The sequence below is a fragment of the Chinchilla lanigera genome, unplaced genomic scaffold (assembly GCF_000276665.1).
Source record: "Chinchilla lanigera isolate Chin_1 unplaced genomic scaffold, ChiLan1.0 scaffold00032, whole genome shotgun sequence".
In the NCBI taxonomy this organism is placed as follows: domain Eukaryota; kingdom Metazoa; phylum Chordata; class Mammalia; order Rodentia; family Chinchillidae; genus Chinchilla; species Chinchilla lanigera.
Window position 1 is genome coordinate 23,073,937 of NW_004955433.1, and position 71,015 is coordinate 23,144,951.

Here is a 71,015-nt window from a genome sequence, read left to right on the forward strand (position 1 = left end):
TGTTGCCCTCTGCCATGTGCCACCATGCCTTGGAGCCAGCGGAGTATGGACTGAAACCTTCACAAACTGTGAGCTAAATAAACTTTTCCTCCTGTAATTTTAAGCACCAGATATTTTGTCCCAGCAACGAAAGAAAAGTAACCAAGACAGACCATGATGCCTTTGGTGAATAATCCTGTGTCCAAGCCCAGTGGAGTCAGGCTACTATCCCTGTGTTCTCAACAATGGAAGGCTGACACTCTCAATAGCCTATCAATTATTTTAATAAGAAACTCCTCACAGGTGGACAGAACTAAAGAACAATGTCAGTCATTCCACAAATACATAAGCGTTTAAAGGAAGCACGGACACCCTACCCCAGGGCTCGAGGAACACAGGTAGCCCAGCTTCAGCAGCACCTAAGTGTAGATAGGTTTTAGAAATATCTTTTATGTGCTGAGTTTTAATATAACCACCCTTCACTGGGTCTGATGGTGGGAGTCAGGCACCCAGGGAAAGATGGATGTTTATTCCAGGCAGGGACACAGCTCACCTAGATGAAGGGCTCAGATAAAATAAAAGAAGCAGAAAGAAAAACTAATGAACAAAAGCTAGATGACATCATTTTCCAGGTTTACATCACTCATCTGTGAACTTGGTCACTTACATCACAGAACGAAGACAAGGTGGTCTCACTTGTCCTTGGGTTACACCCTGCACAAGAAGCAGGCAGAGCCAACATTATAACACAGAGTGGGGAGGGTGACGTGACATTGGGCCGAGGGCACCAAGTGCTGCAGTCAGACCATGTGGCCCATTCTGAGGGTGCTGAGTTTCCTCCTGCCCTGACCACTTCCCTCTACGGCCTCGAGCAAAGTTCTGACATCTTAGTTATGCCTGGGAAAGGGTCACTATCCAAATTATAGGGTGAATGGGAGGCCAGCTGCCCTCTTGCCAACACTGGTCAGACAAGAGCTCTGGCCACCCTCCTGGACAGTTAGGCCCCTGAAGGAGGGAGGCCATGAACCAGAGAGTGAAACCTCCAGGAACCAGGAACAGAAAGGAAGAAGAGAACCTGAACCATGACAGCTACAGAGCCACTAGCCCACCCCAAGACCACCCACCTACACACAACTGTTCCATAGGAAAGATAAATGGGTTTCTATCCTGTAAGGTGATTTTATTTTTTAGTTACCAGGAACATGGGCCGGGCGTGGTGGCAAATGCCTGTAATCCCAGCAATGGGGAGGCTGAGTTAGAAGGATCTTTGTGAGTTCAAAGAAAGCCTGGGCTACAAAGTAAGCTCAAGACTAGTCTGAACTGCATGGTGAGACCCTGTCTCAAAAAGACAAAAAAAAAAAAAAAAAAATTACCAGGAACATAAAGTATATTGAATGGCTCTAATCATACACTGTGCATGTAAAACCAAAATGCTTAAATGTAAATTTCAATTATTTCATTCAAAATCCAACTAGGAGAAAATGTATAAGCTGCTCAACTCTTCAAAAAAGTTTTTTCCACGAGTCAGAGCAGCTGAGGAGGCTCTGAATATGCTGACTATACTCTGCTGATCCCCAGCCCCAGGGTAAAAATGGGGAGACACCAGCAGTTGTGAAATGTCATTACCCTAACCCTCGCCTACCTTCCGCTCTTTCAGCAACGCCATGCTCCTCAGCCATTCCTGGAGGTTGTGGCAAGGGCCTCCCTGCTTCCAAGGCCCTTTTCTAGCCCTGGTTTGTGCTAGTGTTCGTACCTGCTCTGTGATCCACCCAGGACAGCAGCGCCTGCGGAAGCTGGCTGCGGCCACTGCAGATGTGATCTCCAGGCCACAAGGACCTTGCAACCAGCTCCAGCCCCTGCTGACACACACAGCCGCTTCTCAGGTGCCAGTGGACTTTCCGACCCTATGCATCCCATGTTAGGAAATGCAGTGCTTAAAAAATAAAAACACATTATCCTAGTGGCAAGAGGGTGCCGCAGGGAGGTAAAGCACTGCAAAGGAAGCACTCAAAAATTAACATTAAGATTTAGGTGAAGGATTTATTGATTATCACAATGATAAAATTACATTTCTCCCCAAAACAGATGCTCAAATCGAGCCAAGGAGAAGATATTGCACTGCTCATTTACAATTGAGCCAAGAGCCAAGTATTGCACTGTTCATTTACAAACTCCCAAAAACTGCCCCGGCATGTCAAGATTCCTGACAGCAAAGGTGCCTGACTTCTCCAGTTTTCTGGTTAATCACCAGCACAGGGTGACAGGTGCTGACGGACACAGTCCCCACGCTGCCCTTGGTTGCTGTGCCTCATTCAGCCGACGAGGCCCAAGAACTGGCCCAAACAGGAAGGACTAGGAGCTGGCGTCCTTGACCTCTTCGCACTGTCTGAGACTGGCCCTCCCGGCACGTGGAGAGGCACGTGAGTCCACACTCAGGGGGTGGGAGAGGTAACCTTTGTTCACAGCTGACTGCCCGCAGCTGTGCTCCTCCAGAGTCAGTAACACCCGTGTTCATGCCCAGTCTTCACGTGCCCTCTGCCCACCTCCAGCAAAGCTTCCAGAGCCTCTGTTTGCAAACCCCGACTTTGCTGTTCAGACCGCTCCCATAGAATGGTCTTTCTTCCTCTGATTTCTACTTGGAAGAGGCAGATGGGCCTTCGGTGCCTTGTCACAGCTGATCGAAGTATAATATCTTCTGAACCTGAAAAGATGGTTTCATGCTCTGTGGCTCAGGATTTCCCCCTGGATGGAAAAACCTTTCAAAAAGACTTAAGGCCACTTGTGCCTCTCTCTGTGGACCGTAAGTGCTAAGTAATTCCAAGAGCAAAGTTCCTCACACAAGCACACAGGAAGAGAGCCTCAGAAGCCAGGACTGGCTGCGTTGGCCACCCCTGGCCTAGCTTAGCACTAGGCAAACTGGCCAGGCCCCAAACACTACTTCCCTGATGTGGCACCGGGGGCGGTTTAGGCAGGACCTTCATCCCCAAGGAGTCTGGGCACCATTCAGGAGTCCACGTGTGATTCTCCTGTGACCACTAACGTCCAGCTGACAACGGGTACAGGCCACAGTGCTTTCGTGCTGTGAAACCATTTAATGTTGGGCTCAAGCCGAACAGCTAGAAATCCCGATTGTCCTTGAGCACTGCTCAGTGATGGGAGGATGCACTGCCAGCTCGCCCCACAGAGAAGGGGCAGGGAAGGGCAGGCTTTAGGGACCATCTCTCAGCCTGGACCAAAAGTATGAATGCTATCAGCTTCATGGCTCACTGGCTGTGTGACCCTGAGGAGTCTTTAATCTCTGTGAACTTCGAATTCCTCGCCTGAGATGTAAGGCCCCTCCCTCGCTCCCCTGAGTGACTGACAGGCACAGACCCCAGCACAGGGTCAGGCAGAGCAGGAGCTGTTCCTAAGGAGTTCAGCAGAGGGATCCAGTAGTGGGAAGCCACTAGGGGAATACAGGCTACACACACCGAAGGGCGACAAACATATTGGTCCCATTTGTCATCTACCCACAAGGGCCACAGACCCGTGATGAAGACAGAGGCCAAGGAGAAAGGACCATCAGGAATTAGATCTGGCCAGATAAAAGGCCTTGTTACAGCAGATTGTTCGAAATTCTTCCTAACAGCTGACTTGGCAGCTGTGGGCATGTTCCTGGCCCGACCCCACAGACCTCTCCCGTCCTAAGGGCCGTGCTTCCAATTCTGTGGTGCTAATATCCGGGCCCGGTTTTGTTCAAGTACTTGTAACACCTTCTCCATGTTGTGGTCTGCCTCAATCACCTGGAAATGAAACACACAGGTCACAACCTCAGGTGCACTGACCTCCAGGTCCCCCTCCCTTCACAAAAGAAGACAGAAATGGAAGCAGGCGGGGTAGGCAGGGAAAGGAAAAGAAGCCCAAGGGCACAGAGAGGTCAGAGCCAAACAGCACCTAGCTCTAGGGTGGTCTACACTCTCAACTAGATTTTCACGTCTAAGTCCACAAGTTATCTTTGCAGAATGGTTTTATCCTCCTCATTTTACAGTTTCTACTTTTATAAAGAGGAAAAACATAAAACTTCTTTAAAGACCCACCATAGTGATACCTCCCTTGCCTGTAGCCTCACTACCTGCAAGAGCTAGAAGAGTGCACAGCCCAGAGTCATGCACAGAAGCTCATCACCCACAGTATGGTAGCAGCACTACCACCTGCCTACTGGAGAAATCTGGGCCAGAAAATCTGAACCCAAGGGAACAAGCACTGAGAAACACTGACAGGACGGATATATTAGGACCATTAGAAGTGACATGCACCAGTAAGAGAAACAGGTTACTGTGAAAAGCAGCGCGGGAACTCAAGGACAGCAGTCACCGGGACACACAGTCCTACACACCTCAGCACCTCCCAAGGGCATCCCCGTGTCACAGCCCAGAACAGCAGCTCATGTTCCTTCTGATGACCCTGAGTCACTGAGCCAAGGTGAACTGAGGCTCTGTGTCATCCACTAAAGAAGGAAGGTCACATCAGAGGCACCACGGTCCCCAAAGATCCAAACCCCAACCCAGGTCCAGAGGCTTCGGGCACCTGGGGCTTTTGGGTCAATGCTGGGTAAGTCACATGTTACACATCACTAGCTGTGATGGCACTGGGACAAATGGCCTTCTCAGGTCAGTCCAACTCACTCTAAGACTCAGTTTGGGAATGAGGACTGACAGAGACAGGGATCTTTTCAGCCTTCCCATACTTCTCCTTCTGGCTGGAAGGACTCAACTCTTCCCCATCTGCAGAGGCTGCCATGCCCTGGGTCACTCTTCCCTAAAGAAGTCTCTTGCCTGTGAGGGGTCTGACTTACCAGAACAGGGGCTGCCACAGGGAAGAGGCTTCCTGTGACCAGCCACTCCTCATAGAGTTGGTGAATGGCCTCCAGGTACTCCTGCCAGAGAAACACAAAGGCACAGGCTGTCGGGAGCTCGGGAGTGGGGAAGGGGCCCAAGCTCTCCCTCCAAAGACCTGGGCAAGTGGGACAAAGCCCTCAGCGACCACAGAGCAGTGACGTGGACTAAAGAACCTGCAACAGTCAACCTGGCTCAGATGGGCAGCAGTGAACATCACGTGGGCTAGCCGGGGCATCCAACAAACAGAAGCACTGCCAGCCACCCTCTTCTGCTCTGCTGGGGTTTCTGACTGTGAATACTGGCCCTGCCCCTGGTGCCTGAGTCAAGCCAAGTTAAAGGCAGAACTGTTCATGTGGCTTCTCCCGTTTCCTGCCACTTCTCCAGCAGCAAGGTCCCAGTTCCACCACGTGGTGAGCAGGCGACCTAGCCCTGGGCAGCCTCTCTCTGGCTTGCCACCAAGCAGACTATGACCTTCGCCCTGCTGCTCCCACCCACCAGACCATTTGTCCCACAGAGATTCTGCAGACCATGGACACTACCACCTGCAGGAAGCCTGGCAAGGGGAAGGGGTGCAGATGCTTCCCCAGGCCAACCATGTCTCCATACTGGGTAGCCCTGGACACACGTACTCTCCCACACACCACCAGTGTATGCAGGCATCCACAGGCACCTCTTCAAGTGGTTACTCACCACCCCAGAAGTTCTCCTGTAAACCATGCTACTGCTTGAGCTCTCCCAGGGCAGCAGGAGTTGGAAATGTCCTACAGATCTTGTCAAAAATCATTAAGACACGAGCTTGGATAATGCCTTAGAAGGACTCCAGACTTGGCATTTCTTGAGAACATCCAGGTCACCACATAGAGTTGCTGTGTCCCATCACAACATGGCCTCACTGGGCCCGGTTCAATGTGCTCCATCCTCCAATGACTCCTGCCTCACTCTGAGATTCAAGGGAGCTGCCCATCGAGGCTGGAATGCACCTTGCTGGTCTATGGTAAAAGGAGGCCGAGCAGGGCCTCGGGAATTAGACAGGCCTTTCAGGGGCCCCAGTGCACCCCATCCTTAGTGCAGAGTCCCCAGACAGCCCACTGAATGCCTGCCCAGCTTCTATATATCTGCAGGGGCAGCTGCTCCCATGAGGCATTCAATTCAACGTTAACTGAGCAACCACTCAGTGGCAGACCCCAAGACACATGCAGACGGAAGAAAGGGAATCAGATCAAATCTTAAAAGGCTCACAGTGAAGCTTGGGGAGCAAAGGCACAAGGAAACACTGTCAGTCCACGTCCAAAGGGCGCTCATCACAGTGAGCATGGGGGGCAGGGGAGCCCAATGGAGGGAAAGGAACAGAAGCCTTCCCAGAGGATGTGACATCTGAGCTAAACTTTAAATACAGGGGAACCACTGTGCAAATGCACAGCTGCATTTCTTCAAGGGTGTGTGTGTGTGTGTGTGTGTGTGTGTGTGTGTGTACACATGCGCACGCGCACACAAATATTAAGCCAAACTTGCTCCTTATGGCCAGAACACTGAAGGCAGGGAGTGGCGGGAGATGGTATCAGAGAGGAGCCTGGAGAAGCGGGGAGGTCACATGGGCTCCCGCATGTCATGACACCAAGTGGGGACTTCAGACAACACCAAGGCACTAATGGGTCCTGGGCTGGAAAGCTGCGTGAGGGCGGTTCTGTATTTGAAATAGCACCAATGCAGCAGCCAGGAGGATGGACTTTGAGAAAGACGTGGGGACTAAGGACACAACCAGGGACAGTCCACCCTGGTACAACGGTCCTAAATGGAGTTGATGTGGCCCTAGGCCAGAAACTAGGAGAGCAAAGTACCCCAGTACTGGGCAGGCACTACCAAGCACCACCTCCACACCAGCCGAGGCACTGGGCTAAGCACTAGCTGCAGCAAGGCATGACTGGGTTGGTCTGGTCCTCGTGAGACTCATATTCCAGGGAAGACCGGACAGCACAGATCCAATCAATCTTTAGGAGGTGGGACAAGCAAGCCCTGGCCTTGCCAAGGTGGGGAGGGGATGAAAGGAAGAGGTGCTTCTGCACGGGGGTGCTGAGGCCTGAGTCAGGCACCACAGGAAGTGAAGCAGCTCTGCACGTCCTCTTGGCTTCCAGCCACTGAGGAAATCAGAGTTCACATTCTGTTCCTGTCCCTCTCTGAAGACAAACACACAATGATGTCATGGCAGAAGGGGTGGCGAGGGGAAGCCAGGCTGGGGCAGAGTAGTTTTCCGGCTGTTTTTGGCCTCTTACCAGCGGAATGACCTTCTCCTCTTCCCTACACCTCATCTTCAATCTCTGGTAACAGGTCTCAGGAGTTGTCCGGAGATAAACTGAAGTTTAAAAAAAATATATTACTCTAGTCACTTTATTCATGGCTTGGGAGAAACAGCCTAGGGAAGGCACATGGCCCAGGCACGGGGAGCTGCAGCCACAGCTCCCAGTAAGAGACGAAGACCAGGGATCACTCAGAGCTTGACCACTGGTGTTCTGTGCCCAAACAGGTACCTTGCACCTCAGCCTCCAACTCTCATTCCTTTCAGTCACCAGCCCCACAGGGGCCCTGAGAGGTTGGGCACAATCCCACCCGCAGACAGAGTCTGGCACAGAGCCTGGCACATGACAGGCTTGGTAAATGTCCAGTTTCTGTCCTTCTCCCTCATCACCACCCACAGAAGCCATCAAATCACAAGGATCCGGGTCTGAAAGTAGCTGACTCAGAGGAGGACAGCTTAATGAATCAGGCCAGTTCCTTTCTATATGGGTCCAGAAACCCCCAAACCCCATTTGCCCTTGGACAGAGATTGAATGAACGTGAGGAAGGAATTACCAAAGGCGAGTGCCCTCTGCCTAATACCCCTGTGGTGGACACAGCAGTGTCCGGGAGGGAGGGGCAGGAGGGCCCGTCTTACCTATCAGGTCAACAGAGACATTCATGTTCTTTACAATCCAGTCAAACCATTCACACAGAATCACATAGTCCACTTCGGGCATCTTCCCACTGCAGTGAAAGTTCAAGGGTTTACTCACTCATGAGAAAGTTACTGGGCTGTGCTGTTCCCATAAAAAGACCTACAAATGGCTCTCACTAAAAAAGGTATTACCCAGGGGCTGGGGATTTAGCTCAGTGGCACAGCGCCTGCCCAGCAAGCACAAGGTCATGAGTTCGATCCCTGGTACCGGAAAAATAAGTAAATAAATAAATAAATAAATAAATAAATAAATAAAAAAATAAAAAGGTATCATCCAGACCGCAAGATGGTCCATAAGATGTTGGAGTGATGACAGGACCCCCTAAGCCCCTGACCTCCCATTGGCTGGGGATGGTTTATGGCAGTGATGGTGAACTGTTCAGAGACTAAGTGCCAAACTGCAACTCAAAACCCACTTCCTTGTCACAAAGTCCCAACATGGCAATTAAACCCGAAGACTGAGGTTTTAATTTAGAAAAACAAAACACATTCTACCTTAACATCTTTTGTCTTAAAAAGAAAGAAAACACAATAACAGGTGTGCCACAGGTTAGCCACAACTGGTTTATAGTATAAAGCAGAAAGATCCAAGGCACAGGCATTTGGAATACAAACTCCAAGCAGGAAGACACTTTAAAGTTCATTCCCTAAAGATGGACACAACATTCAGCTTGGGAGGTGGATCAGCAAATCAATTTCACCCCCCGAAATTTATGTTGTGGAAATAATCATGCACTACAACACTAAAATAATGAAAACCTAAACCTTGCTATATGTATGTATGAAGAAACGATTTCATACAAAGGATGATGTAAAATAATACTTACTGACACGGAAAATGCTTAAAATCTAGTGCTCAACGAAAGAGCAAAATACAAATCTACACACAATACGACCCCAACCATAGTTTCAAAATATTCATCCACGTTTTGAAATGATGACAAAAAATATCACCAAATGTTAACTGTGCTCTCCTCTGAGCTGTAGGACTATAGCAGACTTTCTCTTTTTTTCTCCTTTTTTTATCTCCTTATCTTCCCAATGTTAACAACATACTAGTTTTCAAATCAGGAATGGGGGTAGACAAGTTTCATTATATATTTTAAATTTAACTTGAAAAGCAAGTAAAGAGCAAGGAAGGAAGAGCCCAAGAGTAAGGAGAGACATGGTGTCTACTCCTGGCATTCCTGTGGCTGTCATCTGCCCTCAGAGGACACAGACAGGGAAGAGACAGCAGTGGCTGCAGGTGGCTGGCATCTGGCCCAGGAAAGGAATGCTCCCTTTTAACATCCTCCACCTGCAGCTCCACGTGGGACCCACCCAGCTCTGGGTATGGCAGGCTGCAGTGCAGGGAAGGAGAGTGGATGCACTGGGCTGCTTTGGGGAGCTGCCTGGGCAGGGAGAGAAGGGCAGGGCCTAGTACGGGGCTCCTCCCTGCCCAGTTACCATGGCTTGTGTCTAGCTGTCCCCCCAAAGCCTCATGTGGTCATAGGTGGGGCTTCTCAGAGGTGACTGGATCTAGAGTGTGTGATGCTAAGATTAAGGGTGTATGATTACTAAATCAGTCCACTGATTGGTCTGGCTGTGGCTAATAGGAAGGTGTGGCTAATAGGAAGGCCTCCCCTGCATGTGTGTACTACCCATCTAAGGATGTGTAGCCCAGAGAGAATATAAGGGCTGCTGTCACTTGTCACTTGCTACCTCTTCACTTAGCTACTTTGCTGCCTTCTGCCTACCATGAAGTGTTTCTCCTCTGCTATTCCCCTCTGCCATGCACCATCTTGGAGCCAGTTGATAATAGACTGAAACCTGTACAACCTGTGAGTCAAAATAAACCATTTCTCCTTTAACTTTGGGTGTCAGGTATTTTGTCTCATCAACAAGCAAAGTAACTAAGACACCAGCTGTGGCCCAACTCCAGCCCACTGTGGGGACGGCAGGAGGAGGTAAGAAGCTGAGATGGTTTGAGGAAGGTGCACTGGGAGACGAAGTGCACAAGCAGCACTGCTTTGGGGCCAAAATGACAGGCCTGGCACAGACTGGAGGGAATGTTCTCCTTTCATCCCTGAGATCTCCAGAGCAGAGCTGAACAGAGCACCAGGACTAGTAACGGGCAGACTTCAGCAAGGAGACTAATGTGAAGAAACGTGCAGGACTGCCAAGACACCCACCAAAATTGGGCAAGCTGCACGGGTGTGGGGCAGTGTGGACTGGGGGCATGAGGGGAGGACTCCCACAACACTGCAGAGGGGACCCCAACTCAAGAAAATGCTAGCCCTAAAGTTAAGGTAAGGACTTGGTGTCACAGGTTGGTTGGCTGAAGACAGCTGGCTGCCCCCTGCCATCCTTTCCTCTCACCTCCCACACGCCTTTACGCACCCCACCCACACTTTAGTAGGCCCCGAGTCCAAGGGCAATCTTCTCCCCTGCCAAGGGACGTGTTCAGGCAGCCAAGCCAGGACAGTGGATTCATGCGGTGCTCCAGGGGACTGAACTTAACCATGACGGGGAGGAAGGTCATGCAGAGGCTTAGGGAAGGCAGTGTTCTCTCACTCAAGGGAACCACTGGCAGGAACCTGCCCTGGCTCCAACCAGCAGGTCAGAAGCATTGCAGTGCCACAGTTATTTTGTCACCTTGAAGAAATCATGCAGTGGACAGGAAAGAAACACTGGGGAAAAAACACAGAAGAGCCAGAGCCACCAAATTAACAGCCAGTGGCAGCCTCATTGTTCAGGTTCCTTTACATCAGTTTTCAGTTACTGCTGCTGAGAGCACTTTAGTTAATGTTCAAGACACCAAGTCGTCCCCTCCACACAATGTATTTCCCATCTCTGGGAAAAGAAGACAGAACAAAACCCACTCTGAAGAAGTAAGGTTTTGCAACAAACAAAGCTGATGATCAGCCCCTCCTATACTCCAGCACAACCAGGCTCATAATCCTGGGGACTGGGTCACTTAGCAGCCTGGGGAAGACAGAGCTGTCCAGCAGCAGTCTCCCAAGTTACTGGGGCTGCGCAGCTGTCACACTCGGCTGCTGGAGGTCCTCACACAGGCTGCAAATCCCGAGTCAACCGTGAAACGGCACCAAAATTCATGACACAGAAAGCACAGTGCCACGTGGGCACGGAGGTACAGAGCCATGGCAAACGGGGAGGGGCACACCTAGGTGGGGATGGGGTATGAGGTTCCGGAGCCTCAGAGCCACCGATTCCTCTGCTCCAGCAGGTCTCATGAAATCAACTGGGTGGCTAGGGGGGCACCCCACCTCACCGCCAACCCAGCTCAAACCAAGGGCTTCTCCCACAAGGCTGTCCCTCCCTTCCCAATGCTCCTCTCAAAAAAGGGGTTCTCATGGGGTGGTCTCCCTGACAGGCAGCACACCAGACCCAGGGAAACCATTCCAAGACCGCCAGGAGCCATGTGCCGCAAGGTACTGGAGGATCCTGGGGATTGGTCATGAGCCACATGAGGAAGCAGAAGCCTGGACTCTGATTCTGAGACATCAGGATCTGAGACATTAGACATCCGTTTTATCCCCATGTGCAGTTTCCTTTTAGAAATTCTGCCCGGCCCCACCCATGTCTACTTTCAGCACAGGGATTCTGACACCCAAGACCACGCAGTGCCTCTATCCCTGTAGACCAGAGGGGCAGCACCTCTCCTCAGTAAACCTACACGACTTGACTCACTACAGCGCACCCAGAGGTCTCACAGCAACCCTCCCCTTATCCCTTATCCCTCGGCAAAGTCAAGGTCTGGGGCCCACGTGAGTTCTATAAACTGTTTTTCCAGGCACGATTTACTACAACTTTTCCCCGGAGGTCTAAGAAGCCTCCAGTTTGTTTGGGATGGACAAAAACAGAAACCTCACATTCAAACACTAGTTGCCTTATATACATGATTTCCTTCTGTTTCACAAGACCTTATGAGGCTAGTTTGGGTCCCAATTTACAGATGAAAAAAAGTGGGGCAGAAGAATTAGGTCCAGTTCTGTCTGAGCCAGGCTTCTGATCATCACTCACCCTCCATGGTCTGTCTGCTACAAGGCTGTCCTAGATGGAGCTTGGTGTCTTGTGGCATGAACTTGAGGACAGCAGGCTTAGAGCCCATGGTCTGGACCTGAGCCACGGAGGATACAAGCCCCAAGGCCGGCGGGGAGGTGGGAAGACCTTTGTGCTGTACCAACACGCCAGGTGAGTCAGTTACCCAGCTGGGCCCCCTCAATTCCTTTAGTTCTGTTCTCAGAAAAGGAGGGGCAGGGAATGTTGTAAAACCTTGATATTTCATTACTCAGCCCTTGGGGCTGGGCTGCAAAATTGCCTGTGGCCTCTTTCAGCTACAAGAAGCTTTCTCACCACTTTCTGCTTTTCATTTCGGCCCAGGGTGCCCACACCTCAGTTTCCATCTTCAAGGACACCACGTAACCAGAATCTTCCTCTTCAGCAATTAACACAACCCTCTCAAACCCCTGACGGCAAAGCTGCACTCACAGCCTGCCCACTCCAACACTGCTGGGGGTGGAGGGCTGGGCTGGAGGGTGTCGGAAGGGGAGGAGGCGGGTCTCTCTCTCTAGGTGAGCTCTTTCTTGCTCAAGGCCCAAAGGGCAAGAAGGTTCTTCAAGAAATTTTGACTTGGTGAAACAGAGAATTCCAGTCGTGTGTACATGGGTTTTTCTAGAAACGAGCATGCAACTGCGGACAGCAAGGCCACAACCTACCATACTCCTATTTGTCTAGGCCCCTAAACAGCCTCAATCAAGGTTTCCAGGGCTTCTGAGGAAAGGATCAACTTCCACAGCGGAAAGGGCTGCAGCAGCACACCCCCACACACATACACCTGGTGACAGGGCTTCCCATCACAGCAGGATAGGAGGAATTTACCTTGAGCATCGTAGGAAGTGAGGAAACAAGCTCCCAGGCAGGAGATAATGCCCCACACATGCCAGTACCTGGCTGAACTCCCACAGGCAGGAGGCAAATCCTCCTGTTCCAGGATGGGCAAACAATAGCGCTAAACTCAATTCTATGCCATATTCAGTGTAGGGTCAAAACAATTATAGATACCCAGCTTGACATGACTACAGCCATGTTGGTTGCAACTACCATTTTGCCCACCAGATGGCCCTGGTGTGCATCCCAAATCGAACGGGACAAATAAAGTCATTAAGACAGTCAGCCAAGTGCAGCAGGCCAGCCACTGACCACCAGACTCTCTGACACTGGACATAGTCACAGCTTTTGAGAAAGCCCAGCTACATTCCAGGTGACAGTGGCTCACTTTTGTCTAGCTTAGTAAATGAGCCTCTTTCTCCTACATTATAGGCTGAGCAACTGACCTGTCTTGCTGCTGCCCAAAATATATCCCTCTCCAAAAGCCTGTAACAAATTGTACTGTGTGTAATCCTGGACATGTCCGCCTCTCTTTTGTCTTTCAGCACTGTCCATTTTGGGCAGCTGATTCTCACATGCTAGGATTGGGATTTTTTTCTGTATTTCAGAGGAGGGAGCAGAAACCTCTTTTTAAAAGTCTACTTTCTCAACAAGCACTTTCCTGTGGCTCATCCACTGCGCTGAGGGAAGCTGGAGCTGGAAACAGAGTAACCACAAAAGAAGCCCAAATTCTACTGTTCTTCCCATTCACTCCTCTGTAGCTCTGGCCAAAAATACTTTTCACTGTGTCTCTAGAGAGAAGCCCTACGTCTGTAATCCCAGCACTCGGGAGGCTGAGGCAGGAGGATCACTGCAAGTTCAAGACCAGCCTGGGCTTCATGGTGAGTTCAAGGCCAGCCTGAACTATGTAGTGAGATCTTGTATCAAAAAAAAAAAAAAAAAAAAATGAGAGAGCAAGAAAGAAGCTCTGCTGGGCACGGTGGCACATATCTTTAATGTCAGCATTCAGGAAGCTGAGGCAGGAGGATCGCCACAAGTTTTAGGTCAGCCTGGCTATACAGTGAGTTCAAGGTCAGCCTGGAACACACAGTGAGACACCAGAGAGAGAGACAGAGACAGACAGACAGACTCTTCAGCCTACTCTAGGCCTGGGAATTAACCACAAACTTTCAAAACAAAGATAACACAACAAAACCCCCAATAACCAAAACCTAAAGCAGTAACTGTGCAATGAAGAATGAAACGCAGGCCAAGTGCAGGAAACAGGATATCCTGCATAGTTAAGTCCTCCATCCTAAGGCTCTTGCCCTTATGACCCCAAAGGCCCAGTGAGGCCCGAAGGAAGCCACAGCAGCAGGGCTCCCACGGGAAAGGGCCAAGGTGTATGGACAAAACGCTGCCCGCAGACACCTGGCTGGTGTCTTCTGCTGGGCCTTGTTCCTCTGAGTTAGGCACCAAAACCACAGGAGCACCTCCCCTGGAGGCCTGCTGGAAATGCAGATATCGAGACACTGCCCAGCTGCTCTAAAGCAGGGCCTGCGTGTTAGTGGGTTGCACAAGAGAGACCGGTAGCAAGCCTGTGTAGAAAGAGCCAGGGTCTCCCCTAGGGTCTTGAACCACAGGATTTTCACCCTTTGGGGCTCCAACGAGCCCTGAGCCTTGGGCCAGAGTGAGAGAACTGTGAGTCTCTCACCACTTCCTCATTCCTTGCTTTCCCACAGAGCAGGCTGCAGAACACCTTCCCCTGCCTGAAACAGTCTCACATTCTCAGCAAGGAGTTGGCTTTGTAATTCCTTCTCAGTTTCTCATCTACCAAAAGGCCAACAGCCAGATAACCAATACAGCTCCTGTCCCTGGTCCCTCCTGTGACCCTCAACCACATGGGTCAATGCCCCTAGTCCAGGGAACACAGGAGCTGGTCCTGGTCACCCATGAATCGCCTGCCTTAGGAAAGCATTTTTCAATGCTTCTTGTCCTTGGTTCTCTTCCTTCCCACCCTGGGGACTCTGGGATATGTGGTAAGGGAAGGGGTACTCCGAGTGAAGATTTATTACAGATATGAAGGGAACATATAATGGAACAGAATGAAAAATAGAAATGAATTCCTAGAACAAAAGAGAACACTTAGAAGACATTTCCAGGTTGCTAACAAGTTGCTGCTCTGGGCCACAGGGGCTGGGATGGCAAAATGGGCAGGCAGTGCCCGTGGGAACTTCCCTCTGCCTCTGGAGGACTTCGCAAAAAGGGTCTAAGGATCATCACCCTTTCCCAGCCCACTAAAAACTGTGGTGAGTGGCCACATCACCCAGGGTGCCACAGGACTGCCAACAGCCTCTGGAGTACCCAGGGCCACATGCCAGCCAACAGCCTTTGGCTTCTGCAAGGGTCTCAGCAAGTCCTCAGGGGAATCTATGTGCCTTTTGAATTTGTATAACCTTGAAACAGAACCAAGAACACAAACAAGAGCACTGACGTCATCTGTGGTTCACTGCCCCATAGATATACCTTGTATCAAAAAAAAAAAGGGAGGTCAAGGGAGGCATAAATATGAAGTCACTGTGACAGGAAAACAGCCAGAGAAAGAATACAGAAAGTTATTCTCTCCCTGTACTACCCACAGAATAGCTCAGGGCAGGGCCTGTGTTATTTAAACCAATGCCACAGCTACAATGGCTGGGAAATACAGAACTGATTCATCAGAGGCGTGTGATGAAATGTAGTGATGAGTCACCGAAGCTCACAGATGTCAGCTAAGACTGTGCCCTGGGATAAGCAAAAACAAACAGCTCCTCGGGACAGTGCTTGTGTTAGGGGGACAGGTTTGACAAACCCTACAAAGGTCATAGATTCAAACTACGCAACTGTTCCAAAGGCTATTCAGAGATGGACCATGGGACTCAGCAATAAGAAATGGGCTCAGAGTTTAGAATACTGGTTATGTTCACAATGAGCAAACTCCATCCAGGACTGGGACCCTGCTGTTACGGTTTGTATCTACACATCCCCCAAGAGCCCAGCAGGAAAATGTGAGGTCAGAAGACAAAGCTACCATCAAAACTTGCTCTAGCTCCCTACCCTGACCCACAGCATTGGCTGATATTCAGAGCTGCCTGAGGACCAAGGATTTGGGGCAGAGCATCTCCTGTTGGGAGTCACACAGATTCCAAACACAATCCATGAAAGCTCAGGACTGGCAGCCATCTTTTTAGTGGCCCACTCAAAGGAATCCATGTGAAATAGAGGGCCAGGGTCTAGCGGGTAAGTTGTACTACAGACCACAGAACATTCAGTAGTCAGTGAACAAATACTGACCAGGAGCCTGCTCTGTGCTGGTCCAAGTTAGGCAAGTAAGTAAGATGCAGTCCCTCTCCTTGAGGAACATGGTCCAGTGAGGGGTGAACAGTGGACACTTGAATAAAATGGACTAGGTTGGACCTTCCATTTTGCAGGCTAAAAATGGTCAAATGTTAATACTTTATGTGATTATCTTACATATCACTAGAAAATCATTAAGAACAGCAAAGGGAGGGCGTAGGTATCTCAGTGGTTGAGCACTTGCCTAACATATATAAGGCCCCAAGTTCAATCCCCAGTCTCACAAAAAAAGAAAGGAAGAAGGGAGGGAGGAGAGAAAGAAGAGAAGAGATGAGAGAACAGAGCAGAACAGAGCAGAACAAGGGGCTCAACCCATCAGCACAGCGGGGTGGGGAGGGAGGGGAGGAGAAGAGCTGCAGAACTGGGAGGGAGGGGCCCTGCACTCTGCCATGGAACCCCCTAAATCCTCCCACCTCCTAACCCCGGGTTCCCATGACCACACGACCAATGGAACGCTAGCCAATTGGAAGCAGAGGCCTGAGAAAATGCTCATGTGTCTTTGTTTTTTTTTTTTGTACCAGGAATCAAACTCAGGACCTTGTGCTTGCCACACAGGCACTTGTGCTACTAAGCTATATCCCTGGCCCTCCAGCCCATGCATCTTGGCTGGGGCTTTTACCCTCCTCTGCCATTTCCCAGAAATGTGAACACCCAGGCTCATCTGCTGGCCCCAGAAGGGACTTGATGGGCATGAGAAATAGAGCGACATTGTCGCGGTCACCCTGGCTAAGACCATGCTAGCCCAGCTGACCCCGGACATCTCACAGCAAGGGAGCTGCCCAGCCACCCACCCTGGCTGACTTGGCAACAAATGCAGGTAGCTACTGCCAGTAAGATTGTGGTTGTTTGTTACCCAGTGTTACGGTGGCAACAGATGATTGATACAGTAGAGCAGACACTTGTATCTGTCAACTAACAAACAAGTTCCAACTTCCATTTTTTTTAAATTAATGGTTAAATAAACTATACATGGTAAAAACTACAGTACCTTTTATAAAGGTTTTCTACAAAAATGTATCTTGCGCTATGAATCGACCTCTCCATCAGTCGTACTGGTGACATCTAAAGGAAAAACAAAAAGTGATTAACTTGGGTGAAGAGGAGGGAGTCGGGAAGCCTTTAAAGGTCTGTCCCACACCCCAGCTTTATCCCCTCATCTTCGCTGAATATCAGAACCGAGACGCTGGGGAAAGCGGGGAGGACCTGAGTAGAAGCCCAGTCTGACGCGAAGATCAGCTGTGCTCCTCCCTCTGCCTGACCACCCCTGCCCTGAAGTTTCTGGGACAGTGCAGGAGCAAGGGGCTGAGGGTTCACCACAGATGCCTCTTTCCCAGTAAAGGTGAACTTCAACCAAAATGTGGGGAGACCCTGGTGAAACTGCCAAGTTTGCCCACCAAGGCGCACTGCAGGGGAAGGGGAGTGTCAAGGACCTAAACAAGGTGACTCTGCTGTAAGAAGAGCGCCTGCGTGTTGGAGACCAGGCTGTACAGGGTTAAGCTGCTGAACACAGGGACCTCTGGCTGTGCTGGAAAAGAGCACACACACCGTGCTCTGAAGTCAAGACAACCACAGTTGAGGCAGCCAAGGACATAGGCTGCTGACACTTCCGATTCCAGAGCAATAAAGCTTAGCAATCAAACAGTTCTCTGAACTGGCAAAATTTACTAATTGGAGAAGTCTCTGAACTGACTCCCAAGGTCCCGCTCAGGTCACCTTCCCATGCTTGCCTCAGTATCTCCTTCCTTTGTTTGAAACCAAATAAATATGGGCTGTCCAGTGGAGCTCTTCATCTTTACTCCTGAGAGAGAATTCTGACTTCCCTGGATGCTCCAAAAATCATACTACTGGTCTCTGTTATGTAAGCCATTCACCATCCACTCATTAGGAGATTGGGCCTAGGCCAAGACCCCGATACCTGTGTGCCAGAGATAGCGCGCCAAAAGCCCTGGGGTGAGGGTGGCATTCCTGGACCTCTGACTGTAGAAACTGGGAAGGACTTGTCGAACCCAGGAGGAGGATGACAGGACACTGCCTCTCTCTGCCAGGGTACCTACATCCTCCCCAGATGACCTTTCCCTTCATCCAGGGTCCCTTTGGAAAGAGGAGAGGCCCTTCCCTTAACACCAAGTGGACAAACTGCTCTCATGGGGGTGGTCCATAGCACCTGTGGACCAGCAAATCAGACACGTTCAAAGCCATAACCCAGGAATCCCCTAATTCTCTCTCCCTGCTTGTCTCCCTGTCCCTCCAAACCTCTACTCACCATCTTCCTCTCCACCCTCTCTGTATTTGCAGCTCTGCTTACCTTCCCTGGCTCTCCTGCTTTATTCTCCTAGCTCTCACTGTCTCTGCCTCTTTAGCAGGAGATTTCCATCTGGGTCCCTTTATAGTCAGGTATTATTAGATACAATGTAGGTTTTCAATTGACTGCCCGCTCAGAAAAAATAGGGTAAGCCAAGGGGAAAAGCACTAACTGCAGATCCTCTGATCTGTGTCACATTTGGGGAGAGAGAAATTTATCTTCACCAAAAAGGTCCTCACATCTTCCAATGGTAAAAGACACAGATTCGTGTTAACAGAACAATGCTGACTAAAGCTCCACATGCTGAGACTTGGATCAAACTGCCCAGCCCAGTAGCTATACCAACCTAACTGGCTACAGATATGTCCTGTACCTATCATGAAGAGCCTCTAACACGGATGTCTTCAGTTGTGCTCACAGTTCTGAGCTACGGGTGCAAGCAGGGTCTCCCCAGCCATCCTTCCTCTAAGAGTCTGTTCCTAGTCACAGCCCCACTAACAGGAGGACCTGAGCAGCACTGTTGCCCTGTGCTCTGCCCCAACACTTACGTGAACTGGGGCTGGCCACTGGCCCAAGATGCATCAGATTCATTCAAGAATCTGAACTAAGAGCCAGAGCCAAGAAAGTTTGATCAGTGGTTCTCAAACATGCAGACATCCAAAATGTGTATTGAAGGGGCTGGGGACTTAGCTCAGCGGCAAAAAGCGCCTGCCTGGCATGCGCAAGGCCGTGAGTTCGGTTCCCGGTACCGGAGAAAAACCAAAAAAAATAAAATAAAATAAAATAAAAAAACAAAATGTGTATTGGAAAGCTTGATAAAACACATCAAGCCTCATCTCCAGAATTTGATTTAGCAGGTGAGGGGTGGGGACAGAAAATCTGCATTTCTAAAAGTTCCCAGTGATACTGCTGCTGTCACTGCCAGCCCATACCACACTCTGAGAAGAACTGAATCAAATGCTATTGAGCCCAGCTGTGGTCAGGTCCCAAAGCTGCAAGCTCAGAGCAGTATTAGGGTGGCCACCTGGCCAGCTGAGGCTGGCCCTTAGAGAGCTGAAGGATAGGTGACCTTGGCCGAGACAGAAAGGCTGTGTAGCACAGGGCCCTTATAGGGCTTCCTGCCAGCAATTACAAACCCCTAATGTGAAGAAAATTTTATTTGGCAAGGCTGAAGCTGAGTATCCAGAACATACCTGAGGACGAGTGTGCTGGTCCAGCATGGTGAGCTGCACGTATGTCTGCAGCGTGAGGCCCCAGCGACAGGCATCACGGTACATCAGACCCTGCAGAAGGGAGAATGCAGCATTTTATGGCAACGTGGAATCTGCAGGACCCTGGTCTATCTGTCACTAAAAGCCAGCTAAAGAGACCTACATGGGACTGGGCTGGAGCCAGAGGTGAACCCAGAATGGTAGCAGAGCCCTCAAAAAGGCCTGGACTGGGGCTGGGGATTTAGCTCAGTGGCACAGCGCCTGCCTGGCAAACACAAGGTTGTGAGTTTGATTCCCAGTACTGGAAAAAAACCCAAAAAAAAGCCTGGACAAAGAGAGATATTAAAGCTATTATAGGACAGCCCAGTGACAGCTAGACCAGAATTTTCCCCAGGGACGATGCATTCAGTCATTCAGTAAAGGTTCTTTGAGCCGCCTGGGATCTGTTCTCCATCCAACAGGTAAAGTGAGTGGGTTAAACCAGTTCTTGTCACCCACCCTGCTCAGAACCTTCCAGGGGCTCCACATTACATTCAGAATGCGACCCAGTTCCTCACCACAGTCCACAGGGCCCTTGAGACTCACTGCCACCCCCTCTCATCTCCTACCAGTCAGCTTCCAACCACATAGGCCAAGCAGGGCCCCACCTCAAGGCCGTTGCATCTGCCATTCCTGTTGCTGGAATGCTTCCTTCAGATGCCCACAGTGCTCCCTCCCTCCTGTCTAGATCTCAGCTCAAATGTCACCTTATCAGACTGTCCTATCTAAAACAGAAGCCTACCCAAACCAAGCGTCCCATCACTAGGAGATGCAAAATATCTTCTGTTCCACTCATTAATCTTACTCTGTCCTTTTTGGGGTTTTCTGCTTATGTTTGCTTGATGCAAACTTAAGGCACTCCAGGGGTCGGCAATGAAAACTGCAGACCCTCTTAAAGGCAGGTGTAGGAAAATCTCAGAAAGGCTGGGAGCCAAATGGCTGCAGCAACAGACATGCTTCAGAGAACCAATCAGACAGAGCAACAGACTGATCACAAAAATACGTATCTTGCTCTTCTGTCCAGAAGATGTAAAAATGTTGAGTCTGTTGTACTTTTTTATTATTCCATTTTCAGTGGAAATGCTATTTGGATCAAGGATACTCAACCTTCTGAGGCTGTGATTCTGTCCAGTGATGTGGCACTATAATTCCTGACGTGTGCTAGTTGTCCCACCTAATAATCAAACCCTGGTTCCTCCCTGGCTTCTAGAGAATATGGTTTTTGTTACACTGGCACTCCATCTGTTCCCACAGGCACACAGGTGAAATTCTTTTCGTATTTCTGTGGGATTCTTTATTCAAAAGCCCTGAGAGCTTGCCTTATTCAAGTAATACCTTTTCACCTGCTTTAGCTTTCTTCATAGTTCCTATCACCACCCACCACAGTCTACATCTGTCTCCTGCCTTCCCATACTAGAGTATCAGGAGCAAGAGAAAAGGGGCTTCGAATTGCCTACTATCCCAGAATCTGGAACAGTACACACACAGAAGGTACACATTCAGTACTGGCTGAAAGAATAAATGGATAAGCACCTTCTAAGAGCCTATGCTCAAGCAAACAACTGAATAAAACAGACACAGGCCCTACCTGCAGTGGAACGCAGAGTCTAACAAACCACACGAGATGGGAACCACACCACTAAAAATGAAGGAGCTGCACAAGTTTTCAAGTCCAAGGCTCAAACCTAGATCTGTCATGCACCAGAAGTGTGACCTTAAGACAATTTAAGTTGCAGTTTCCCCAACTGAAAAGTAAGATGAGTTATTCCTATGTAATGGGAGCCCAGAACCAACATCCCTTTATTAAGTCCTCTTGGGCAGGAGCCAGGTTCTATCCATGTCTTTCAAGCAAACAGAGCAGTCTTCTGAAAGGGAGAGGAAGGTGGACACACGCAGACTCCAGCTCCTGCTTTCTAGGTCCACCCTGAGAAGCAGACATGTGGCTTCAGGGAGAGCAAGAAGTAGCCAGTTACTGGATGTAAACCAAAATCCAGGGTTAAGCAAAGAAGCTGGTGTGATGGCTTATGTCTAGATGTCCCCCTAAAGCCTCATGTGGTCCTAGGTGGGGCTTTTCAGAGGTGGCTGGATCTACAGTGTGTGACGCTGGGATTGTGTGACACTGGAATTAAGGGTGTATTGTTACTAACTTAGTCGACTGATTGGTTTGGCACAGTTCTGGGTGCGGATAATGCGAAAGCCCACCCTGGGTAGGATTGCTACCCACCTTACTGGCATGTACCCTGGATAGGATATAAGGGACAGAAAGAGGGCTGCTGCAGTGGCTTGCTGCTTGATACTTCACTGCTTTGCTGCCTCCCTGCCTTCTGCCCACCTGAACTGTTTCTCCTCTGCAATGCCCCTCTGCCACACTACCCTGACTTGGAGTCAAGGAGCTAAAACCTCTACAAACTGTGGGCCAAGATAAACCTTTGCTCCTTTAACTTTGGGTGCCAGGTACTTTGTCTTAGCAACAAGAAAAGTAATTAAGGAGACGTGGGCTCTGACAGCCATTTGGGATGACTGCAGATAGTGAATGTGAGGTCCCTTGGCTCTGTACACCAGCCCAGACCTCAGAGATTTCACCTCAGGATCCTAATAAAGCACTATTTTTTGCTTGTCCCTCCTGTTCTCCTCCAACTCAACTAATAATGAGAAAAATATCTGAACAGGCTTGGGTTCAGGTTTTAGCACCACCTTCTCAGGCACTTAAGAAGAAGCCAGAGCAGCGATGGGGAACCTTTTCAAGACTACCAAACTGCAACCCAAATCCCACTTATTTGTCACAAAGTGCCAACGCTGCAATTAAACTTGAATACTGAGGTTTTAGTTTAGAAAAAAAACAATTTAAAATAACATGTGCACCACAGCCTTGCCAACACAGAGCTTGAGGTTCACAGAAGAAGCCACTCACCAGAGGATTGTGGCCTCGGACATTTCTCCACTTGGGCACAGGCTCCATTAACACCTGGAAGAAAAGAAAACACTGAGCAAGTAGCAAGTAGTAGTAGCAAGCTGCTACTGCCCAGCTAAGCTCTGTGCGTGTGCAAGTGTTAAGAAAGAAAGGCACTATCAAGATTTGGCTGCCAAGGGTGGGCCCAAACACCTGAGCAACTCCCTCTGTGAAGCCACAACTCCATCTAGATGTGGCCTCCCCATGTAACTTCCAGAAATGACCTGAAGGGTGAGTGACCATCCTAAAGCTGACCAGTTCTCCACACCACAGAAGAACCAAAGGGCATGCTCCTGAGATAGATACCCTGAGCTGGGATCTGGCCCTACCACACACTAGCCATGTGTATCAGTCAAGAGCTCTCCAAAGGCAGAACCAACAGGATAAATGTAGAAATAGATACATGAGAGGGAATTAGTTAGGGAAATTAGCTCTTCTGGAGGCTGAGAACTCTATCTTATTACAAGTAGTCCGCAAGCTGGAGTTTTTGAGATACTGGTAGCATGGCTCAGTCCAAGTCCAAAAGCCTCAGAACCAGTGAAACCAATGGTATAATTCTCAGTCTGAGGCTGAAGGCCCATGAACTCATAGAGCCTCTGGTCTAAGTATGGCCTGAACTTCCAAGGCTGGACATCCGGGACTTCTGATATCTCAGGGCAAGAGGAAGCTCCAGGAGAGAGACAGAGGGAATCTTTTTCTCTCATTTTTTTGTTCTATCCAGGCCTCTGGCCAGCTGAATGTTCCACTGACTCACACATCAATCTACCTGGAAATATCCCCCAAACATACCAAAACAATGACTGTACCACAAGTTGAAAATGCACTTAATACACTACTGCACATCAGAGTACAGTTTCTACTGAATGGTATGGCTTTAGCACCACTGCAAAGTCAAAAAATCTCAAGTCAAATCATTTTAAGTTAGGGACTCTGTAGTCCAAAATGAGAGATACAGTATGTACAAAATACACATCAGAGTCCAGATTTAACAGAAAAAATAGAATGCAAAATAGCTCACTGATGATTTTTTTTATTCTGACCACAGATTGACCCGATAATATTTGGGCTATCCTATGTGAAATAAAATGTTTTTTAAAAATAAATAATTTAAAATGTTCTTTTTAAATTAAGGCTATTACAGATGTTAAATTATATATTAAATAACAGGAAGTAGAAAGCTAGATCTTTTGCAAATGGGAAGGGAACCAAGAGATGGAGGGAGAGAGAAGAGAAGGGAAGGAAAGGGGATGAAAAAAGAATTAAGATGTGATATGTACATGTATCAACTCTCCACAAGGAAATGTGATCACCATGCACTATAAACATGTACTAATAAAAAATAAAAATTAAGGGAAAAACTAGTGATCACCATGCACTATAAACATGTATTAATAAAAAATAAAAATTAAGGGAAAAACTAGTAAATAAAGACGTTTTAAAGTTTTAAAAAATAATTTAAATTTTTTTTAATTAGAAAAAGAAAAGAAAAAATGTTACACTACAGCTGAGGATATAGCTCAGTGGTGGAATCCTTGCCTGATATGCACAAGGCTCTGGGTTCAATCCCTAGTACTATTAAAAAAAAAAAATGTTAAATTATGCATATGGCTTGTACTTACAGCTTGCATTATATTCCTCTTGGACAGCTTCTCTATAAATCAGCCTATTAAAACTTTTCAGGTTTCTTCCAACCCAGTGTAAATGCCATACCTCAACATCTGTTGTATTCGAGAAGAATTCCAGGCACGTCGTCTTCCCACTTGCAATATTGCCCTCAACACAGATCTGGCAAAAGACAAATGTATATTAGAGCCAGAAACCGAGCACCTAAGGTCATGGTAGCAAACCTATGGTGCATGTGTGGCAGCAGGCATGCACAGCCCTCTCTATGATGATGTCATGAGCTGTATGAGTTGTTTATTCTAAACTAAAACCTCAGTATTCAGATTTAATTGCAGTGCTGGCACTTTGCAATAAATAAGTAGGCTTTGGGTTCAGCTTGGGCACCTGGTCTCTAAAAGGTTTGCCATCACTGACCTATGGGAACATTAGGAAATTTCTAGAGAAGGGCTCAGGTGAACAGCGCAACTGATTTTGCCCAAGGCTTAGGGAAACCAAAACCCTTCCTCAGCAAACTCCTGAGGCCCCATTGTAATGCCAAACCACACCAGCTGGGCTGGTCCCATCAAGTCACCCAGGGCAGGGTAAAGGGTCCTTCCAGAGCAGACCCACCTTTGCATCATCTCCTACACCACACACACCTCGTCCACCCAGCCCAGCTCTGCCCTTCCCGAGCTCAACCCCTCAGGCTGTGTAAGTGTCCTGTTCCCTTAACCAGTCTAATCAATGGCTTTGAGGTCAGGAAACACATTCTTACAATTTAGACAGAGAAGGCCCATGGAGCCTCATGCCTCAAAGGTGGGGCTTGTGCAGACGATGACTGGATTAGCAGGTGCTACAGCCCCGAATTTAGAGGCCATCACTGGAGGTGTGACCTGGAAGGGCGTACTTTTCTCCCTCTCCAGCTTCTCCCTCTCTCTGCTTCCTGGCTTCCCTGAGGCGTGTAGCTTTTCTGCCCCTCTGCCACACTGTTTCTGCTTTGGAGCCAGCCACCCGTGGCCTGAAAACATGAACCAAAATAAACTACTCCTTTAAGCTGCGGGTGCCTGGTATTGTGTCTCAGCAACAAGGAAAATGCCTGAGACACACATGTATGTTACTTAGGATCTAACTCACTGCTTTATACAGAAAAAACAAGGGCTTGATAATGGACTAGAAAGTACTAGAAAAAGGAAAACAAGAACAAAGACTTTTATCAGAGGCCAGGCCTTAAGAAGGGTGACACACATCATCACCATCTTCACATAAACCTCACGAGAAGGCTTGTAGAAGGGGATGAAGCAAGGACACTTGAACCTACACCCTGCTCATGCTAACTGCACCTGGGAAGGGGCGTTGCGCAGCAAGTGGGTGGGGTGCAGCCAGTCACCTGGGATCTATCTACACTGAAGACCAAGGACCTCCTCCAAGTAACTCATCATAGGGAAAGAGAGCAGTGGAGGCAGAGGTACAAGCCCTGGCAACGTTAGATGGTTGTGGCTCCAGGAGAGCACATGAGGGAGTGGGCAGTTCCACGTATGTAAGAAGACAAACTGGCCCCCGAGAACACTCAGACATGCTCTGCAGCACACAGAATAAGAGGACGCACCCTGCTGCATGGTGGCCTGATGCTTGATATAAACCCCACCCTGAGAAGCACCCTGAGAAATGTGGGCCACTTGGGCAACGTGTCCAAAGTACTAGACAAGGCAGAGGAAGCAGGATGAATTCACACCTAGGCATGGCAGGCGCCTTCTCTCAACCCCCAGCAGCCTACATGGGCCATGAATGACCATCTCACCTCACCACACCCACTATACAAGTGGAACCCAACAAGTGGAACTCTGTCACTGGCATTCTCCTACCTTGATCCTGATAGGTGTCCAGGAGGACTGAACAATCACACTTCCAACAGATGCCAGGCCACCTTCCAGTCCCAGGTCCCTACCGGCTCAGTCTGTTTGAATCCCAAACTACAAAATGAACCCACGGAAGTGTGCAAAAGGGCACAAAGATGGCCCATTAGAACACTACTGTATTTAATATTCTATTGCTATTCTCTAAAGAAAATTACTTTTCCTCTTCTTGGATACTTAAGAAAAGCTCAACCTACACATCACTCTACATAAACTATTCCTTTCCTGTGCACTGCAATATCTAATACGTTGTTCAGATGAGACTTTCTTCCAAAACACTTGTCCCTGTTCCCACTGTGAGACCCTGAAGAGTTGGTAAATGATCCTGAATAACGTCAGCCAAACTGCCTACTGGTTTAGAGCAAGCAAGGTATGAGGAACAGGAACACAGAAAGGACAAAAGTCAAGAAAAGGAAGGCTTTCGATTCTGCTTTAAAGTATTAGCTAAGAATATTGTAAGAGGATTCATGCCCATTAAAGGAAATAAAGCCATAAAGTAGAAAATGTCACCTATAATCTCAGTACAAAGAGACAAACACTACATTTTAGCATATTTTGACCGTGCATATTTCTTATCTTTGAGTGTCTTTCAACTGTTTACTGAAGGCCTACTATGTGCCAGGCACTAAGTATTCAAGACACAGTCCCACACCCAACAAAAGAGGGCAGGAGAAAAGTAATAGGAAATTATAAATTAAAAGAAGATGTTCACCACACTGGTAGCATGCAGCAGGCTGGTCCACATTTCTGTGGATGTGCCCCAATTTACCTCTACTATATTTAGCTATAAAGCTCTGAGTCTAATTTCCCGCCATTATAATTGACACTGATGAACCATCTACCTTTTTTGTTAATTGGTGCCAGGAACCAAACCCATAGCCTTGAACCTACTACACTCCTGGTCCTACCCTTACTCTGAAATAACATTTATTCTTTTCAAAAAGTAAAAGTTAACCATTGTCACTATAGAAAATATAGAGAGGCACAAAAACAAAATAAAAAATCACTCATAACCCCAGAGAGTTGCCACTTGGATGTTTACTCAGGACCATAGACAAACATGTGACAGGTCTGGGTTTCAAAGTCCCTACTGGAAAAGTGAAAAATATATATTGCCCTTTTAAAGATCTTGAGAAATCCCCAGTAAAAAGGAAAGTTGGCCAGAAGTCTAATAATCGGTAAACAGGTAGAGTGTGCTATTGCCATACAAAAGGAAACTGTTATGGTGTAGATCTAAACTGTTCCCCAAATCTCATGAGTTTGGAGGTAGAGTTTTTGGAAGGTGACTGGATCGGGAAAGTACAATACTCACCAGTGGATTAATCTATTTATGAGTTCATTGCTGAAAGTGCTATGAGGAGGTAGGGTCTGATTGGAGGTGGGTCAGTGGGACCTGGCCTAGAATAGTATTCTTGCCCCTGACTCCTCCCTTCTCTCATTCTCTCTCTCTCTCTGTGCTTCCCAGCTGGCATGAGGTAAACAGCTTTCTTCCACCAGGCCCTTGTGCCAAATCATTTCTGCTTTGTAGCCAGCCAGTCATGGACTGAACCCTCCGAAACTTTTAGCCAAAATAAATCTCCCTTTTAAATTGTATCAGGTATTTTGTCCCAGTGACAGGAAAAAAGACTAATGCAGGAATGAAGTACTGATACATATATAATGCAGACATACTCCAAAATATTATGCTAAATGAACAGCACACAAAAAGATCAAACCATAGGATCCCATTTTGTTTGAAATATCCAGAAAAGGCAAAAAGACAGGAAGTAAATTAATAGTCACCCTGTGCAGGAGAGTAACTGTAAATAGTCATGAGGTTTCTTTCTTTTTTTTTTTTTTTTTTTTTTGGTTTTTTTCCAGTACTGGGAATCGAACTCATGACCTTGCTCTTGCCAGGCAGGTGCTGTGCCACTGAGCTAAATCCCCAGCCCATGAGGTTTCTTTCTAAAGTGACAGAAATTTTAAATTTGATCATAGTAACATTGCACAGTTCTGTACATTTACTAAAAACTATTGAATTATACACTAGAATGGGTGAGTTTTATGGTATGCAAACTGTGATAAAGCTGCTTTTTACAAAAGGAACTCATTTTAGTGGATGGCGTTTAAATTCAAAGTATTAAGGAATGACTGCCCATTTGCACTGCCACCCCACCCCCAAATGCACTCTCCCTTCATACACACTCATTGTTAACCATACAACATTCTCTTAACTGGACTCAGAACTTCTCTATCACTAATAGTTTATAAATGTCTTTCTTGCTGTTTTCCTCAAGACAGCTCATGTTTTTTTTTTCATTGGATATTTCATATACTTTCACTGTTCTTGGTTTGGGATAGTTTTTTTTCTTTTATTCTCCTTTGATATAGTGAAGCACCATTTCCTAGATCATACATTTATATTTTTCAAAAAACCATGAATTTTAATAACATATATATTCCATCATGTAAGACTTGCTGTCTTAGTCACTTTCCTTGCCACTAGAACAAAACACCCAACCCTCACAACTTCAAAGAAGAGAGGTTTATTTTGGTTCACTACCAGTCATTGGTCTGTCTGCCTCAAGACAGAGACAGGATAGCAAAGGGGCATGGTAAAGGAAAAGGTGCTCACCCACGGCAGCCAAGAAGCAGAGAGAGAGCAGGAGGGAAAAGGAGGGCGATAGACCCTTCCAGGTCATTATCTCCACTGACCTCTTCCAACCATGCCCCACCTCCTAACAGTACATTTAGCTACGCATTCATCAGATCAATCCACTGAGGAGTGCACTGTTCCCATGATCCAATCACTTTCTAAAAGCCCCACCTGTGAACACATGAGATTTTTTGGTGGGACATTCTAGACCAAAAGCTTAACACGTGCTATGGTATGACTTACTAAATCCCTACTGTGGATGCTATGTTCTGTCCAACTGTTTTTCTATAAATTGTGATGTGCTACTCCATTTTTGGTTACTGTAACAGTCTTGTGTGATGGCTACACACTGGCCAAACACCTCCAACACCCTGGATATCTCTCCTCACCCAGCAACATCTATCAACCAGCAACTCCTCTGGGCCCTACTTCCACCATCGGTAAAACCTGTGCCCATCTCCCAGCCATTAGCTAAGTTCTCTACTCCTCCTTGATGGAGCAGCCTCTCTGCTGGCCCCACCAACTCTGGTCTTGACTTCTAGGACCCTCCACCACAGTCTACCACCATCTCTCCCTGAGAAGCAAACCAAATCATATTTGTATGGAAGTGCTGCGGTTTCAATGTGTCCCCATAGTTCATATGCTAAAAATTTAATCCCCAAAGCAACACTGTTGAAAAGCAGGACCTTCAAGGCGTGATTAGGTCATAAGGGCTCTGCCCTCAAGAATGGATTCATGCCATTTTTGTAAAGGGGGTTCCTGATGAAAGGCTGAACTGGAGTTCCCTCTTTATTTTTCTCCTTGTCTTATTCTCACTCTTTTCCTCTTTTCCACCATGGAAACTGTATGCAGCAAAAAAGTCCTCACCAGATGCAGTCCCCTTAATCTTGGACTTCGCAGCTTCCAGAACACGAGCTAAATAAATTTCTGTCCATTACAGGTTACCCAAGTGGTATTCTATTACAGCAGCAGAAAACCAAGACAGAGTGTAAAGTCCTTCAGTGGTCCTGGCTGTTAGAATCTATCCCCACTATGGTCACACCCTGCCCAAGCCCAATCGCCTACCTAGATACTGGCCACAAGCCCAAGCCTGCAGGTTCTTTTCCTTCTGTGACGTACACCTATACCCGCAGTTCCCTCTGTTCCAACTCTCCCACCTCCAACTCTCTGCTACCTCTCAGGAGGCATCAAGGCTTTTCAGGGCTCCCCTATGGGTGCAGCCTTGCTCTTCAGTCTCCCACCACTGTTCTAGATCTACCACTGTCCTCTTTACTGCCATCTCATTCCCTAATGACAGGAGCTGATTCCCAGGACCTCCCACACAGGACTTCACAGGAATTGAATGGTTAGGGACATCTCCCACACACCTCCTATTAACGTCCTACTGTAGCGAGTGGGGTGGGGGGTGTCAGACCACACCTACAAAGCACCTACAAGCCCAAGGTACATCAATGCTCAGTACTTACTACAATAATGCACTAATTCCTATCCAACCCAACTTTCTATCCCTCTCCCTTTCTACAGTCTTCCCTGCCATACCTTAATCCCCTCCTCTAATCTCATCAAATTTCCATCAATCTCAAGCACTTCAATCACTAGTCCTCTCTCGATGAAGTCACTCCCTCCCAGGCTCTCCATCACCTTGAGCATGCCAGGAGCTACCCACACCTTCCACCCTCTGCAAAGCCTGGCCGAGGGTGCCACCACAACCAAGCCACTCCTTCAGCAGTTACAGACTTTCCACTTCCTTAAGAAATTTAGCCCCTGGCTTGATGGTGACCAAAGTATTGTCAACTTAAACACCCAGGAGACATTCCCATGGGCATGTCCAGCACGAACTTCCTTTGCTTTCCAACCTCACATCACAGCTGCACCTCAGAGCCTGCACCTCCAATCACCTCCATGACTGATTCCCAGCTGTGGACCCTCATGGATGCTCTCTGATCCCACCCCCACCCACCAGCCTGAGCCCTGGACAACAGGAAGAAGTGGCCAGCATACTCCCCTCACATCTTACCCCAGCCTTCCCTACACAGGATGAGCACTTTTCAGTCCCTTTACAATCACTCTGAAGCTTTGGCAATCCAAATCTACCTACAGGCTAGGAATACATGTATGCTCCTACCTATGTAGACTCTGGGAAAGGACAAACAAGAACTTGGTAACAGAGGCAGCCTCCGGACAGGGTCTGAGGCCCTGGGATGGGGACAGATTTATATTTTGTTTTTTTTTTTAATTCTTGGTGGTAAAGAGGATTGAACCCAGCGTCTTCACACTGAGCTACACTCACAGCCCTTTTCTGATTTCTGAGATGAGGTCTTAGAGAATCGCCCTGGTTTGCATGTACGATCTTCCTCCCTCAGCCTCCTTAGCTGCTGGGATTACATAAGTGTGTCATGGCACCCAGCAGATACTTATCCTTATCCATGAAGACTCTCTTGTATTTCTGTATTTTACTCTGTGCACATATTCCCTCACTCTCCTCCTCAAAAAATAAAAATTACCCTACACTGGAGAATGCACACAGGAGGGACTTACCACTGATTTCTTCTCTTTTTCATTTTCTCTATCTTTACCTACAAAAGAAAACGAAATCAACTTTTAGACTCACTCCTCTCTGTGCTAATTTGCTAAAAGGCCACAAAAACAGTACCTAAAAATGCTTTCCATTCTTGGGACCCTCCGTGGGTGGGCAGAGACAGTGCACTCCATCCACCCATGTGTGATGTCATGCAACTGGGTCACGTGTGTAAATCTGGCCTTGAAATGTGCTCAGGCTTTTTCACTTGGTGTGTTATACTTTTATCCATGCACTGGATCTTCGCAGTGGACATGCAGAGCGCCCGGCCCTCAGCCTTCCAGAAAAGCAGGGGAAAGGAGGAGTCCCAGGCTGTTGCGCCGGCCAGGAAGAACAGCAACGCCCACCCAACTCACAGGTGTCTCCGAGGCGCCAGAGAACGCCACTGCCTGGTCCACTTCTTTGGGGGGCGGGGCTTCTCACTGCCAGCGAGGGCCAGAGGCCGCCAGGAGCCTCACTTCGCGACACCACCCGCTGGGACCAGCGACCCCGGAGGCTGGTTAAAATGCAACTCCCAGTTCCCTCTGCCAGGAAAGGGGCCGGGCGAAAAGCCCACAGCAGCCCCAGCCCGTCTGGTGGGTCCTACGGCTCTTTAGAGTCCCTCTCCACCGCCCGGTGCGAGGGGCAGGCCTCGGTCCCTGGCCCCACACGCTCGCGATCAGATTGCAGCGGGCGAGCGCCCCCGCCCCGCGCCGCAGCCCCGGAGAAGTCCCGCGGCACCCCGGCGGAGCTCCGGGATCAGGCGGTCCCGCCGGCCGGGGCTGGGGGGTGGGCAGCAGCGGCCGGGAGGGCGAAGACGAGGACGAGGTGAAACAAAAGAGCGAGTTACCCGGAAGCCAGGCGCTGGGCTGCGGCCCGGCGCCCGCGATGGGGCTGGCGGGGCTCCCGGGACTCCCCTGCCCCACGCGGCGAAGCATCCGGGAGGCCCAGCGCTGCAGCGACCCCAGCAGCATGCCCGGGAGGCGGGTGCGCAGCCCCCGCTTCCTTCCCCCGCGCGTCCGCACGCCCCGCCACAGGCTCCTCCCTGGCCCCTGCTGGGGCGGCCCTTAAAGAGCCCTGGTCCGTTTTCACCCTCTCCCAAGGTAGGTGTCTGAGGTGGAGGGTTTGCCGCTGGCCCCCGGCAGAATGTAACCCCTGACTCGGCAAGACTTGAACGATGGATGGCTACTTACCCTAGGGACTTGGTCCCTGAGTTATTGCAGATTGAGCGGCCTACCCCAGCCACCGCGGGCACACGCCCACGCATTATGTCTAGGATCCCTCCAAACCACTCTACAAGTAGAAATTGTCACTCCCATGCTGCAAGTTCCTCCTGGAAGAATTGACCAGTTTGCTCAAAATGGCCTTGGGGTGGGGAGTGGAGGGGGAGTTCAAGCCCCTCTGTCTTGTTTCTCAGCCCTTCTGCTCTTCCCTCTGAATTTTGCCATTTCCAGGGTCTGGACTCTATAGATGTTCTAGCTCCCTCAGGCAGGCACAACCAATATTCCCCTGGACAGACAAGTGGGGATACAGAGAAAACCTGTAAGTTGTCAATTAGCAAATTTTCATCTCAGGTGTAGGGCAAAGGGGGTGTTATAAGTCAGCCGGCCAGGGCCAATAAGGATATGAGAGTTCCCCTACATAGTAAGGAGTTTCCCACTTCTCTTAGGAATGCAACATGCTAGCAGCCACTTTGGGGTAAGGAAAAGGAAGTCATTTTCAGTTTTAGTGATATAGGAGAATATATAACTCCCAGTCTGCTAGATGTCAGATACACCAAGTTTGTGTCCTCTCAAACCTAAGAATGAACTCTAAGGAACAGCGTAGCGTAGGTTAAGAGTAGGAAAGATTTATTGAGAGACAGCTCCTGAGAGACAGGAGGGGAACTGAAAGTGTGTTGCTACCAAAGGCCTTTGTCAGGGGCAATTTATACAGCAAAGTTACAAATGTGGATACAATGTAAGTCAAACTATAATCAACTAATAAGATTACAAGTACAGTCACTTAGCTAATATTCATCCTAGGGAAGCAAGTCACATAGCAAGGCTACATGTAAAGAACAAAAGCATTTTTGAAAAGGAATGGATCAGGATGCTCTGGTCACGTACCTGGATGACTGATCTCTCTCTGGGCTTGAAGAACTGGGTGGTACCAATTATAATATATAATCTCAAATTTCTATTCATCCCTTAAGGAAGTATGCAAGTCTTGCCTTTTTCAGATATGCCTCCGGGCACAATTCATCTTTCACTGACTTTATTGAGAACCCAATCCCTTTTCAACTGTATGATAATTTCTATCTAACTTAGCTGCCTATAATATTAGCTTCTAGATCTGTCACCTGAAAGCCACCCCTCCATCTTGTGCCTACCTGCCTAATTGCCACACACCTAGCAAGGGCAAATGTATTCTCTGTATTAAATAAACTTCAAGGTGAACTTTTTTGTGGGTGGCCTGGGATAAGGCTGTTGAAGGTAATTGCTGAACAGATTAGGTGGAATGAAATGAACCGTGATGGACAGGATGCAAAGAGGTCCAAATGGACTAGAGTGATGGTCAAATTATCCAAGGCAGAACTTGATTCACATAAAAGGAGTGATACATACTTCATATTCCTAAGAAGAAACCCTCCAAGATGGTATGGCTCTGCATCATTGCAGAACTTATGAAAAACACGAACTGAATTGAAGAATCTGAAGAAACTTCTACCTATGGAAAAACTAACACCAGAGGGAGGCAAAGTAAAACCATGCTTAGGTTGACCCAAGCCCAGGCTACACATACTCTGCAACTACAGGTCACAAGACCCTGGGGACCTTTCAGGGAAAGAAACAAATTAGTCCTTGCTTTTGCAGAATTTTATTCCCTTTTTTGTAGCTGTTACATAAAACAGTACATAGTATTTGCAGTTTTGTGTTTCAATACACGTATACATTATATAATGTTCGAATTAGGGTTAATTACCCCATGAAGCAATTATCACTTCTCTGTGGTAGAAAGTATTCAAAATCTTTTCTTCTAGGGTTTTGTTTTGTTTTGTCTGCAGTCTTGGAGATTGAACCCAGCACCTTTGCGCTGAGCTAGTCCCCCAGGCCCTTCACCCTTTTATTTTTAGACATGGTCTCACTAAATTGCTAAATTTCCTGGGCTGGACTCTATTTTGCCATAGTCTTGCCTCAGCCTCCTAGAGTGCTTGGAGAAGAGGTTGTCTTCTAGTTTTTAATTTCTAAATAAAACAGTACGTTATCATTCTCTAATCACCACAGTGTGCAACAGAACACCAGATCTTTCTCTTAACTATAACTTAGTACCTGTTAATCAAACTTTCCCTATGGAAGTGACATTCTTATGATCTAGAGAGAAATGCTGAGGACAGTGATGGTGGCTACTCTGGACAGGGTCACCAAGACAAATTCCGCAGAGGGAATTTCCTTTTTCCCCTCTGCCTCTCTCCCTTGCTTGTCTCCCTCCCCTGCTCCAACCTTGCAATCGCTTCAGGACCAGAAAGCTGTAGCTCTGTAATTTTAGAACTAGGTGGGGAGGGACGGGCTAAAAGTTGCAAGACCAACGAGTGCCCAGTCTGGCTAACTAAGCTTTTGCGCTGTGGGCGAAGCGACCCAGCACCGGGCGGGAGGCGGGCCTCCTGCGTTGCGCATGCGCACGAGGACGGGCCGCGGAACGGGGCGCTTGCGCGCGCGAGGGCGGCAAGTCCCGAAGGCTGCGGACTACCGCTTCTGCGGTCCGGGCTGTTGAGCGAGGCCAGGCGGGCGGGGCGCCGAGAAGGGTTGAAAGCAGAGGTGTGGCTGTTGGGTCTGCCGGGCGAGATGGAGACTGAGTCGAAGCCGAAACTACACCTTCGCCCCTTCTGCTTCAGCGTGAAAGGCCCTGTAAAGATGCTGCGGCTGGTGAGGGCTGGGGTGCTGGGGACGGGGTGCGGGGGCGAACTGCCGAAGGGCAAAGACCTGGCCCTGAAGTCTGGGCGGGAGCGGCCCTTTGTTCTGGCAACGGCGACTTTTGTTGTGGGTGGAGAGGTTTTGAATTTTTTTTTTTTTTTAACTTGTTTGAGCCGTGATCGCCCTACGCAGTCCACACTGTCCTGGAACGTGCTGCTGCGTATGGCCCAGGGTGGCCTCCGCAGTCCTCTCGCCTGGACGTGCCTCAGCTTGCCGAAGTTGCAGGGTCGGTCTCCCCTGAGGCAGGGCCTTTCCTTTGGGCCCCTGGGGAAGCAGAAGAGCCATAGGGCCCTTTCCTCCTCTCCTGTCAATGTAGGGACCCATTTATTAAACAAAATCCACAGATTTACCTGAATGGCCTGCAAGGCCTGGTGTCCACATTAGGAGGCCAGGCAGTTTCAGTTGTACCACTGAGAAGCTAACAAGATTAAAAAAAAGAAAAAGAAAAAAGAAAACTCTTAGTTTTGGTGGGTGATATGGTTACTTTCTATAAATCAGACATTTCCTCTGCCCAAGCTCACGGATAAAGTAAGATAAGGCCAGAGCAAGGGCAAGAAAGAACGACATGGCTTCCGTTTAAGACTTCAGGCTTAGCAGGAACACTACTGTCAGTGCTGAAAACAGAGGTTTGGGGGTGAGTGGGAGTGAGTCATCATCTGGGGGAGAGACTTCGCTAATTAGAGAATTGAAAATTATCGCAGTTGAGGGAATTCAAGAAAATTCAAGGGGAAGAAGAAAATAAACTCAATTTTTCAAGAGCTGACATATGAAAGAGGCAGTTGAAGTAGTTAAAAGTTACAGGAAAATATTTTTACATAATATGAGGAAGAATTTTATATTGGGAAGGGTCCCAAAATTAAATGGTCCCTTGGGAGGGGATTGCAGTGTCAGGTAACAGAAGTAACAAGCACAGATGAGCATTTGGTGAGGATGTTAGAAAGGAGATTCAAACCTCAGGTGGGTGAGAACAAATTGCATGTAAGATCATTCCTGCACCCAAAGTCTGTGATTCTGAGAAACAGCTGTACAGCTTGTGTATCCCTTATCTAGAATGCTTGGGACAAAAAGTGTTTAGAATTTTGGAATATTTGCAGGTACATAATGAGCTACCTTAGGGGTAAGACCCAAATCCATCATTTACGTTTCATATGTAAGTACCTTACACACATATGCTAAAAGTAGTTTTCTACAATATTTTTAATACTTTGGGGCTTGAAACAAATTTGTGGACACTGAACAATCAAAAGTCAGATACGGAATTTTCTAGTTGTCAGCATTGAAAATTTTTGGAGTTTGGAGCATTTCAGATTTTCAAACTAGGGATGCTCAAGCTGCATTTGAAAGTATGCCCCACAAGATTTGCTGATGAGCCAGACGTGGAGTAGGAGAGAGAAGTCCAGTACACATAATGCCAACGTGTTTGGTCTGGCCGATGAAAATGCTATCCCCTGAGATTGGAAAGGCTATAAGCAAAGCAAATTTAAGGGGAGGACTAGAAGTTCAATTTTGGATTTCATTGTTAGGTCCAGGGTACCTGTTAGACACCCAAGCGGCAGTAGTGAATTAGAAATTGGGATAAACAAGATTGGATTTGGTAGAGACATCAGGCTTCAGAAATAGTAGCATTTAAAGCCACACAACTCATGAGGTCATCAAGAGAGAAGTACAGATAGAGGACTGTGGATTGAGCCCTGGAACACTTCAAAAGTTAGAGGGCAGGGAGAAGATAAAGTACAGAGAAGAAAGAGGGAAGATTTGGGGAGTAGGAGAAATGGAGAGTATTTTGTCCTTGAAACTAAGTGCAGAAACTCTTTGAGGGAGTGATCAACTGTGTTAAATACTGATAATTCGAGTAAGATGAGTAAACATTAGAATTATGTTGTGGACAAATTGTGAGACAAGTCTTTGCTAGAAAAGTAAACAGAAGCTAGAATCATAAGTTTTCAGTATATGGTGAGAGGGTGGCTCTATTCTAAGGACCATGGAGAGCTATTGGAGGATTTTTAAATATCAGATAACAAATTTGCATTTTAGTAATTTCACAGTAGTATCTTTGTCACAATAGTTTAAGTGAAAGATGCTGATGAGCAGTAGTTGTAGGGATGAAGATGAGGGAATGCCAAATATGTTTAGGCATTAAGCCAGCAAGATGTGATTATTCCTCAGTTGTGAGAGGTGAGGTAAGCAGTGGACTAAGGCTCCTAACATGGATAAGAAGGCAGATTGTAGTAACAGCAATTGAGGTAGTGAAGAGAGGAGCCCACAGGATAAGCAAAAAATAAGAATTAGGAAAGGCGACATAGAAATAAGGCCAACAGCTTAGAAAAGTTACAGGAGCTGTAAATATGAGTCAAGGGAAAATTCAGTGTGACAGAACCAGGAGAATTTTTAAGAAAATGGAGTAGTCACCAGTGCCAATAACCATGATGCAAAAAGGTTACAGAAGCTAGAGGCTGAAAAGGGGAGACTTGAGTTCATAATTTATGCACTCAAGATGTGAGTCAAGTGGAGTAAATGGAACCATGTGAGATAACATGTTGTTAATAGTTATTATAAAAAATGGAGTCATTTAGTAACGAGGTATTCATAGTCAAAATTACCAGTTTAGAGGTTCAAAGGTAGGATATTTTTATACTGATAAAATTGAAACAATTATGAATGAGTAGTTTGTATAAAAAGAATGTGTTTTGGGGTCAGGGATATAGCTCAACAGCACAGAACCTGCCTAGCAAGCACGAGGTCATGAGTTCAATTCCCAGTACCCGCCCCCCAAATATGTGGGTGGTACCAACTAACAGAGAATTATGAAAGTTAAGCCAGGGAATACTCTTGACAAAACCACTTACCAAAAACACAGACTTTGGATAGAGATGTACTTCCTAAAAACATGGCATTAAAAAAACAATAAAAATAAAAACATGGCATTAACAAAACTTGGGACCCACCTGCTTAGTTTTTCCTTTAACAACTCACTTAACATTGCCATATTTTGTCTTCCTTTGGAAATGAAGAAATTGGATTAGCTTACTTAAGGATTTGTTCTTCTCTTAAAATATCTTAGTTTTGATATTTTAGTTTGTATATCTTAGTGCATTGTATTTTTTGTAGTAAAAGTTAGTAATAAAGCTGTTAAACATCAGACTTTTCTCTGACCATGTGTTTTAAAACCCACCCTTGGTATTTCTCTTTCCCTTTCCTTCCCTCCTTTTTTCCTTCCTTCCTTCCTGTTTGCTTTTGAGAAAGGATCTTGCTAAAGAGTTCAGACTGGCCTTGAATTTACTACATAGCCCAAGCTGGCTTTGAACTCTTGACAGTCCTTCTGTCTTAGTCTCTAAGTGCTGGGATTACAGGCGTGCACCACCATACATGGATCCCCTTTGGTATTTTTCATAGAAACACTCAACTTTGACAGTGATTCCAGATTGCCAAGAGGTAAAGAATGGTGAGTGGATAATAAAGCATTGTAGATGGCCAGTATATACAAACTGTTTTGAAAAGCAGAACAAGAATACACTTTATGGATTTTGGATTCCAGAGTGCGTATATCCAACCTGGTAATTCCTATTAAGAAGAAAAGACTTTATGGGGAAGCAGCATAGAAAGCAAAGGGTGTGTGTGTGTGTGTGTGTTTTAAGACAAGACAACTGACATATGTTGATAGTATGAAGAAGAAAGGAGCTAGCAGAGGAGGATGAAGTAAAAGTATGTGGAGGAAGATACTTGGTCAGAAAAAAATGAAGAGAACAGATGTTAGATGATAGTATCAGAAGAGCAAGTGGGGTAGTTACTCTTAACACTGAGAAGGACACTTAGTCCTCTAAAACACAAAGAGAAGTCAGTACCCATACATGTTAGTCATGCTTCTCTGATGTGTATGTATATGGCAGAAGCCTGCTTAGTTATTTTAAAGTGATTTTTACAGCTCAAACATGTATTCATAATCCTGTTTTCTCTTTTTTCCTTCCAGGCACTAACTGTGACATCTATGATCTTTTTTATTATTGCGCAAGCCCCTGAACCATACATTGTTATCACTGGATTTGAAGCCACCGTTATTTCCTTTTTCATAATTTTATATATTCTCAGACTTGATCGATTGATGAAATGGTTCTTTTGGCCTTTGCTTGTAAGTGTTCAGTTTCATTCTAAGATTTAACTACTCTTTCCTCTCATAGTGAGACATTTATTAACTCTATCCTTTAGTTCTCTTAAACCTTTAAGGTAGCTATCCGTAGGCTTAAGAAGGAGGAACTCTGTATTGTCTCTGGGGGAATCTCAGGGTCCCAGGGCAGCCGTAGAACATGAATTTTCCTTTCCATGCCAGTAGATGTGGCTGATCTTTCTGTTATTTACTTTTAGATTTTCTAAATAAATTTTAATTGTAGGATCACATTAATAAAATTATAGAACATCTTAATCTTACATCCTTTTTAAATGCATGTGGAAATAGCCTCAGAATTGGGGAATAAAGATGGAGGCAGGTATACAAGTGTCTTATCTTTGCACATCCCTGATCTCTAATGGAAAATGAAACAAATTGAGGAAGCTAAATTACAGTGTTATCTCACTTGAAAATGTCTAACATATTAATGCTGAATGATTTATCTTACTGAATCTTATTTTGTGCCATATAGACTTCATCCTGACCTAACGTTAGAAATAACTGCCCAGTTGAGTATCTAAATAGCTCAGGAAACTGTCAGAATGGGAAGTTTGAAGATATTAGTTAAGGTGTGTGTGGCCCTGCCTAGACTAGAGGCTAGCTGTAGCAAGCACTGCTTGACTTCACCTTTCTCCCCTCTTTCAAGTCTCAGCCCAGCTCCTACCTCCATAAGTCTCCCTCCTCCATCACCCGGCTGACCTTCTGCTCTTTTGCTGGAGTGGTTACTGCCATGCTTTCCTCTGTTCTCCTTGTCTTATGCTTTTGGATTCCAGAGTGCGTATATCCAACCTGGTAATTCCTATCAAGAAGAAAAGACTCTAGAGCTGCTCAAACTATAAGCATGCCTCAAAGGGAGACCTTCTGGGATTCTCTTTGGAGACCAGTGATGAGCATTTCAGGCTAAGCACAAGCTTAAAAAGATCTAAAAGGGCAAAGCTGGGAAATAGGATCTTCATAGCACCTCTCAAAATTCCTGCAAGATCTGTACTTCAGACTTGGACCTGATTGGAGGAGGTCTAGGGAAAGAGATTACAAGGCTTCCTTCAGCTGGCCCTCACTTAGTGGCAGAAAGGGCTAAGCTAGATTAAGGATTTTGTCAGATAATGAACACTCATCCACATTCTCTTGATCATTTACTCAGAAAAGTATATAGTTCATGTTTGTGCATCCCTGAATATATTTTAGCTTTTTTCTCTAAACTGTAATCATTCTCTGGAACTTCTTATGTGATGTAGTAATAAAATTGGAACTCCACATTCAACAGAGTACTTTCCGTAGCCTATGTAGCATACAGAAAGGGGTAGTCTTCAATCTCTGGGCATCAACCTTTGCCAATATTATAATCTCTTAGAAGCAGTGCTTGAAAAATTAAGTTGATGCTCTGTTACAAGTGCCGTAGTCTTTTCTGATCTTGCTGTAATGAAATTGTTCAAATTTTAAGTATCTGCTAGTCCCAGATTTTGTAATCTGTTCTTTGATAAGACAAAATGCAAATCTTTTGTGCCTGAAAAACTTTCACTATAGCAAGAAATAGAAGAATTCAGTGACTAGGTGCTTATAAGATTATACCCAGGATGGCATGGAAGCGCCTAGCCAGAAAAGAGACAAAAATGATAGTAGGCTTGTGAAGTAAAACTGCTTGAGCCAAAGGCTGAAGGCAGAAAAATAGTTAGCAACTGACTACTAAAAGAGGCTTTCTCCATAGAAGTAGCATCTGTGAGTCTGGGTGGGGAAAGAGCATGACCCTCCAAGAATGGCAGGTAGATCTGAATGGCTGGGGTATGTGAGGTGAAAAGAAAGGGGGCAAGAGTAAAGATGTGAGGCAGTAGGGGGTGAAAGCACGCAAGGACTTGTGGGCCCAGGGCGTTAACTCAAAGGCTGATGGGAGAAAAGTAATGGACAGAAAGATCCTGCAGAATGGAATGGGAGCCAGCCGAAGAAGTTGGCCGGGGCGCTTTTACTGTGACTCAAGCGAAGGACAGTGGTGACTGAAGAGTCCAAGTTCATCTGTAGGTGGGAGAAAAGTCTTTGTCTGAAGGCCACTGTCTTCACCGATTAGACCTGTCATCTGCGCTTAGATTTGTTATTTGTGTTATTGTCCCAAAGTTGTAGTCCTTGACACAATCTTTAGAGCAGACCTTCTTGGTTTCCTTCAAGTGCTCCTTGACAGAAAACACAAAGTGAGCCAACCCAAGCCTGTGAGACTCAAAATTACTGGAAAATCTCCACTTTGTTATTAAATGTACATTCTACTACATGGCATGTCGATGTTTAGTTTTGAGTATAAAAGTAATGTTTTAAATGACATCATTAGGCAGATGCATCATGGTTCTCTACACTGCCTAGAATACCACCTCTTTCCAAAGTCATTAATAGCTCATGTTGTTCACTGGGGGCAGGGCCTCCTCGCTGAAGGGGTGCTGTGGTCTGTTGCCTTGAAGCAGAGCAACATAGCATGGAGAAGAGTTATCCTAGGAGAGCTGGTCTTACTATCTCCTGCAGATGAGCTTTTTTCTTCTAAGTATATCTAACCTTGTCTTGTCTACATTGAACCTCTTTCTACTTTCTTTTTAATAACTACTTTTCTAAGTTATCAAAGTTTAAACATTAGTATTTCTGTATCAATTCCTTCCTGCCTTCTTACCTGCAAATATACATAAGCCAACTTGTCTTAGAATAGAGACAATTTACCTTCCCACAGTACACATTCATACAACAACATAAACTGAACTTTCTTTTCATTTAAGTACTAGAGATTGAATCCTAGGCCTCACACACACTAAGCAAGAGCTCTACCATTGAGCTATATGGCCAGCCCTGTTTTAATATATTTTGATACAGGATCTCACTAAGCGGTCTAGGATGGTATGAACTTGAGATTCTCCTTCTTCAGCCTCTCATGGGATTACAGGTGTACACCACCATGTGCAACTAAATTGTTAAACTAAATTTGTTAAAGCCATGGTTGAGACTAAAATGCTTCATTCTGGAGAATTATTGAATGAGCTGTATAACCGGAAATAACATAACTGGCCAGCTTCTGTGTATAGACAATGTCTGAGATCATCTTAGAAATTACCATTTTGTCTTAAGTGTACACTGTTTTCAGTTTTTTTGCATTTAAGAAACATAAAGTTATTTCATACATTTTCTTATACATTATTAAAATTGGGCATTCTGACTTCCCAGGGTATCCACTGCACCCTAAATCTTCTACATAGGCAGATGCATCATTTACTTTCTTTACTAACCAGATAAATACTCACTCCACCTATATTTATGTTATGTAAAAAATAAATGCTGAAGCAGTTAAATGATTGGTGTATTATAAGTAACGGGAACCACTAGGTGTCAGTGGAGACCAAACATTATGTGTCATTTTACTGTGGCATTTGGGTTTCCTGAATAATTTATTTAATAAAATGAACCTTTAGGGAGGGCTGGGGATTTGGCTCAGGTAGAGTGCTTGTCTAGTATTCACAAGGCCCTGGGTACAATCCTTAATGCAGCAAAAAAAAAAAAAAAAAGCTATAGGGAGCTGACTTTGTTTTGTGTTTTCTTGCATTGTTTAGGGGGGGCTTTTTTATTTTTTGGTGTATCTAGGGATCAAACTCAAGGTCTTGTGCATGCTAGAGAAGTGCTATACCACTGAGTTATAGTCCCATCTATTGTTGGTCTTTATGTAAAACGGACTTCCTTTTCTGTGTCTTTAGGATATTATCAACTCGATGGTAACAACGTTATTCATGATCATCGTATCTGTGTTGGCACTGATGCCAGAAACTACAACACTGATAATCATTGGAGGAGTAAGTAGGGGCCTTTATAGTTTATTCAGGTTTCATCAGAATACATATTTATTTGGAAAATATAAATACAAAAAGCTATACTGTATTCATCCTTAGGGCTCCTTGGCCAGTATACAGTACTTTCTGTCTTAATAGTTTGTATAAGTGAATGCATGCCCTCATTAACATGAAGGAATATGATTTTATATTAGAACTGGAGTTAACCAAATACAGAAGTTCCTACATATTTCTTATACTTACATAGGGTGATACCAGACTGAGAAAAGCTGCTAGAATTAACCTAATGTCATACAAAAATGAGATGGATGAGTTTCATAGCTTTTCCTTTTACTTGTTTTTTTCTTTTTTTTGAGACAAGGTCTCACTATGTAAGTCAGGCTGACCTAAAACTCACTATGTAGCCCAGGCTGGTGTCAGACTCACAGCAGTCTTCCTCCTTCAACCACCCAAGTGCTAGGATTACAGGCATGTGCCACCATGCCTGGAAGTTTTTCCTTTTAAAGAAAAAGATATATATCACTTGTTAAGACGAGACAGACTGTTCTGAATCTTCTTCAGGTGGAAGATGTGCTTGTAGTAAAAGAATGTAGTATGAAGCATTACAAATGTAGGATTATTTTTGACGATTGCTAAAAGAAAAGCAAATCAACTTAATTAGACTTTATCCTGGAAAGCAAACCAAAATACAGAAGTCATTTAATTATACTTTCATCTAATATTCTCCCAAGACTTACTTGACTTTTCCAGGTTCTAATCTGGACAACTGAATTAGAAATTTTTCCTTCTCTCCTACTTCCTTACTCTTTCAGAGTATGAGCCACTTAGGAGAATTGACCGTGCTCAGGTAGCCCTGTATGTCAGAACCCATGGCTTTCATCTCCCTTTAGCCCCAAGCAACTTTGTCAAGGATCAGAATTATTCTAGAGAGGAGACAACACTGGGACAGCAATTTCTCCCAATTGTTTTTTTAAAGATAGTTTTTTTTCCTTTTCTAGTAAGGAAGAATGAAGGACCAGGCATAAGATTTATGTTCATTCACTTATTTACTCTTTTTTTTATTTTAAAGAGAAGAAAAATTCAAAACAAGGTAATAGGAAGGTAACAGTGGTTAATACATTGCATATTGTTATCTTTAAATTAGTTACTCAGAGTCCAAGATATAGGCAGTTAGTTGTCCAAACAATATTAGCACAAACCTTTCTTTTCAATGTAATTAGTAGTATAACTATCTTAACTATAATGTATGTATATATTTTTTTTTCTTTTCAGTTCCTTCTTTTCTCTTTTCTCCCATCCCAGTTTCTCTTTCCTTTTGAACACTTTCTTCCAATCTGACATTATCTGTTGTACATTTTGGATCTTATTTTCTCTTTCAGCTTCTCACATTAGGAGATAGTACGATGTTTGTACATGTGCATCTGGTTTATTTCACTTATGAGTATGGTCTTGAATTGCATCCATTTACCTTTAAAAGTCTCCAATATATCTTTGTTTATGCCTGAGTAGCACTCCATTGTATAAAAGGACCTCATCTTTTTTATCCATTCCTCATTTGATGGACATTTGTATTGTTTCCAAGACCTAGCTATTACAAATTATGTTGCTATAAACATGGGTGCACATATATCACTGTGGTGTGATGTTTTAAATTTTGGGAAGATACCCAGAAGGGGAATAGTTGGGTCAAATGGGTCCTCCAATGCTAGTTTTTTGAGGACTCTCCACACTGATTTGCATAGTGGTTGCACTAGTCTACACTCCCACCAACAGCGGAGAAGGGTTCATTTTTCCCCATAACCTCTCCAGCATTGTTATTGGTTGATTTTTTTATAATAACTATTCTTTCGAGGATAAGATGGACTCTCAGTGTTGTTTTAATTTGCATTTCTCGAATGACCGCTGATGTTGAACTTGTTTTTCATATATTTTTTACTGTTTGTATTTCTTCATCTGAGAAGTGTGTATTCATCTCAGATACCCATTTTTGGATTGCATCTTTAAATTTGGGAAGTCTGATTTTTTTGAGTTGTTTATATGTTCTTGATAGTAATCCTTTGTCTGAGGAACAGTTAACAAACATTTTTCCCACATAGTGGGTTGTCTCTTCACTGTGTTGGTGATTTCTCTTGCTGTACGAAAGCTGTTTAATAAGACAAGATCGCAGTTATTGATCCTTGTGATGATTCCTGTGAGATTGGGATTTTATTCATAAAGTCTTTGCCTACACCAATGTCTTCAAGAGTTTTACCTATTCTATCTTCCAGTAGATTTAATGATTCTGCTCTAGTATTTAAATCATTCATCCATTCTGAATTTCGTTTAATGTATGGTGAAAGACATGGGCCCAATTTTAATCTTCACAATGTGCAGAGCTAGTTTTTCCAGCAACATTTCTTAAAGAGCTTACCTTTCTTCCAGTGAACATGTTTGGCAGCTTTGGCAAAGATAAGGTAGCTAAGTATGTCTGGAGTTGTTTCTGCATCTTCTATTCTGTTCCATTGATCTTTAGGTTTGTTTTTTTGCCAGTACCATGCCATTTTTATCCCAGAAGCTTTATAGGATAATTTCAAGTCAGGAATTGTGATGCCCCCTGCCTTGTCTTGGTTGCCCAGAATTGCCTTTGCTATTCTAGGTCTCTTCTGGTTCCAAATGAATTTTAGGATTGTTTTCTCTAATTCTGTGAGATATTCTATGGGAATTTTTATCAGAATTGCTTTAAATCTAATTAATAGTTTTGGAAGCGTGGCCATTAAGGGATATCTTTCCATTTTCTGATATCCTTTTCAATCTCCTTTTTCAGAGTACTGTAGCTTTCAAGGCAGAGGTCTTTTACATCCTTCATTAGATTGATTCCTAGGTATTTCATTTTTTTGGATGCTATTCTGAAAAGTGTTGTTTCCCTCGTTTCTCTTTCAGTGAGTTTGTTGTTCGTGTATAGGAAGGCAACTGATTTTTGAATGTTGACTTTGTATCCAGCTGCGCTACTGAATTTACTTAACAAATCTAGCACTTTTTGGCCAGGGAGATAGCTCAGTGGCACAGCACCTGCCTGGCAAGTATAAGGATCTGAGTTTGATTGCCCGTACCAAAAAAATAAATAAATAAAATAAATCTAGCAGTTTTTAGTGAAGTTTTGGGGGTTTTCTATATAGAGTATCATGTCATCTGCAAATAGTGATAATTTTATTTCTTCCTTTCCCATCCTTACCCCTTTTATTTCTTTCTTTTGTGTAATTGCTCTGGCTAAGTTTTCTAAGACCATGTTGAATAAGAGTGGAGACAATGGACATCCTTGTCTTGTTTCTGATTTTAGACTGAAAGCTTTCAGTTTTTGTCCATTTAGTGTGATATTGGCTGTTGGTTTGTCATAGATAGCTCTTATCAGATTGAGATAAAGGCCATCTATTCCAATTTTTGTAGTTTTTATCATGCATGAGTGCTAGTCTTTGTCAAAAGCTTTTTCTGCATCTATTCAGATGATCATATGATTTTTGTCCTTGGCTCTGTTAACATGGTGTATTACATCTATTGATCTATGTATGTTAAACCATCTCTGCATCCCTGGGATGAATCCCACTGGTTATCATGTATAATTTTCTTGATGATTTGCTGCATTGTGTTTGCCAGTATCTTATTGAGGATTTTTGCATCTGTGTTCATTAGGGAGATTGGCTGATAGTTCTGTTTCTTAGTTGGATCCTTTGGTTTTGGTATCAGGTTAATGGTGACTTCCAGGAATTAATTTGGGAGTATTACTTCCCTTTCAATTTCATTAAAGAATTTAAGAAGTAATTGTGTTTGGTCTTCTCCAAACTTCTCATAGAATTCAGCAGTGAATCCATCAGGGCCTGGGCTTTTCTTTGTTGGTAGGTTTTTAATTATATCTTCAGTTTCATTGATTGATACTGATTTGTTCAGGATTTTTATATCTTTTTGCTTCAGCTTTTATAATTCATATGTATCTAGGAATCTGTCCATTTCTTCTGCATTTTCCATCTTATTAGAATACAAGTTTTCAAAGCAAGTAGAGATGATGTTCTGGATTTCTGCAAGGTTCGTTGTAATTTCACCCTTTTCATTCATAATTTCATGGATTTGAGTCTTTTCTTCCCTTTTCTTTGATAAGGTTGGATAAGGGTTTGTCAATTTTATTTAAACTTTCAAAGAACCAACTCTTTGATTCATTGACTTTTTGTATCTTTTTCTTAGTCTTCAGTGTGTTGATTTCTGCTCCCATTTTTGTAATTTCCTCCTTCATAGGAACTTCTGGCTTAGCCTGCTCTTCTTTTTCTAGAAGGTTGAGTTTCACCAGTAAGTTGTTTATTTCCATTTGCTCTGTTTTTCTGACATGGGTATTCACTGCTATAAATTTTCTTCTTAGGGCTTACTTCTTATGTCCCATAAGTTCCAGTATGTTGTATTGTCATTATCATTTCTTTTTTTTTTTTTTTGGTGTGCATGCAAGACAAGAACTGTATCACTGAGACACATCCCTAGCCCTGTCATTATCATTTAATTGTAGAAATTATCTCATTTCTTTTTTAATTTCATCTGTAACCCATTGTTTGTTCAGGAGAGTGCTATTTAATTTCCATGTGTTTATGAAGTTCTTGTGGTTGCGTTTCCCATTGATTTCCAGTTTCATTGTACTATGGTCTGATAATATACATCAGATAATTTTAATTCCTTTGCATTTACTTAAGCATGTTCAGTGAGCTAGTATGTGGTCTATTTTAGAGAACATCTCGTGTGCTGCTGAGAAGAATATGTATTCTGATGTTGTGGGGTGGGATACTCTGTAGACATCTACTAAGTCCATTTGTTCAAAAGTTTGTTTCAGTTCTAATATTTCCTTATTGATTTCTTTGTCTAATTGATCTGTCTTTGTGACAGTGTGGTATTTAGATCCCCCAATACAATTGTATTAGTGCTTATTTGATTTTTCATGTCTATTAATATTTGTTTTATATAGTTGGGTGCACTGGTATTTATGGCATATATATTTATGATTGTTATCTCTTCCCCTTGGATTGTTCCCTTTACAAGGATGTACTGACCTTCTTTGTCTCTCTTAATCAGTCTTGGCTGGAAATCCACTTTGTCTGCAAATAGAATATCTACCTCCACTTTTATCTGGGTTCCTGTTGCATGGTGTATTCCATGCTTTGACTTTCAGTCTATGAATTTCTTTTTTAATTACATGTGTTTCTTGTATGCAGCATATTGTTGGCTCTTGCTTCTTGATCCAGTCTGCCAATCTGTGTCTTTTGATTGGTGGATTGAGACCATTAACATTGATGATTATAATTGATATGTATTGACTTATCCTTGTTGTGTTATTTTTCTGTTGTTGGCTCCCCCCTTTTTTCCTCTCCTGTTTAATTCTTTGCCTTGCCTGCTAGATTCCTTTGGTTAGAGTTCATGGAGTTTTAGTCCTTGTTATCTCTTTCTAAAATGTTCTTCAAAACTTTTTAAAGTGCTGGTTTGGTGGTCATAAATATCCTCAGATGTTCTTTGTCATGAAAATATCTTATTTCTCCATCAGTTTTGAAACATAGTTTTGCAGGGTACATCAATCTCAGTTGAAGGTTGTTTTCCTTTAGAACTGGAAACACTTCGCTCCAAGCTCTCCTTGACTTGAGAGTTTATGCTGAGAATGGGCTTTCCTTTACAGGTGATTTGTTTCTTTTCCCTACAGCTTTTAAGATTCCATTCTTGTGTTGAAGTTCTGGAATCTTGATTATGATATGCCTGGCTCTAGGTTTTTTTATCATGGCTAATGGGAGTTCTATATGCCTCACTTATTTGTATGTCAAATTCTTTTTCCCTACCGGGAAGTTTTCTGCCATGATGTCTGTGAACAGAATTTTTATATCATTTGTGCTATCTCCTACTTTTTCATCAACTCCAATCAATCTTAAGTTATCCTTCTTTGCCTCATCTAGCAACTACTGTATTGATTCCTCATGCGACCTTTCTATTTTTAAGAAATCTTTCTTTTCGTGGTTGCTAACTGCAAGGCTATCTTCTGTATCTGAGATCCTGTCCTCACATTGGCTTAATCTGTGGATACTTTCAGTGGGATTTTTATTCTCCCAGATATCTGCTTGAATCTGCCTTATGGATTCCATTTCTTTACTGTGCTGAGCATTCATGGCTTCCATGATTTTCTTAAGTCCTCTATTTTTTTTTTGTCTGTATAGTCACTAAGCATGGTTTTCATTGTGTACACCATCTCTGAGAAATTATTTCTGATTTGATTTCTTTCTAGAGCCTCATTCAATTGCTTTGTTGTTATGACTTCAGAGAGGCCAGGTGGGTGGCTTTTGAACTGTCCCACCTCATTGCCCTCTGGGTTTGCCTTTGGTAAACTGGAAGTCTAGGGTTGCATCTTATTTAAGTGTCTTCTCATTTTCTTTTCCTTTTGTAGTTTAATTCCTGGGGTGATGCTTGTAAATTGCCTATGGTGGGTTGTTTTATTGCTAATAATTAGAGCCCTTAGGAAATGACTACTTCTCTGAGGTATCTTCCAGGTGTAACTGGTTTTTGGGTTTTGAGTCTGTTGCAAGATCCTACCTCTTCAGTGTGTTGGGGGTGAGAAGTTGCTGCCAGTTTGGCCCAGCCCCTGGTTCTTTGGCACTGTGCCACAATATTTTCTATCATCCTTTGTCAATCTCAGTCTTGGAATATTAGGAAGAATAGCTGTTTACAACAATTATGTCACTTTTGGCTAAAGTGGAGCATACCACTGGTAATAACAGTAGCATCAATCACAGTGTAGAAAATGACAAACTGAGGTAACCATTAATTTGCCACCTTTCACTATATGAACTAGATTTCTAGTTATATAACAAAATCTAAAATAGATTCAAAAATTATATGCAGTATATAAGTCCTTAATGTGTCAATTTTATCATCAGGGGTTAAAATTTAAAAGGGGTTATGGAAAAAATAGGCAGAAGAAGAAGAAGAGATTAGAAGTAAGGCTGGAGGACAAAAGAGGATCATGCTAACTTTGGGAAACTGGTACAGAAGACCGGAAGGAAAGAGAGAAGGAAGAGATAAAAAGAATGGAACAGAACAACAACCACAAAGAGGCTAGAAACCACACTCACACTCATATAAAAATAAGTTCAAACAATAAAGGAGAGAAAAAACAAAAACAGAACCACAACAAAAAACAAGTAAGAGAGAGAAAGGAAAAAAAGTCCACTTCCAGGTTTGTCTCTGCTGTCACTGGTAGACAACATGTGGAAACAAAGTCCTGATCCATGTTGATTTATCCCAGCAAGCCAACAGTAGCTTTTTGGCAGGATAATGGATAATTTCAGTGAGCCTGCACCTTCTGGCTGAGACCAGACTTATTTGACCTGCAGCCATCATCATACCCTCCTTGGTGCTGAGCCCAGCTAGATGCTGCTAGATGGAGCCAGCAGCCACTCTGAGTTCTGAGCTCAGCTGGCCCCTCTTCAGGCTGGCTCCAGGCCAATAGCTCTCTTGTGCACAATGACTGAGCTTCCAGCACTCACTGCCAGCTAGTGCGGTCCTTCACATCTACTGCTCCCCTCCACTTCTGCATCTCTGTGGAGGCCTATGGGGTTGCTAGCAGTCACCCTGTGTCCTCACTCTTGTGCAGCAAGTTCCATGTCAGAGAGAAGGTGCCACTGGCTAGCTCCTTCCTCTTTGTTGGAAGTTTCTCTCTTCACTATCTCAGTGGGCTTCATCCCTCAGATCTTTCCTGGGTCCAGGGGACCCACTTCCCTCCTTCTTATCTTCCTCACATTGCTATATCCAGTGTCTAGATGGTGACTCTCAGAGAGGCTCTTTCTCTGCTGCTTACCACTCTGCCATCTTAGTGCCTGGCCCACTTACTTACTCTTTGTTTTGTTTTGTTTTTTGGTTTTTTTCCGGTACCGGGAACCGAACTCACGACCTTGCGCTTGCCAGGCAAGCGCTTTGCCGCTGAGCTAAATCCCCAGCCCCCCACTTACTTACTCTTTAATTCATGTATTTATTCCCTAAATGCTGACAAACTAGAGATGTGCTGTCCAGTATAATAGCCAATAGCCACATGTGGCTACTGAGCACTGGCAGTGTGGCCAGTCTCGAGTGAAATAAGTTGGAACTATAAAGTATACATTGAATTCCAAAGATTTACTCCTCCCCAAGTGTAGACTACTTCATTAATAACTTTATTATATTAATTACATGTTAAATGATAATTTGGATACATTGTGCTACATAAAATATGTTATTAAAATAAATTTTATTGGTTTGTTGATTCGTTTTGTTGTGCAGTACTGAGGATTGAACCCAGAGCCTTCATGCTAAGCTTCCAGCTCCAGCCCTTTTTTTTATTTTTTGAGACAAGGTCTCACTAAATTGTCAAGTTGCCCAGACTAGGCTCACACTTGAGATTCTCCTGCCTCAGCCTCTCAGAGTTCTAGGATTACAGACATGAACCACTGCCCAGTGTATTTTATAGGAGAAAGGTTTCAGGGGGAGAAACTAGCAATGTGCATAAATGCCAGTCATAAAAGGATAAGTAGAAGGTATGCAGGGATCTGACTCTGGGAGGCAGTAGCTTGAAACCAGGGGATAAGGAAGCCAGACTGGATGAAACTGCACAAATGGCAAGGAAGGAATGACGCCTCCCTTCCCCAGCCCAGGTGTGAGCTGCAGTAGCCATCAGACCACCTAAGTTCCCCTGTGTTTTAGTTTGTTCCCTTTATCTCAGTTTCTTCCTAAGCCCTGTTTAGAATCACATCCATAAGGTGTAGCCCAGCCCTGGAAAGTTCACTTTGGGTCATCTTTTTCTTTGAGACAGGGTCTCACTATGTAGTTCAGCCTGGCCCTGAATTCACTATGTAGCCTAGGCTGGCCTCAAACTTGCAGCAGTCCTGCCTCATCCTCCTGAGTGCTGGATTTGCAGGTGGGCACCACCATGCCCAGCCTACTTTGGGTCATTTTATCGCTGCAGTTCTCCAAAGACTTTACCCTTGAGATAGTATTAGCTTTGACCCTTTCTCCTGTAAAGTTTCACAGCAAGGAAGTCAACAGTTGATCATTGTGGATAGGAATAACTAAATATTATAGTCATGGGGCTAAAAGAATATGTGCACGAGCAAATGAAGAGCTAAAGACAGAGTCCACACTACATCTGTGTTATTTCTGCTCTCTCAAATTGTCCTTTTCCTGTCAGCGGGTATTGGAGAATCTTGGCACTGAAGAGGGTAGGACAGGAAGAGGCTCTAAAGTCTCTTCCCGTTTTAATATTAACAGCGCAGGGAGCAATCTTAGTACCCTAGCAGGAGAGGAGTCCCATGAGCAGACCACATCAAAAACATAATGACAGTGTGTCTTTCTTCCCAGGTGGTTGGATTTGTGGCAGCACTGTGCTGTATTGCTGATGGCATCCTAATTTACCGGAAACTCTTGTTTAATCCAAGTGGTCCTAACGAGAGAAAAACCGTTCAAGGCAAAAAGGAAGTTTTGTAATTTTATATTTCTTTTTAGTTGGTCCTGAGTATTAAATGTATTTCTTTATTCTTTCATATATATTCTGCATTTCTTATTTTAATCTCAGTATGGGAGGTGGAAGAAGAAATTACTGAACAGCCTACTGTGGGGTCGGTACTCTACTACGTGGTCCCTGGAACCCCTTCCTCCCTGGCTGGCTGGCAGCCCCAAGGGGTGGGTTGGGAGATTTTTGAGTTCCCAGGCTAGGCATCGGTCGAGATCGTGCCCCTGGTCCCACATGGCACCAAAGGTGGCTAAAGGGCTCAGCTAAGTCCCCAGGGCAGAGAGAGCAGGACATGCGCACTAGGGCTCATCAGCCAGCAGCTTAGGGACCTAACGCCAATGCGGGGGAGAGCCCCGCCACTGCCACAGTACTGATCGAAAAAGCAGTGCTAGTCTAACACAGCCAAGCCTGGAGGTCCACCATGAATCCGGAAAGCGTCAAACGAGTGGCCGGGGGCACCTTTAGGGATCTGGGAACAACAGAGGAACCTCCTGGAGGTCTAGAGTCCTTCGCACATGGGCTCCAGTCCTATGGTACATTCGGCGCTCCCTGCCTTCTGCACATTCAGTATGTCCAGAACATAGCTCTGCATTGTTGAGGACACCCAAGGGACGCCCTCACGGCCTGTAGTTGGCTGTCCAGGAAAACAGGTGAAAGCAGCCATCAAAAACCGTGCAGCACTGCCAGGTGTGATGGCACACAGCTGTGATCCCAACACTCGGGAAGCTGAGGCAGGAGGATCGCCATGAGTTTGAGGCCAGCCTGGGCTACATAGTGAGTTCAAGGCCAGTCTGGACTACATGGAAAGACCCTGTCTCAAAAAAAAAAAGAAAAAAGAAAAAAAAAAAAAAAACCTAAAAATACTGTGCTGTGGGCCAGCCCGAGGTCCCATTCAAATTCAGGGACAGTCTCAAGCCTTTCTTCTCACCCACTGACATGTTAGAGACCCTGAGGATGGTAAGCTCAGAGCGAATGCCTTGCCCACGTGGATAGAGGCTGGTATGGCCTGGGGTAGATGCCCAGGGACGCTGCCTTGGGAAAACTTACATACTCCCTTTCACTATTTGCTTTTGCTTTGTCTCTCCTCTGCTGCCCCTGAGACACTCAACCTTAACTAAATTTGTCACCCTCCCATCTTTAATAGATTTGATCAAGAGCTAGCATTTGAAAGACCTGTTAACTGATAAACTCAAAAGCCATTGGCCAGTATAATCCAGAAGGAAGGGGGTATACATTAAGATTAACAGGATGAGAGAAACACGGATGAAAGTGTAGGGTTTACCAGAGCACTTTGCAAAGCCAATAGGTGTGAGCAAAAATGGTCAATTTGCTAGGACAATATAAATTAGCAAACCTGACCCTAGAATAGAGAGAAAAATCTAAGCAGACCAATGTTAACACAGAAGAAAATAAACACATTATCAAATCAAGTAGCTTTCAAAAAATGAATGAGGCCCAGATTTTTTATGAGTTAACTCTTTCAAACTTTCATTGGTTATAATTCTGATACTACTCAAACTTTTTCAAGAAATAAAGAAAAACACTTTGTGTTAGTTACTTTTCTCTCATTACTGAGACAAAATACTCAACACCCAAAGTTAAAGGGGGAAAGGTTTATATAGTTCATAGTTTGTAGAGGTTTCACCCTATAGTCTTCTGGCTCCAAGGCAAGGTGGCCTGACAGGTATTGCAGAGGAAAAACAGTTCATGGCAGGCAGGAGACAGCAAAAGTAAGCAAGCAAGGGACAAGATAAGCCTCTTTGTGTCCCTCATTTTGTATCCAGGCTACCAGGATTAGGGCAGTGCCAAACCAACCAGTGGGCTGATTTAGTAATCATACCCCCTAATCCTAGCACCCTTAATCCCAGCATTCTACCATGAATCAAACACACACTCTAGATCCAGCCACCTCTGAAAAAGAGGCTTTGGAGGGACCTCTAAACACATGATATAACAGACTTCTACGCTATTTTTACAAAGTCAGTGTAACACTGATATCAAAACCTGATTGAGTTCAGAAAAAAAGAAAAAATATTAATACATGAACTCAGTAGTAGGGCACTTGCTTAGTATGTTTAAGGCCCTACGTTGGATCCCCAGCATAGGGAGAAAAATAATATGCTAACAGAAGATACTCAACAGGTTTGATTTTTGGGTTTTGTTTGTTGTTGGTACTGAGGATTAAACCCAGGACCTTCACAGTGAGCTACATCCCTAGTCCGGTTTTTGTTTCTTACTTTGAGACAAGGTCTCTAGTAAGTCAATAAATTGCCCAGACTGGGCTCAAACTGCAATCCTCCTGCTTCAGCCCCCAAAGTAGCGGAGATTATTTGCATGCACTTCCACACCTGACTTCATTAGTATTTTTATAAAATCATACCATGATGAAAAAATATAAAGATGATTCAGTGTTAGGACCCTATTAAAAGAATTCATTATATTATAATTAAAAAGAAAAAAAGTGGTTTTAGAACTTCTGAAAAATTCAATATTTATTTCTGGCTGCCAGAAAAGGCAGGGGGAGACCAGGAAAATAGAAATACATAGATATTTTATTGACTTTATAAAAATAAACATTTCAAACTAAAAGCATCATTTTTAATTAAAAATCACAAATATTCTCACTAACATAACAGCAAAAGGACATCCATTTGCAACACCATTATTCAGGCTTTTTCTGGAATCACAAGTCATCACAATGAAGAAAGCATTTGAAAAAAGGCAAAATGTATTGTCTGTTTCAGAGGATATGATTGATTTTAAATCTAAAAAACCCTAAATCGACTAGGAAACCATCTTAAAACAAGATAATTTAGTTAAACGATTACTGAGCTAATAAATAAAAAGCTTTCCTATAGACAAATAACCACTTAAAAACACATGTAAGAAGACGTTTCTTTTCACAACAGCAATCAAAATGATCAAATATGTAAGTGTGAGTGAAACAAATAGGAAGCATCTATATGAGGAAAAGTAGAACTCCACCGAGAGGGGAAGACTGAATTTTATTATCTTTCCAAATTAGAAGTCAAATGAAATCCCACTTACAAGGATTAGTTTGGGGAACTTGACCAAGACAAATATGGGAGACATAAACAGTCTGAGAATGAGAAGTGAGAGAAGACCAGGCCAAACAACACAAGATAAGTGAACTTCCTATCATTTTTAAAGTAGTAGGGATGGGGCTGGGGATTTAGTTCAGCGGCACAGCACCTGCCTGGCAAGCGTGAGATTGTGTGTTCGATTCCTGGTACCGGAAAAAAAAAAAAAAAGTAGTAGGGAAATAATTGGCAATTCAGTGAGAAAGAAGTGTCAGAAAAGGTCCACATGTATCTGAGAATTTAATATATGACTTGGTTTGAATTTCAGTGGGGAAAATACTGGCATTTTCCAATAAACGATGTTAAGATAATCTTCAGTTGTTTGGAAGGGAAAAAACTGAGGATCTACCTCACTCTATCAAACTAAAACCTATTTTCTAACATATGTGCCAGCTTCTTGCTAGAAATATAAACTGTTAACTCTGATTACTTCTAAGGAGAGAGACTAGGATTGAGGTAGGGGAGGAGAAAAAGTGTTTTGGTTTTTTTTTAACCTTTCCAATTGTGTGCCTTTTTATTATTTTTATGTATTATTTCATGTCTTAAAAATGTAAGAAATTCTAAAGAGACATATGCAAAGCAATACAGGCAGTTGAAATATATTTACCTTCTGACAGTACATGCTTTTTAAAAAATTGTCACTAACAAATCCTATTTCTTTTATTGCAGGATGTTACCACAGCAATAGTAGTTTGTTTCATAACTGTCTGAGCCCATGAGTCATTTATAGCAAACACAATTCAGGAAGTCGACATTGTCTTTTTTTTTTTTTTTTGAGACAGGGTCTTGCTATGCCGTTTAGGCTGGCCTTGAGCTCACTTTGTAACCCAGGCTGGCCTCGAACTCACAGCAATCCTCCTGCCTCAGCCTCCCAAGTGCTGGGATTACAGGTGTGCACCACCACGCCCAGCTGCACTGTCTTTTTTAAAACTTCAAATATAACCTAAGCCTTCAACACTCGCTGGCCTGTTTATTGGCCTTTACCTGTAAGTAAGATTTGTTCTCAGACCCAAGAAGGATTCTTCTCAATGGACAGCAGAGCTATCTCTCTAGACCAAGCCATGGCTGAGCTATGATAGTTAGGGTGTTGCCCTAGTTCCAGGGGAGAAACTACCACATGCCCAGAAGCACTACTTGGATGGAGGACAACATGCATGCCATCCTGCCACCCAGAGTGTAAAGCTCGTCTCATTATGGCATTGAACATGTGGAACTTTTCAGCTTTTCCTAATGAAAATTTTAAGTAGCATATTCAGTGGGTAAACACATTTCTCACCCACGGCTTGTAAAACAGTGCCTGCTTATGTGTACCTCTCAACACCACCCACCAAAGCAGGAGTTGACACGGCAGAATTGTAGGAAATCATTCAGGAAACTCTGAACGCTTACGGGAGTCATCCTTTTTGTGTGTGCCAAGGGTCCATACTCTGAGTGGTAGCGTATCCAGAAAAAGAACACTGCACATCCTCTTCCAATAGCCTTTTTCAGACTCACATTCTTTACCAGAAGAAAAGTTCCTGAAGTTAACCCTTCAGATCTGAGACTAGAGAGGCAGTGCAGTTTTGTCGAGAAGCAGACATGGGCCCAGTTCCTAGCCTTGCCCTCTTACTAGCTATAGGATCTCTGGCTTCCATTTCCTGACCTAGGAAATGTAGAGAGGGAAAAGTAGGATGATAGTAACTACCCCATAGTAACATTTAAAAGTGTATGAAGCCAGCACAGTACTTGGCACACAATACAATACAATATTGTATTATACAATATTGTACAATACAATACAATACAATATGAGGTGTCAAAACAGAGAAAAGCTACCATACCTCATAAGGTAGTTGGGGTCTGCTTGCACTGTGAACAGGCCTTATTCAGAGCTCAGGGCTCTTTCATGTCTCACTTCTGTATAGTACAGGTTTCTAACTTTAAAGTAGGACCAGTTGCTGTTGAACTAAAGCTCAAATGTTTCTTCAAAATTATGAGGGATTTTCTGAAAAAGCTGTTGAGCTCTCTCTGTCCCACAGAGGGCTAAGCAACAGGAAGCAAAGAAAAATATGAGCAACTTTAATTGGACATATGGAAGATCCTTTTAGTCATGGAGAGCTATAGCCATGGAGATGTTTCTGAGGGGAAACTAAAATCTCTTTCCATGGAAATTTTCAAGAAGGGAAAGTAAATTAGCTTTTCTGAGCACATACCATGTGCCAGATACTTTTTCATAAATTGCCTTGTTTAATCCTCACAACAAGCCAGTGACATTGTAGTGCTCCCCCCCCCATTTAACAGATGAGAAAATTAGATTGAAGTGATTAAGTTGCCCTGATCACGTGCAGATTCCTTCAAACTCAGATATGAGCCCAGGTCTATCTGACTCTAAAGTTCTGTTCAGATGTTATGTTCTATTGGCATGTGATGGTGTCTTAGTTACTTTTTTTCTCATTGTTGAGACAAAATACCTGACACCCGAAGTTAAAGGAGGAAAGATTTGTTTAGCTCACAGTTTGTGGGGGTTTCAGTCCACAGTCAGCTGGCTCCAAGGCAAGGTGGCTTGGCAGAGGGGCATTGTAGAGGAAAAACAGTTCATAGAAGGCAGAAGACAGCAAAATCAAGCAAGCAACAAGCCTCTTTCTGTCTCTCATATTATCCAGGCTTCCTGCCCTTAGGGTGCGTAGCACTCACACCCTTAATTCTAGCATTGCACCATGAATCAATCCCAGTATCATACACCCTAGATCCAGCCACCTCTGAAAATCCTCACCTATGATTTCATGAGGCATTAGGGAGACATCTAGACATATGCCGTAACAGCTTCATCCTGCCCAAGCCCTTCTTAGATAAGGAGCTCAATGAGAACTACAACTTTACATCCTCCTCAGATTCCCTTAATTTCCTCCCTGTATCTTCTACTGTTTCCTCATGGTTTTCTTAAACTGTGGAGCCCAAGGTGAACTAATATCCTGGTAAGTGTGACAGACTCATTGGGCAAGTGACTAAAGGCCCCACACCACCACCAGCTATTGTCAGAAGGACCTGAGCCCTCTGAGGAATGAACTAACACAGCCTGGGTGAACTGCCATAAAAACTGGATAGCTGATCATAGCCAGCCTGGACAATATACCGAGACCCCATCTCAAAAACGAACTGAAGAAGGCCATGAGACACCATATTTTGCCATAGGGCCCAGAGCAAATATCTAAAAAGGGTCCCAGACAAAGAACAGAACTAGAACCTTCTGAGTATGAACAGTGAGCATTCCATGAGAGGACCTTTTCACCAGTGGTCAAAGGAGCTCAGACCAGCTTTTGTAGTGTTACAGGCCTTTGATCCACTTCAAGAAACCCAGATTCCGCTTGCTATGCATGTCTTAAGTGACAGCATCCTCTTTTCTTTGAGGATGGCTCTTGAGAGCCCAGAGTATGATTCAAAGGCCCTGCCTTTTTCTTGTCACTGTCCTTCAAGGTCAGGGTCTGGGACAGCACATGGACATGTCTGGTGAACTCCCAGGAGCTTCACAGTGGGAAAGCTGTCTTACCACGAAGACTGTCCAGTTACTCTGATGCTCAGCTAACTAGTAGTACACATACCAAGCAACCACACAGTTGGTCAGATGATGAGTGTCCAAACTGACTTGGTTTCAGTGGGCATAGGATTAAGGTAAGTGGTGATTTCTAACGTAAAGGCTCGTAGAAGAATAGAGTTCCTTACTTCTCATTTTCTCATTGTTTAACAAAAGGCTGAGGGTGAAGGTCCCCCAGCAGGGAGAGAAAATCTAACACTTCAGGCCTGCAGACCGTCAGCAGGGCACAAAGACTATTAGCTTCATATACAGATGACCTGATGAGATCTATGGGCTCTGGGACTATATACTGTCAGGACCTCTTCTCTGGACCAATGATGGACCCTGGCTTAGGGACCCACTCTCAGTCTCTTAAGTTGCAGCCACTCACTTGAAAGTCTGTGCCAGGGACTCACCCCACCATGGGGAGGGTGCCAGTCCAGCTCTCAGTCCCTAGCCTATGTGGAGGCCAGTTCTACGTGAAAACCAGTGACAGCTTTCCTTACCAATCTGTGATGAAATCAGTGTCTTCATTTTTAGGTTATGAACTTCACCTACCATAGTCTCACATCATGCCAATATTACCCAAAAAGAGTACAGATTAGAATCATTGACTTCTGAGGAGCCCATAGTTTAAATACTTCTACACTGGAAAAAATATTATCCAGCATTATGTCTCTCTCTTTTTTTTTTTTTCTGGTACCGGGAATCGAACTCACGACCTTGCACTTGTCAGGCAGGTGCTGTGCTGCTGAGCTAAATCCCCAGCCCCTTATCCAGCATTATGAAGATACTGAGTTCTGGTCAAGATGTTTTTGCCAACAGAAATCTCCTCAACCGCCAGTAGTCGGGATTAGACTTTGCACTGAGCTACATCTCCAGCCCTTTTTTATTTTTTATTCTAAGACAGGGTCTCACTAGTTCACTAAATTGCCTAGGCTGGGCTCAGACTGGCCATTCTCCTGCCTCAGCCTCCCAGAGTGCTAAGACTATAAGGCATGCACCACCATGCCCAATTTAGAAGGCAATTTATAAAAGACAAAAAGAATATAATAAACATATTTTAACCTAAAACTCTATATAAGTGGCAGTTCTAAAACTATAAGCAATGTCTTTACATTTATAAGTAACAGCATCTACTTTAGAATGTCCCCTTCATGTAAGATTAATGAGAAACAATTTTGGTGGTTTCTGATCAGATTCTGCCATGCGTTTGGAAAACTCTTAGGCATAAATGAAACCACCAAAAGTTACAATTAATTGAATACCAGAGAATGTTTATTATTTGTAAATCCCTGTTTCAAATATCACATTTTATGAAACAAACTGTAAATGTTTAAATTTTTCTAATATTCAGTGATTTTTAAAAATAGGCATTCAAGCCGGGTGTGGTGGTGCACACCTGTAACCCCAGCACTCAGGAGACTGAAGCAGGAGGATCTCCATGAGTCTGAGGCCAGCTTGGACTACATAGTGAGTTCAAAGCCAGCCTAAGCTACAGAGTGAGACCCTGTTTCAAAACAAACAAACAAACAAACAAAAAAAAAACCCCAACAAAATAAGCATTCAATATTAAAGCATATTTTTTCCAGTTATAATTTTACACATATTTGTACATCTTGGAAAATCATTTGGGAGCCTTATGGGACATAGTAGTCAAGTAGAAAACCTGTGTCTCATTTTAGTCAGAGGACACTATTTGAGTCAATAGGGTATTCAGGAGAAAAAGGTCTGGAAACGTAAAAATAAGGTTTCTTGTGGGAACCAGTTGACCTCTGACCCATAGATAAGCAGTTTTGAGATTGCCCGGAAAGGAGGAGACGCCAGGAGGGCCAGAACATTATCTCCTGTCCCTTGGAAGAAAGAACACCTGGTGTTGACACAGAGTACCCTCCCCTCCCCTTGCCCATGAGCGGAAAACCTCCGCATTCCTACACACTCTACATCATAGGGACCCAATAAATGTAAAGAACAAAATGAATTAACCAATGCTATCTGCTTCTGTAATGACGCTTGCTGCCCGCCCCCCACTCCTTTGTAGTTTTTCAAGTTAAAAAGCCAGAGTTAACCTGGCTCGGGGCTCTCTGTTCCTGCGAGCTCAGTGAGCCCCATGCATGCTTGGTGAATAAAATCCCCTTGCTTTTTGCATGAGAGAACGTCTCTTGGAGTCTTCCTTCACGCGGCGAGTGTCTCTGACCCTTACAAAGGTAGTGAGTAAGAATGACATTCACAGGAAAGCAGAAGTTTTATTTCATTGTAGCCAGGCTCAATTGCAATTTTAGCTCAGCTACTGGGAAGAACATATTTCTCCATTTGTCCAGATGAGTCAGTAAAAGGGTTTGTGTCTAGGGCAAAAGGAAGATGATCAAGAAGGCCTTGGGCACGCAAGTCAGACTGCCAAGTGGCTCCACACATCCTAACAGAGAAATCCTTAGGCGAGTTGCTCGCCCCACTGTAAATTGGAGATAATGAGTCTGTTGTGAGAATCACAGCATATCTCACCACCTCAGCACAGTACATAACACAAAGTAAGTGCTCAATACATGTGGGCTACAGTAGAAAGGCACAAGGCAAACCTTAGCTCCAAGGGAAGAGAATGCTTGTGCATGATCAGAAGTAAAGTATTATGTCCAGTGATTTAATGAGGAAATAAAATCATGACAGGGAGTAAGCAATTAGTGGGCCTAGTCTGTGCTTAGTTTATTATTATTGCATCATTATTAATGTTTGCACCCACATTCTCAATGATCTAGGACCACAGCTAATGCTTAAAAGCTTACACTCTGCTCCTTCGTTATAAAAGTCACAACTTTGAATATTTGGGTTTACATGATACTCAAGTGCTAAGCTTCCTGCAAAGCTGCAGACCACCATGCCTGCATCGGGTCTGCCTGTGTCAGGTCTGCCTGCTATAGACAGACCTCTTGCTCATCCTGCAAAATGTAACTGGGACTTACTTCCAACCCTAATCCCCCTACTCCACATCCCCATTCCAGTGTTAGCCACCAGGTGCCAAAGCAGTAGACATTACTGCTTTCTCAGGCAAGTCACACTCCAGTGGCTCCTTGCTCACCAACCTCAATAGGAAGAACCACATTTACCACCCTGCCCGAGCTTGTGAAAATTTACTGTGCGTACACTTTGGGGGGGGGGGGATAGGTTGTTGTACTGAGGGCCTTTGCACTGAGCTACATCTCCAGCCCTTTTTCATTTTTTATTTTGAGACAAAATCTCACGAAGTTGCGCAGATGAAACTTGTTCAAAGTAGGTATGTGGGCCATATCGTGATTCTGTTACCCCAGGCTTTTTCCCCCTGTGCAAGCATTAGCACCATTATTGCTCTGCCAGCAAGCCTGGCCTCTGCTCACTCAGAGGGGAGCCCCCACCCACTCATCTTTACCCTTTATTTCAGTGCACAAAGAAGCAGGCTGAGCTAGCAGTTAAAGAACCCAGAACTGAAATCCACAACAAAGAACATAAAAAAACTGGAGATGTTAGAGGAGACTTAATTGTGGCCATATCCTGGTAAAAAACAAAACTCAACAGCATAGCCATTCACTGCAGAAAATCAGACCTGCTCCTCAGATGAGTTCATGCATCCTTGGGACACATGAACTCAGCATAAATGTAACCAAACTTCCCAAACATTGGTTTTACTTACAGATTTAGGAGTGGAATTAAGTCAGTAATCTTAATCAGAATTAAGTGCTAATCTAAAATTTTACCCACCTCAAATTGTTTTTGCATTAAGACAAATGTGTTCTGGAATACAGTGCAGAATTTCCATTAATTTAAAATTTAAGACTTCAAAAAAGTCATGGGCCAATGTGGGGGAGCCCCTACACCACTACGTTTTTTCAAGCTCAGTTTTGTCTTAGTTACTTTTCTCTTTGCTGAAACAAAATACCCACCACCCAAAGTTAAAGGAGGAAAGGTTTATTTGACTCAGTTTGTAGAGGTTTTAGTCCACAGTTGGCTCGCTCCAAGGCAGAGTGGCATGGCAAAGGGGTATTGCAAAATAGTGAAGAACTAAAGCAGCAAGTGACAACTGGCAAGCAACAGATCTCTTTCTGTCCTTTATATCCCATCCAGAATACCCACCCTAGATTAAGGATGCTAACCTTATTCTTAGCATCACAACATGAATCAATCCCAGCATCACACCCTTAATCCCAGTATCACAGACTCTAGATTCACCCACCTCTGCAAAGCCCTACCTAGGACCCTATGAAGCTTTGGGGGAACATCTAGATATGAGCCGTAACACTTTCTTATGTCCTTTAGGGAAAGGTAGACAGAAAAATGGGCTTTTTAAGAATGGTGTTCTAGTGAAATTGAACCCATTTCTGCAAACAAAGTCCTATTCAAGACCCTAAAAAAAAAAAAACACATAAATTCATGTCTCTGGAAAATGTACAAAAGTGTTTAAAATGTAGCCATGCTTAGATAAGTAGTTGACCAGTTTAAATATTTTATAAAATTACATTTTTATCTAAAGTTGACAATGTTCAACTCTGTATTACAAGACCTTATCAACAGTTTCATTTCAGCTACATTTCTTTTAGTGGTTGCTGCCCAGGCAATGACAGAAAAGGAAAAAAGACATTTATTCTGTGTTGGAGGTTAAGTAGAAGCATCTGTGACCTCATTTCAGATCAGTATTGTAAGACACTGAAGAAAGAGACTGGCAGACCATCACTGTCATTAACAGAAGGAAATCCCCACTGCCACCTTTTCTCTTTTCTGCAATGATTTATTCAGATGACGTGAAGTTATATAAATTCTAAGTTTGTGAAAATCACAATTGTAATTCTCTAAATAGAAAGAAAAAACAAAAGTCTGCAGAACTCCTGAGAATCATACACACTATTTTTGGAATATTCAACAAAATATTTTTGCCTACCAATAGGACTGACTTTTCTGGGCTACAGAATTTTAAAGACAGAAGAAAAGAGATGTTGTCAGGTTTTTGTTTTGCTTTTTAAGTGCATTGTCAGAAGGAAGGAAGTCAGACTATTCAGGAAGGAGGCAGGAAGCCTGCTTTAGTTGAAGCGCCCAGTGGGCATGCTCTGACTTCATCTTTACAATTCTCATTTTTATAGATATAGGAACCGAGGTTAAATACTTTTGCCTGGGGGGCTGGGGATTTAGCTCAGCGGCAAAGCACCTGCCTGGCAAGCGCAAGGTCATGAGTTTGGTTCCCCGTACCGGAGAAGAACCAAAAAAAAAAAAAAAAACTTTTGCCTGGGCACAAGGCTGGAACTAACTGCGACTGAAACCCACGGAACACCAGAAACTGCAGATCAAATGCTTGGACTATGGAGGAGGGGGTCAGACCTTGGTTCAAGAAGTTACACAATGGGACAGAAATTAATCCAGCAAAATAAAGAGTTTAAATTCTTCGAATTCATTCCATAATCAGTAAATATTTGTCACTCCCACTGGATTGTGCTAAGTTTTGGCTCAGGGCTGGGGACAGAGCCCTTTTCCTCTGCAGGGTACGTTCATACTAGCTGTGGCAAGATCTTAGCTGGGAAAAGTTCATTAAGCAGCCAGCAATTAAGTGATCACAGAGAAAAACATGCAAGCCTGAAATATCAGGTGCTGTCACCCCTGGTTCATATCTGCTCACCTAGCAACCAAGCATTGTTCTTCCAGGGCTTTCTGCCCCCAGGTCCATGAGTTCCTGCTGGACCACAAGCCCTCAGGCCCCCAAGCCCTCAGGCCCCCACGGTCTTTCCTGCCTCCAGCTAGTTCACTTTCCACCCACCATCTGGCCACCGCAGATGAGTTCTCTGAATCTGAAATCTGTCCTCTCTTCTTCCTTTTTTGTTTGTGTTTGACGGAGTTTGTCTTCTGTGCTGGGAATGGAATCCAGGCACTTGCTTATGCTGCAATTGACTACCACATCAGCGCTCCTCTCCTCTTTCGATAGTGACAGACCCAGCACCCCCACCCACAACCAGAACACTGTCCCCTCTCAATCACTCCAAAGCCTCGGGCTCACAGGATTTCTCAGAGCTCCAGTCCAGTATCTGGGCTTCTCCACCTCCCTGATGGATCCCCTCAGGCAGGCTTTCCGGCCCTTGCAAACCCAGCCTGAGGTCCTCCCAACTAAGAAGCCTTTTCAGGACCCCACCAAAGCTGGGAGCCTAAAAGGACCGTACTTCCGGAGGACCTTTCCTGATGCTTGAAGGCCCTGCCAAAGCAGCGAAATGGGACAAGAGGGCAGTAGACGGTTATGCCAGACCTGTCCAGGGGCCAAGGGCCAGGGGCCTCCTCCACAGCACCTGCCGGGCCAGGGGTGGGGACGGAAGCGAGGAGGCTGCTCAGCTGCTGAGCGTGTAGCTTTGTGTCTCTTAGCTGCAGTGCTGTGTTTCATCGATGCGTCGGTGATCACTAAGAAGATGAGGACTCACAAGAAAGGAGCCTGGGAATGGAAACTAAGCATTGAGGCCCCAAAGCCACCCTGGAACCCTCGTGGATGCCCAAGTCCGTGTGCCAGCTGCCTAGCGCCATGCCTGAGCTCGCACGCTGTCACTCACTCTGGAATAAGTGTGGCCATAAAATCAGGGCTGTCGAGTAGTGAACATTTCTGCTCACTTGTGTTCCCTTGTATGAGCTCGCATTGCCCTTCCAAGAGCATGGACCTGCCAACCCGACCCAACCTGGGAGCGGGCAGCACAGGCCTAGGGCTAACTTGTAAGGCAGAGCTAGGACCAGACGGGGAGCTGTGCACCGCACCGAGGTTGAAAGCTCTGAGTGGACAGCGAACAGGTCTGCGCCAGGATGCGCGGAGACGACCCACGCGGGGCTAAGCGGCGAGACCTGCGCATGCGCTGAGAGCGCGCAGGCGTTGGCATTGGCCACCCCGGCGGTTAGTTGAACTCGGTCTCTGAACAGGTCGGTAGACATCAGGCTTACTCGTATGCCAGACCTGTCCAGAGACCGCAGGCCGTGAGAAGCTGAGGACTCAGGCCACCAATGGCTGATAAGGCATCATCTGCACCCGGGGAAGGTAATCAGCCCAGCGATGAAGTGGGCACAAGGAAGGGGTGCCGCCGCTACCGGTGGGAACTCAAAGACAGCAATAAAGAGTTCTGGGTCCTTTGGCACGGCTTGGTCAAGTTCCTGAGTTTGGTGAGCTGGGCTGGTATTCCTTGGGGAGAGGGAGTCAGGCTGGGCAGAAGGTGTCCCCGAGGGATTCCCAAGGTCCACAGAGGGCCTGAGGAGTATGTTTCTATGCAGGGCTGCATGATTACAGCACAGCTCCTGTTCCAGTCAGTCCCCAAGGTGCACCCCTTCTTGGCGCTCATCCTCACCATGGAGATATCCATCTTGTGCTTCTTAATTATCCTGTACACCTTTGCCATCCAAAGATACTTGCCCTTCATCCTGTGGCCTGTTACTGTAAGTGAGGGTCCTGGGGAATAACCCTGGTGTGCTGTTCACATGGCTTGGCACCAGGAGAGCGAATGCGTAGAGAAACAGTCTCTCCTCCCGTACTTTGCACTCAGGGTTCAGATGGGACCCAAGCAGGGCAGCTGGGAAGTGGAGGGGGACCTGTGAGGAAAAATGCTCCCAAAAAATTAGCTGCGCGTGGGAGGCGAGGGCTCTCCCTGGTGGGCTAGTCTTTTATTGTGTAAGAGGGTCCAAGGCTTTGCTGTCCTTGGAGGGAGGAGAGGGGTGTAACAACCAGCTGTTCTTCCTACTCTCTGCCAGCACATGCTGGGGAAATCATTCCAGAATTCAAAGAAAATGAGTCTCTTAAATTAGTAAGACAAATGAGAATTTTTTAAAACTCATCTCTTAGCTTTAGGCCTCCAATAAATATCCTATAAAGGATGCTTGATTCAGAAGCATAAATCAGCCTGAAGCAGTCCTACACAAAATGGAACAGAACTAGGCAAGTTACCCAGCCTGTCAGCCTCTGTTTCCTCATCTGAGCAAGAGGACAGTAATAGTCCCTTGGGAGATTGATTAAATGTAAAGTTTTTGACATTGTGTCGTAGGATTGATGTATTCTAATCCTTGCGCATCATTTGTGTAATCACAGAGCACATCCAACTTACCTCCCAGCCAACTGACAAAACCCCAAGCCCCAGATCCCCTTGTTCATTGCATATTCACAGCCTGCCTTCAAAGCCCTCTACTTCCAATTCCACTCACTTTACACTTGAGAAAATGAACTCAGAATTGCCAAGTAATTTGCCCCCAGGTCATTCAGCTAGTTAGCACCAGAAAAAAGGTTCACCAGTACAGGCTACACTTTTCATTCCACCTGTCCTGCCTCTTTGTTAAAAGCTATCCTTATAGCTGGGCATGGTGGCACATGCTTGTAATCCCAGCACTCCAGAGGCAGAGGCAGAAGAATCGTTGTGAGTTTGAGGCCAGCCTGTGCTACACAGTGAGTTGAAGGCCATCCTGAACTGCATAGTGAGACCCTGTCTCAAAACACAAAGCAAAACAAAACAAAACAAAACAAAAGCTATCCTCGTAGGGTAAAAGAGGAATTTCAGAACAGAAAAATATGAGAAGTGGGGCTGGATGAGGACTTGGGACTCTTAGAAAACAGAGAAGTAGAGGACAAGGTACAAGGACAGGCAGGAACCAATTTCCCAGGCAGGAGTCTGAGAAGATACTTTTAGTTCCAACCAGATGAAAAACCATGGAACCCTGGAAGCCTCCTACTGTACTGTACTGTACTGAGGGAAATGTAACCAATGTTGTTTTAATTGATTAACTGGATGGTTGAGGGGCAAAATAAGAAAGGGAAAAGCATAGAAACAGGAAACAGGAGCTGTGACTGCATACATTGTGAGGCGCGGGTGAGAATGATCTCTGAGGTATTGTCTCAGGAATCTGGAGGGTGGGCTTTCATACACTCTCAAGCAGGAGATGAAGCTTTGATCTCAAGCCAAGTAGGGGTTTAGAACAGAAAACTCCATAAATCTAGCACCCTGGGAAGACAGCACTCTTACAGAAAAGAGGGACCGAGAAGACACACACTTTACACCAAAACAGAAGACAAGGAAACACAATCATCTCTGCCAGAGCTCTAGTAGGGGGGATGGGTCTCCTTTGGGAAACAGAAACCTTAAGCCTGCCCTTTGTGTAGAATTGGAATTTGAATTTTTGGTCCCTGTAGCCTAGAAACCATCACTGCTTGGAATGAGAATAAAATTGATATCTGATATCTCGATGATATCCTTGGGAGCCCTAAAAGAGACATATACAAAACCATGGCCAAAACATAAAGAGATTCTCACAGGGAGGGACAGTTGTCAAAAATGGACTCAATTCACAAGGATATGCTTGAATTATAAAAAAAGAAAACCAAGGCTAAGTATGAAAAATCAACAAACATAACAAATGGAAAGATTAGAACCCTAAGCGTCAGATAATAGGAGAGCTGAAAAGATGAGAAAACAACAATAAATATTTTAAAAATTATTATAGACATAAATACAAGCTCTAAGAATAAGACCCTTGGAGGACAGAATAGACATTATTAAAAGTATCTTAAAATAGAAAATATAGTTATTGAAATAAAAATGTTAACAGATGAATTTAAAAGTAGATCAAACATAGTTGAAGAGAGACTTAGTGAACTGAAAAGTATAGAGAAATTGTCAGAAAATAGTCCTAAGTAAGAAGTTGTGAGAGAGAGTGAAACATAGAATATGAAATAAGAATGCTCAAGAGTTGTCCAGATCTTAGCAGCAGGATTGCAAGTTTGAGCCCAGCCTGGGCAGTTTAACAAGACCCTATCTAAATAAAAGGTTTTTTTAAAGCTAAGAATGTAGCTCAATGCAGAGGTACTAAGTTCAATCCCCAGTACTGAGGGAAAAAAAGCCTTAAGCGAATAAAGAAGAGGAAATATTAAAAGTGATAACAATCAAGAACTTTCTAGATTTAATGAAAATGATATCACTGAATGTGGCAGAGTAGGAAACTCAAAAATTATGTCTCTGTACATAGCAATAATTATATGGGCAAAAAATGTCAGAACAAGTTTTGCAGGACTCTGAAATCTGTATGTTTTTGTGTTTTTAAAAATCTTTCAGTGGGGGAATGCTAAATGAAAAAAAGAAGCTGCTGAATGTTCTGAGAGAGTATTGTGCATTCTAAAGTCCACCTCCCATCTCTCATGCCCAGTTGGGCACCAGCGATGAAGACAGCAGCCCACATTCATGAAGAAGCTTGGTGGTGCCAGAGAGAACAATACAGTATCTCAAAGAATTCTGGCTCTGTATTTGTTTTGACCTGTCTGGTGGCTACCACAGATTTGTGTAGGAATTTGCTGTTGCCCCACCTACCTCAGAACATTGTCAGAGATGAAGTCTACCTGGTAGCATTTATGGAAAGTATTTGAAGGGAAATACACTATCTCAGCCACCTGGAGCAAAAGGTAATGCAAGCAATAGGCCAGAAAATCCAGAGAAGAAGTGGCAGGGAAAGGAGGCACGTAGGGAAAGAGAGGCCTTGAAATATTTCTCATATATACTGGGGAATCCAGGGCACACACACTCAGAAAAGACCTGAGGAGACCTGAGCTTTCATTTCTAGATGACCGTTAGGCTTCTGGCAAGCAGAAAGTCAAAATTAAGATGTAGTTAAAAACAGCCTGACTAGGTGTTCAAAGAGTTCCGCAACACAGGGACAGTTCAGAGTTGTTGTTTAAAATTCATTTGCATTCTGGCACTTAAGAAAATCTTTGTCAGATCAGTAGCTGATCATCAAGCTAATGAAACAGTGATTTTAGTGGTCACATGAGAAAAGTCTCTCCAAAAACGTTTAGAAAAGTCATGAAAAATACAGTTGGGTTCAACTCTCAACAACACACTCTGGGAAGGAGAAAGAATCCAATTTCCAAATTGACTACATTGTAAGATGAAAAATATTTGGTCTTCAAACAGAATTACATGACATGCAAAGAAACAAGCCAGTACAGCCCATACACAGGAAAAAGACAAGAAATTTGCAGAAACCAGTCCTGAGGAAGTCCAGATACAGACTTACTGGGAAAAAAGGCTATAAGTCAGCTGTCTTTAAAATGCTCATAAACTAAAGAAAACCATAAGAATAATTCAAGAACACATAAAAGCTATAAGGGATGGAAAAAAATAAGACAATATTAACTAAAAGAAAGCTGGCATAGCTTTTTTTTTTTTTTTTTTTTTTTCGGGTACCGGGAACCGAACTCACGACCTTGCGCTTGCCAGGCAGGCGCTTTTGCCGCTGAGCTAAATCCCCAGCCCCTGTTTGTTTTTTGTTTTTGTTTTTTGTTTTTTGTTTTTTTTTTTTTGGCATAGCTTTAATATGAGACTAACCCAATTGTATATATTTAAAAATATAGCTGGCCATGGTGGCCCACATCTATCATCCAAGCACTTGGGGGCAGGAGGATCGAAAGTTTAAGCCCAGCCTAAGCAACTTAATGACTGGCAAAACCCTGTCTCAAAATAAAAAATAAAATAAAATAAAATAAAATAAAATAAAATAAAAAGGGCTGGAGATGTAACTTAGTAAGAACACCCTGAGTTCAATTCCTAGTACCACCCCGCCAGAAGGATATAAAGAAGATTAAAACCAAAA

At 44.6% G+C, this 71,015-nt stretch overlaps 3 protein-coding genes across 8 annotated transcripts in view; 2 read left to right on the top strand and 1 right to left on the bottom strand.

The window, feature by feature from the left end:
* Nucleotides 1-1,993: 1,993 nt before the first annotated feature.
* On the bottom strand, nt 1,994-32,345 carry Tk2 (thymidine kinase 2, mitochondrial). 6 transcript variants are annotated; one of them, XM_005388463.1, is made up of 11 exons: nt 32,170-32,345; nt 31,301-31,338; nt 24,323-24,397; nt 22,574-22,627; nt 19,606-19,695; nt 17,099-17,172; nt 7,786-7,874; nt 7,127-7,206; nt 4,814-4,894; nt 3,653-3,761; nt 1,994-2,680 (listed from the first exon to the last, which is right to left on the bottom strand). In XM_005388463.1, the coding sequence occupies exons 1-10, from the start codon at nt 32,291-32,293 to the stop codon at nt 3,663-3,665; spliced, it is 804 nt and encodes a 267-aa protein (XP_005388520.1). In that variant the 5' UTR covers nt 32,294-32,345; the 3' UTR covers nt 1,994-2,680; nt 3,653-3,662. The 6 variants fall into 6 exon arrangements, with proteins under 6 accessions (XP_005388520.1, XP_005388519.1, XP_005388523.1 ...); XM_013516240.1 differs by lacking the exon at nt 1,994-2,680 and adding an exon at nt 4,355-4,465 and having other exon boundaries at nt 3,674-3,761; XM_005388462.1 differs by having other exon boundaries at nt 1,994-3,761.
* Nucleotides 32,346-34,983: 2,638 nt separating this feature from the next.
* LOC102021165 (chemokine-like factor) lies at nt 34,984-52,801 on the top strand. The gene is made up of 4 exons (XM_005388467.2): nt 34,984-35,224; nt 39,240-39,398; nt 43,148-43,243; nt 52,616-52,801. The coding sequence occupies exons 1-4, from the start codon at nt 35,144-35,146 to the stop codon at nt 52,739-52,741; spliced, it is 462 nt and encodes a 153-aa protein (XP_005388524.1). The 5' UTR covers nt 34,984-35,143; the 3' UTR covers nt 52,742-52,801.
* Nucleotides 52,802-66,241: 13,440 nt separating this feature from the next.
* Nucleotides 66,242-71,015, top strand: part of Cmtm2 (CKLF-like MARVEL transmembrane domain containing 2) — a 9,075-nt gene continuing 4,301 nt past the window's right edge. Inside the window, exons 1-2 of the mRNA XM_005388510.2 lie at nt 66,242-66,557; nt 66,666-66,827. Coding sequence (XP_005388567.1) covers nt 66,402-66,557; nt 66,666-66,827 — 318 coding nt within the window. The 5' untranslated portion in view covers nt 66,242-66,401. The remainder of the gene's footprint in view (nt 66,558-66,665; nt 66,828-71,015) is intronic.

What these genes read in the sequence shown, in the direction of transcription:
- Tk2 (XM_005388463.1), bottom strand. Translation starts at nt 32,293, where the DNA reads ATGCTGCTGGGGTCGCTGCAGCGCTGGGCCTCCCGGATGCTTCGCCGC. An exon ending in TCCGAGGCCACAATCCTCTG is followed by an intron (nt 19,696 to 22,573) that starts GTGAGTGGCTTC and finishes TCCCTTCTGCAG; the next exon opens with GGTCTGATGTACCGTGATGC. An exon ending in GTAGAAAACCTTTATAAAAG is followed by an intron (nt 7,875 to 17,098) that starts GTACTGTAGTTT and finishes CTTTCACTGCAG; the next exon opens with TGGGAAGATGCCCGAAGTGG.
- LOC102021165 (XM_005388467.2), top strand. Translation starts at nt 35,144, where the DNA reads ATGGAGACTGAGTCGAAGCCGAAACTACACCTTCGCCCCTTCTGCTTC. An exon ending in CTGTAAAGATGCTGCGGCTG is followed by an intron (nt 35,225 to 39,239) that starts GTGAGGGCTGGG and finishes TTTTCCTTCCAG; the next exon opens with GCACTAACTGTGACATCTAT. An exon ending in GGTTCTTTTGGCCTTTGCTT is followed by an intron (nt 39,399 to 43,147) that starts GTAAGTGTTCAG and finishes CTGTGTCTTTAG; the next exon opens with GATATTATCAACTCGATGGT.